At 46.8% G+C, this 70335-nt stretch overlaps 2 protein-coding genes across 3 annotated transcripts; both read left to right on the top strand.

The window, feature by feature from the left end:
• The first annotated feature begins 15002 nt into the window (after nt 1–15002).
• On the top strand, nt 15003–24976 carry PRRT4 (proline rich transmembrane protein 4). Its single transcript, XM_052638761.1, has 5 exons — nt 15003–15136; nt 16368–17071; nt 17158–17262; nt 18148–18267; nt 22616–24976. The coding sequence occupies exons 2-5, from the start codon at nt 16420–16422 to the stop codon at nt 24439–24441; spliced, it is 2703 nt and encodes a 900-aa protein (XP_052494721.1). The 5' UTR covers nt 15003–15136; nt 16368–16419; the 3' UTR covers nt 24442–24976.
• A 4482-nt stretch (nt 24977–29458) lies between these two features.
• On the top strand, nt 29459–63637 carry RBM28 (RNA binding motif protein 28). 2 transcript variants are annotated; one of them, XM_052638763.1, is made up of 20 exons: nt 29459–29654; nt 33332–33490; nt 33788–33882; nt 34316–34391; nt 34808–34900; nt 35690–35761; nt 36395–36563; nt 36731–36873; nt 42292–42364; nt 44504–44613; nt 47145–47218; nt 48217–48352; nt 49370–49434; nt 51155–51313; nt 54353–54502; nt 54823–54897; nt 57311–57567; nt 58136–58235; nt 60686–60834; nt 63327–63637. In XM_052638763.1, the coding sequence occupies exons 1-19, from the start codon at nt 29537–29539 to the stop codon at nt 60818–60820; spliced, it is 2259 nt and encodes a 752-aa protein (XP_052494723.1). In that variant the 5' UTR covers nt 29459–29536; the 3' UTR covers nt 60821–60834; nt 63327–63637. The 2 variants fall into 2 exon arrangements, with proteins under 2 accessions (XP_052494723.1, XP_052494722.1); XM_052638762.1 differs by lacking the exon at nt 63327–63637 and having other exon boundaries at nt 60686–61056.
• The last annotated feature ends 6698 nt before the right edge of the window (nt 63638–70335 follow it).

The following is a 70335-nucleotide window of genomic DNA, read 5'->3' as shown; positions in this document are numbered from 1 at the left end:
ACTCCTCACCCTGTGGACTGCAAAATGCCCCCCTGCAACCTCTCTCCTGCATCACAACCGGATCTGGCCTTCCCTGGCAAGGCCTGGTGTATTAGTTTACTGTGGCTGCTGTAACAAATTACCACGAATTTAGCTTCTAATAAGGAGAAGGCAATGGCACCCCACTCCAGTACTCTCGCCTGGAAAATCCCATGGACAGAGGAGCCTGGTAGGCTGCAGTCCGTGGGGTCGCTAAGAGTCGACACGACTGAGTGACTTCACTTTCACTTTTCACTTTCATGCATTGGAGAGGGAAATGGCAGCCCACTCCAGTGTTCTTGCCTGGAGAATCCCGGGGACGAGGGAGCCTGGTGGGCTGCCGTCTCTGGGGTTGCATGGAGTCGGACACGACTGAAACGACTTAGCAGCAGCAGCAGCAGCTTCTAATAAAACAACACAAATGTTCTATCTTATGGTTCTGGAAGTCTGAAGTTGAAAATGGATCCTCCATGCTGTGTTCCTTCTGGTTTTTCTTTTTCTTTTTTTTTTTTTTGGCTATGCTTCATGGCATGTGAGATCCCAATTCCCTGACTGGGGATCAAACCTGCATCCCCTGCACTGGAAGCAGGGAGTCTTAACCACTGAGCCACCAGGGAAGTCCCTGCCTCTGTTCCTTCTGGAGGCCCTAGAAGAGAGAAAATTCCCTTGCTTTTTCTGGCTTCTAGAGACCACCTGAATTCTTCAGCTCTGGGCCCCTTCCTGCATCTTTAAAGCCAGCAGTGTGTCATCTTCAAACCACACTGCCTTTCTGACCTCAGTTCCCATGGTCACATCTGCTCCGACTGACACTCCTGCCTCCCTGGAAAGTGAAAAGTGTCTGACTCTTTGCGACCCCATGGACTGTGTAGCCCACCAGGCTCCTTCGTCCATGGAATTTTCCAAGCAAGAATACTGGAGTGGGTTGCCATTTCCTTCTCCAAGGGATCTTTCCAACCCAGGGATCGAACCCCAGTCCTCCACATTGCAGGCAAACGCTTTACTATCTGAGCCACCAGGGAAGCCTCCTAGAGGACTCTTGGAATCATCATTCCATCCAGATAATCCATAATAACGGCCTGCTTTGAAACCCTTGATGTGGTCTCATCTGCAGAGTCCCTTTGGCCGTGCGAGAGTCACTAGAGTGACTAGGACATGGGCATTTTTGGAGGGCCATCATTCAGCTTACCACACCCAGCAGGATGCTCACCTCCTCTGTGTTTATGGCCCTTTTACCTGAACCTTGCTCCCTGCTAAATACCACGGACAAGGGACTTCCCTGATGGTCCAGTGGCTAACACTCCCCGCTCCCAATACAGGAGGCCCTGGGTTCAATCCCTGGTCAGGGAACTAGATCCCAAATAAGAGTTCACATGTTACAACTTGAAGCTCCTGTGTGCCTTGGCGAAGATGGAAGACCCCATGTGCTACAACTAAGACCCAGCACAGCCAAAGAAATACATATTGAAATACAGTAGACACTGTGTACCACACCATTCCTAAGAGATGGTTTTAGATCCCCACTGTATGACGGAGAGCTTGCTGACTCTAGAGCCTGTGGACTCCCTGTGCTCCCAAGGCTGCTTCCCCAGATTGGAAATGAACCCCTCCCTCCTGGGAATTCCCACCGGCCCCTGTGCTTTAGCTCTGATCCCCTTGGGTTTGCATCTTGGTCTGGCCCACAGGCTGCCCCGAAGCAGGGGGTTCTGTCTTAACTCCTGGGGTCCTGGCATGGGGCATGGAGGAGCAGGCACATGGGCAAAGTCAGGATGGTAAGAAGAGAGGATTTTGTGGGCTGGGTTTTGTGGGCTCTGGCAGCCCCCCTGCCATTCATATAAGGTTGTGGTCTGTTTTTCTGGGCTGAGGGAGCGCCAGATTCTCAGAAGGGGGTTGACCTCTGAGGATCAACAAACCCTGCTCTGGCTGGTCCTCACCCGCCTTTTCTGGGCTCCCTTCTCTGAACCAGCCTTCTGCAAAGATTCACCCAGCACCAGGGGCCGAGGCCAAGGAGGCTGTGAGGAGCTGCTGGGATGAGGGTTGGTTCATAGTGCACTCTTCCTGCACTCAGTCCACGATTCAGTGCTTCCTGCACTTCCACAGTACGGGGCTTCCCTGGTGGCTCAGACAGTAAAGAATCCGCCTGCAATGCAGGAGACACAGGTTTGATCCCTGGGTTGGGAAGATCCCCTGGAGAAGGGCATGGCTACTCACTCCAGTATTCTTGCCTGGAAGATTCCATGGACAGAGAAGCCTGGTGGGCTACAGAGCATGGGGTCACAAGGAGTCGGACTCAATTGCGCAACTAACACTTTCACTTTCACACAGGATGCCACTCTCTGCCCTCCTCCCATGTCACCCCCACCTCTCCCCTACTCTCCGTATCTCAGTGTCCACTCTGACTTCCCTTATCACCTCCCAAGCCCCTGCCTGCCCCAAGGCTCCTGGCAGTCTCCACCCTTCAAGTTTTTCCTGTCCTTACCCTGCAGACATGACTTCACCCTCCTATCAGCATCGACCCAGCCCACAGGGAAAAGTGAGCATTCCTCACAGCTCTGCCCGAGCCAGGACTAGAACACTGCCTTCCCAGTTCGCAAGTGAGGCTTCTTCAGACACATTATTAGTTGTTATTATTATTATCACTGTTACTGTTAATGATAGAGTTTGATGAATTGCTTATTTCACATGGTGAAACAAGATGCTTGTTATAAGCAATCTGCTCCAACTGCCTGAGGCAACAGTATTTCTGATTTACCCCTCACCCTTGTTTTTATTCCTAGAAAAGTTTTGCAAGAAACTCCACCAGCCCCCCTCCCACAGGCAACCTGATCAGAGGTTACACCTGTGCTGGGAGTAGGGCCCAGAGCACAGAAACAAATAGACCACAGGCCACTTGTACCCACAGCCTGTGTTTCAGGGCGAGGGGACCCCAGGGCATTCAACCAGGCAGCCCCAAGCCTGGAGCCTGTCCGCTCCTTCCTTCCTTACCCAGCCCAGGTGCTGTGGCAGGTAAGGTAGAAGTGAGTCCCCAGTGTCAACTTTGCCATTTACATAATGAAGGCATCAGGTCTCAGGAAAGGAGGAGATCTGAGATGAGGACAGGAGATTGCTGTGAGGTTCCTCAGCCGGCTGCAGGAGGAGCTGGCCCCTGGTTGGGGCTGCTGGCTTCTCCTCTGGCAATAAAGGTTGAGTAGGGGGCCTCCCCCCATCCACGTGCTGACCAAACCTCACATGGATGCTGCCGTGGTGGCTTTGGTCATTCCCCCCTTGGCCCCATGGGCCCCTCAGCTGCTTCTCTGTTCCTCCCAGCACCTGAGGGCTGGGGGCATTGCCAGGAGGTTGGAAAGGTGGCAGGTCTCCACTCCCCTGCTGCGGAAAATGACTCGGTTTTCCTGGCCCTTGTGGGAAGGCTTCCTGCTGTCAAAAACCAAAGCCCAGCTGCAGTTTGCCCCAACCCCTGTTTGTGTGGGAGAAGGGGCCGAGCCCCAGTTTCGGCTCTCAATCTTTTTCCCCCACTGCCCTCTGATCCTGATCCTGGGTGGTCCCAGGGTCTGGGTAGGATGGGAGGGGCTGAGTAGGGACCTCAGCTTTAAGCAAGGCATGTGCTTTTACACTGGGATGCTAGAACAAGGACACTTTTCCCTGGGGCCCACTCTGGCCTATAAAACTTAAACAGATCAACCTCACAGATGGTATCACTGCTCCTACCAGCCGCAACCTCTTTAATTCTACCTGCTGGGGAGAGTGCACCTTGCCATCCCTTCCTTGGGTAGGAATCCTCCTCTCCCAGCCACTTCTGTCTCTTACTCATCCCTACCTGCTCCTGGTACCCTATCCCCCTCCAGTCTCTTCGGTATGCTCCCCCTAAACTTCAACCCCTCCACTCACCCCAGAGGCTTTATTTGTCACCCCTGGAATCGTAACACCATGGTAATATGGCAGCAAACAGCTCCATAGTATTTTGTGTGCTATTTCTATGTATCCAAAGCATTTTGGGGACTTCCCTGGTGGCTCAGTGGCTAAGACTGCCCTCCCAATCCAGGAGGCCTGGGTTCGAGCCCTGGTCAGGGAACTAGGTTCCACATGTTGCAACTAAAGACTCAGCGCAGCTATATATATATATATGCATTTCATGTATACAGACTCATCTAGTGGTCCCAGTTACTAGTTACTCTATGGAGGAAGAGTTGTTGTTATCCCCATTTGGCAAATGAGGAGTCTGAATCACTGGAAAACAGTAAGGTTGAGTTAAGTCTAAGGACTGCAGAAATCAAGGAGCTAGAGAGCCCCAAAGCAGACATTTGGCAACAGCTGTCCTTGTCAAAAGATGAAAGCACTCTTTTTCTTTTTAAAAAAATTGCACAGTAATGTGTGCAGCAGACCTCCCTGACCCTTGTCCCAGTCACTCCTAATCCCCAAGAGCTAAAGACACAAAGAGATGAAATGCAGGGACTCGCTGGGGAGGCTCCCTGCCAACCTGCCCCAGCTCCTCCACCCTGGGGGCCAGCTTGGTTCCTGGAGCCTCCTTCCTCTTACCACGCTGCTTCTCATTTGCCCCTATTTGTCTTCATCTCTCTTGGAGAAAGCAGGCAATCAGCCACAGGCACTGGCCTTCTGGGTGCTGGGGAGGTGTTCTGACCTCCTGAGCAGAGGAGCTCCCACCCCAGGCGTGAAATCTGACTCTTCTCAATGGTTTCTGCTGTGGCCCCTCCACCCTTCTGCCTCTGAGGGTCAAACCAAACTCCACTCCCAGGTGGTGGGCTCATGGCTGCCAGGGGCATCCCTGGAATGTGACCTCATCCTCTGTCCACAGAGAAGGGGTAGGAAATCTCAGAGCAAGGTTCAGAGGGAGCGTTAGAGAACAGCCAGGCTCAGGAAGGCTGGACAGGGCAGTGTCTGAGGGAAGATGTTAGCCAGGCCGCTGGGAGGAGCCAAGAGGGGGCCTAGTGTAGGACTTAGGGAGAGTGCAGGATTCTTGGGTTATGGAGGTGTGGAACATGTTGAAGCACTCTCCTGCGTGATGCATGTGGTACTGAATGTAAAAAGCTCTATTTTTCTGGTTAAAAAATAATGTTTGGACAAATCACTGAGTTTTCACTGAGGGAAAGTATTTTCAAAAGATGTGTCTGATAAAGGACTATTATCCGAAATATACAAAGAATTCTTAAAACTCAACAACCAAAGGAAATAGCTCAATTTTTAAACAAGCAAAAGAGTTGAAAGACATCTCACTGAAGAAGATGGTAAATAAACAAAGGAAAAGGTGCTCAACATCCTATGTTATCAGGGAATTCCAAACTAAAAAAGCAGTGTGATTCTGTTAGACATTCATTACAAGGGTTAAAATCTGAAACACTGACATCGCCAAATGCTATTGAGCATGTGGAGAAACAGGAACTCTCATTCACTGCTGGTGGGAATGCAAAGTGGGGAGACTGGTTGTTTCAAAACACTTTCTTACCATATGATCTAACAATTGTGTTCCTTGATATTTACCCAAATGAATTGAAAACATATGCGCATACAAAAACCTGCCTATGAATGTTGTGGCAGCTCTATCATAACTGCCAAAACTTGGGAGGTAACCGAGATGTTCTTTAGTAGGTGGATAGATGACTAAATGTGATCATGTGAGAATGGATAACTAAACTGTGGTTCATCCAGACAATGGGATATCCTTCAGCACTAGGAAGAAAAGAGCTATTGAGGAGGAAACTTAGACACATATTTCTCAATGAAGGAAACCAGCTTGAAAAGGCTTCATACTATATGATTTCAACCAAATGACATTTTTGAAAAAGCAAAACATATTTTGGCCACCTGATGTGAAGAGCTGACTCATTGGAAAAGACCGTGATGCTGGGAAAGATTGAAGGTGGGAGGAGAAGGGGACGACAGAGGATGAGATGGTTGGATGGCGTCACTGACTCAATGGACATGAGTTTGAGTAAACTCCAGAAGTTGGTGACAGACAGGGAGGCCTGGCATGCTGCAGTCCATGGGGTCACAAAGAGTCGGACACGGCTGAGGGACTGAACTGAACTGAATGGAGACACTGAAAGGATCAGTCATTGCAGGGAGCTGGGGAACAGAAAGCAGTAATCTAGGTGAGACAGTGATGGTGATGGAGGGTGATAAGGGGTGACTGAGAAGGCTTTTAGAGATAAAGCTGCCTGGTAAATTAGATGCAAGGGTGAGAGCAAGCGAGGAGTCAGGAAAAACAGATTTTTGGTTAGTCAACTGAGGAGGGGAAAGTAGTAACATTACATAAAATAGGGAAGAATGAGGGAGACTGAAGGGAAAGTTCTCTCGGTGGAGAGGTTGGCTGGTGTTTTGTGGGAAATGACTAGGGGAAAGAGCTATGTTTTGGACATGACAAGAAGCATTTCTTAGTTGAGCAGAGATGTCAGGTAGGAGGTTAGACAATAGGAATCTGGAGCCCAGAAGTCAGAGTTGGTATTTAAAGCCAAGTTACCAGATGAGATTGCCTAAGCAAGACTATATACCATACGTGGAGGGGCTGAGCAGCAGAGGAGGGGAGCCGGGCAGGCACTGCCTCTCCAGAGCCAAGAAGAGTAAGCGACAGAGGAAAAGGTGATGGAAGGTGTCTACTGTTTCAGGGAAGTCAAGAAAGAAGATTCAGGTCCACTGCACTTGGTCTTGACAGGAGCTGATTCAGGATTGCAGTGGGATGGAGGCCATGCTGGAACAGGAGGTAAGGAAGTAGAGATGATGGGGCAGACAGCTGGAGAAGTTCTGCTGTGAGGAGCAAAGCAGTAGGCCAGTTGCTTGGCTAGTGCTTCTTACCACTGCTTTCCCCTACCTGTTGATTCTTGTGCTCTGTTACGCTACATTAAAAAAAAAAAAATCATTGTGTATTGCTTATATGTGGAATCTTAAAAAGTTCAACAGGGATCTCCCTAGTGGTCCAGCGATTAAGGGGGTTTGATCCCTAGTGAGGGAGTTAAGAGATCAAATTGCCAACATCCGCTGGATCATGGAAAAAGGAAGGGAGTTCCAGAAAAACATCTATGTCTTTGACTGTGTGGATCACAATCAACTGTGGAAAATTCTGAAAGACATGGGAATACCAGACCACCTGACCTGCCTCTTGAGAAACCTATATGCATGTCAGGAAGCAACAGTTAGAACTGGACATGGAACAACAGACTGGTTCCAAATAGGAAAAGGAGTACGTCAAAGCTGTATATTGTCACCCTGCTTATTTAACTTCTATGCAGAGTACATCATGAGAAACGCTGGGCTGGAAGAAGCACAAGCTAGAATCAAGATTGCCAGGAGAAATATCAATAACCTCAGATATGCAGATGACACCACCCTTATGGCAGAAAGTGAAGAGGAACTAAAAAGCCTCTTGATAAAAGTGAAAGAGGAGAGTGAAAAAGTTGGCTTAAAGCTCAACATTCAGAAAACGAAGATCATGGCATCTGGTCCCATCACTTCATGGGAAGTAGATGGGGAAACAGTGGAAATAATGTCAGACTTTATTTTTTTTGGCTCCAAAATCACTGCAGATGGTGATTGCAGCCATGAAATTAAAAGACGCTTACTCCTTGGAAGAGAAGTTATGACCAACCTAGATAGCATATTCAAAAGCAGATCCATTACTTTGCCAACAAAGGTCCATCTATTCAAGGCTATGGTTTTCCCAGTGGTCATGTATGGATGTGAGAGTTGGACTGTGAAGAAAGCTGAGTGCTGAAGAATTGATGCTTTTGAACTGTGGTGTTGGAGAAGACTCTTGAGAGTCCCTTGGACTGCGAGGAGATCCAACCAGTCCATTCTGAAGGAGAGCAGTCCAGGGTGTTCTTTGGAAGGAACGATGCTAAAGCTGAAACTCCAGTACTTTGGCCACCTCATGTGAAGAGTTGACTCATTGGAAAAGACTCTGATTCTGGGAGGGATTAGGGGCAGGAGAAGGGGACGACAGAGGATGAGATGGCTGGATGGCATCACCAACTGGATGGACATGAGTCTGAGTGAACTCCAGGAGTTGGTGATGGACAGGGAGGCCTGATGTGCTGCAATTCATGGGGTCGCAAACAGTTGGACACGACTGAGCGACTGAATTGAACTGAGGGAGTTAAGATCCCACCTGCTTCTCAGCCAAAAAGCCAAAACATAAAATAGAAATACTATTGTAACAAATTCAATAAAGACTTTAAAAATGGCCCATATAAAATGTTCTTTAAAAAAATAAATAAAAATTAAAAGTACAACAAACCAGTGAATATAACATAAAAAAGTAGACTTTCAGATATAGAGAACAAACTAGTGGTTATCAGTTGGGGTGCAATATAGCAGTGGGGGAGTGGGAGGTTCAAAGTACTGGGTATAAGATACTGGCGCACAGATGTAGTGTACAACATGGGAAATACAGCCATTATTTTGTAATAACTGTAAATGGAAAGTAACCTTTAAAATTATATAAAAATAAATCATCATAGCTTTGTAATATAGTTGAATATTTATGTAAATGGATATATACCACCCGAGGAGAAAGTGTTTGCCATATATCCCATTTGTCACTCTTCTATCCCCAAAAGTGCTTAAGTATTTTTGCCTGTTATTCTTACAGCTGAGCTATAGAATAACTATTTCAAAATTTTAAAAAATCTCATTGATATTTTAATTGGAATAGTACTCAACATATAAGTCAAGTTGGAAAGAATTAATGATTTTATAAAATAATGAGAAGTTCTCCCCAGAAACGAGATTTGTTTCTCCATTGGTCAAGGCCTTTTTCAGGTTTTTCAGTTTTATTGAGGTACAGATTGACACACAAGGTTGTGAGATAGGTGAACATGTCGTGTGACGGTCTGGCACATGCACACACTGCGGAAGGATTCTCACAGCCTCTTATAGCTCTCATACAGTTCTGTAGGTTTCTTCACCCAGGTTTCTTTCATTTCCTGTTAAGTTTCCTTCTTTCCTTAATGCATTTTGCCTATATCAAATGGGATATTTCTCCCAAATCTTGTATAGAAAAGGTATTGATGGAGATATTTAGCTTTAACCTGCTGCTGCTGCTAAGTCGCTTCAGTCGTGTCCCAGTCTGTTCGACCCCATAGACGGCAGCCCACCAGGCTCCCCCGTCCCTGGGCTTCTCCAGGCAAGAACACTGGAGTGGGTTGCCATTTCCTTCTCCAATGCATGAAAGTAAAAAGTGAAAGTGAAGCCGCTCAGTCGTGTCTGACTCTTAGTGACCCCGTGGACTGCAGCCCACCAGGCTCCTCCATCCATGGGATTTTCCAGGCAAGAGTACTAGAGTGGGGTGCCATTGCCTTCTCTATTTAGCTTTAACCTAATCACAGTTTTTTCTAATGGGTTTCCAAGTGTTTCACAGTGTAATGCTATTTTGGCTTCTCATTTACTCTTTTCCAATATTTCATACTTATATTTCTTCTTCCTCCTTCTATTCCTCTTCACCTTCCTCCTCCTTTTTCTTCTCACATTTTTACATCTCAATTCGGCTACAAATTGCAAAGCAAAGTTGTGTTGGAGAAAGCATTGATAGAAGAATCTCTACTTCTAATTTTAACGAGAATTTCTCTTGTGCTTGACAGTTCAGTATGGGGTTAGCTGTTCTTTTGAAATATAATTTTTATCAATAAAGGTGATATCCTCCCATTATTCTTTTTTGAATATCTTTTGAACATCTAGTAAAATGAGAAAATGTATTTTTTGTAGTAGGCCTGTTGATATATTATTTAGTGCATTTAAATTTTTATTGAAAAAGGTATTGGTATCATACATTCAAAAGAGTTTATAAAATTATATGTAGAAAATAAAGTATATATGATATTATAAAAATATACTAAAATGGACACTCATGTATCTACCACATAAGGTGAGAAATAGAACATGACCAGCATCTCATCTTTTATTTTGTTTTTTTGGCCACACAGTGAGGCATGTGGGATCTTAGTTCCCTGACCAGGGATCAAACCCACACCCCCTGCAATGGACGTGTGGAATCTTAACCATTGGACCACCAAGGAAGTCCCTCCTTTCCTTTGGGAGGAAGGGAGCATCTTAGAAGCCCCCTGAGTTCCCTTCATCCAGTCTTAACCAGTCCCTGGTTATGTCCTCCCCTCCCCTAGGAAATGAGTCTCTTGATGTTTAGGCTAATCCGTTCCTTGCTTTTGTTTATGGTTTCACTGCATCTGTGTATTTTCCTAAGCAGGGCAGAGAAGGAAACACAATCTTAACTGAAACGAAAGGCCACTCTTGCACTCTTCCAGGATGAGAGATGCTGAACAGAGCTTCTGGGTTTTGGTGTGACTTTGGCATCCCTGAGAGTTTACAAGACCCTTTGCTGGGAATAACTGTGGAGCACATCTCGAGGGAGTCCTGAAAAACACAGAGCTCACTGCGGTGAGAGCTGTAGCTGTGAACTAGACCTCGGACATCTGGATGGAATATGCTCAGGGCAGTAGGCTGCGCTGTGCTCTCTGCTTCTTCTGCGTTTAAACACTTTTTATTTTATGTTGGAGTGTATCTGATTCACAGTGTCATGATAGATTCAGGTACACAGCAGAGCGACTCAGTCATGCACATATGTGTATCCATTCTTCCCCCAGCTCCCTCCCGTCCAGGCTGCCACACAACAGTGTGTGCTCTCTGCTTCGGAGCTCACTCCCGTCTTCTCTCAGGAGCAGGCCACAGTGGAACCCTTCCTCAGCAGGTGTGGAAGGGTGAACAGCAGCCTCACTGTACTCAGTCAAGACAAGGCAAGTACTGCAAACACCGACCGGGGCAGGCTCACCCAGATATTCTGAGCTGAGAGTCTAAAGATGGTGCAAGGATCGTGGTGACAACTGTCAACGCGTCCGTCTCTTGAGTCAGCCACGCTGCTCCGATCTGAACCCATGTCCCTTTACATGAGGCACACGGCTGATGCCCTGGAATCCCCCTTCACTATCTTCCAGGAGATCCTTTTGCCTCTCTCCTGTGACAGATTTCCTATGCTTTCCAGAAAACCTGCATGAAAGATAAACTTTTTGAAATCTTGTGTTTCTGAAAAATCTATATATTCTTTTCACTTGATAGATAACTTGAATGAATCCAAATCCAAAGCCTTTCTTATATGTAATCCTTTGTATGTTACTTTTTTTTTTTTCCTTTTTGAAAGTTTCTTGACTCTTCTCTTTAATTGGCCTGGGTATGGGTTTATTTTCATCCAACCAACCCTTATAATCCAGTAACTCATATCCTTCTGTTCTGGAAAATTTCCTCGAATTAGTTCATTGGTGATTTCCTCCCTTTCAGTTTTCTCTTTTTAGAATTTATATTATTTCTATTTAGATTATTTCTATTATTCTGAAAGTGTCCTTTAAAATTCTTCTCAACAAGAACGTACTTTATAGCACAGAGAACTCTACTCAGCCCTCTGTAATGGCATATTTGGGAAAATAATCTTAAAAAGAATAGACACATATGTATATGTATAACTGATTCACTTTGCTGTACACCTGAAACTACAATAACACATTGTAAATCAACTATATTCCAGTTTTTAAAACGCTCTCATCTTTCCTCTCCCGCATTCCCACATTTTCTATCTCTTTGTACGTTTGTTTTACTTTCCAGGGAGATTCAATCAGCTTTACCTGCCTGTCTTTCTGTTGATTTTTTTGTTTCTGCTGTCAGGATTTTATTTCTCAAGACAGAATTGTTGCTTTTGCTATTCTCTGGCTGTTTCTTTGTATAGCACCTTGTTCTTGTTTCATGGATGCAGATCTTATCCCTCTAAGGATACTGTGGTCTTTTTGACCCTCTCTTCTCTCTGGGTAGTCTGTTTCCTCGAAGTTACTTTTTTTCTGATTGTTTTGTTACTCTCTTCTGCCTTTGAGAATTCCCTAGATGTCTGGCAATCTTTGGCTATGATTTAGATTGTGGGGATGGGAGGGCGGCTAGTCAGAAACTCTGAGCTCAGAAAGAGGCTGGGTTTGCCACTGCAGCGTGGGCTAGCTGGGCTGTTTCTCATGTCAGTAACTTTAGGTCTTTCCTCCTGGACTGGTGAAATACCCCAGAGTAGTGTCATCTCCTGTCTAGGTCCTACTCCCAGCACTTGGGGAGCCTGATGGTGACAGAAAACTCAGCATCTCTGCATTTCACGATTCCATCTGGCAAGGTCAACTGATCCTTTGGATTTCAGTATTTTTCAGTGTGGTATCTCCATTGACAACTGTGCTCCAACCCAGATACCTTCTATCTTATCTTCAGAAGAAAACTCCCCAGACTCTCGCTGGGATATGAGAGGAGCTGTTGCCCAGGGGTTTGGAGCTAGGGGAAAGATGGAGGAATCTAACTGCCCATTCTGGTCCTTATCCTAGCAACCTCTTCCACCTTTCACTTCTGGGAATCCATAGGTACCACGGAGAAGTTCTCCATGCCTCTGAGAATCTTGCAATGCAGATCCAGTAGGCTTTCAGCTCCCGTCAGCCGTGATAGCTGACATGGCTTTTTCCTTGGTGCCGATAAGTCAGTGCTGGTCTGCCATTCTGCTTCAAAAATGTTGTGGCTGTTGTCTTTTTCCATGTTCTCTCTATCCTTGTAGGTTTATCTCTTGATTTAAAAAACCTCTTTATTGAAGTTTTAGTGGGGTTTTGGGAAGGAGTGAAAGTAGATGTACACAGTTAATTACCATCTTAACCCAGAACCCTAACTTCCCTTTACAACATGTTTTTTAAAATATAATTCCTGGGAATCACCTTCCTTGGCCATGGAGGGCTGTTATTTTAATGTATTGGGGTATGTTTATTTCTGTCTTTCCATTTAGAAGTCTTTCTGTGAACATGATTAGCAGGAAATGAGCCTTTCTATGAGGAGGATTAAAGGAAAATGTCTCTAGTGGGATAACTTTTATGAAGTATATAAGAGAAGCCCAGAGGCTGGATCTCAGTATGCAGTCTCCAGGCAGCCTCTAAATGACAAGGTGAGGTGAGGGTGAGTTTCCCTACTAGAGGAAGGACCCTATAGCGATCCCTGAGGGTGCATCCAGGGAATGCCCTTGGCAATGTTTTGTTTAGAGACTCAGAATAAATCCCAGATTTCATCAGTGATGTGCCCTGGAAGGGTGGGGGGGGGGGGTGTTCAGTCAGTGGCCTGATTTTATTTTACATCAATTGTGGGGATTCTGTAATAAGAAAGTGAGCCCTGGATGCCTTTCTGAAATGCTACCCATTGCCCATTTGGGCCCCAGAATCATTCAATCATTTGTTATTCATTTTGCTAATACACGGTGAGCGTGCCCCTGGGCCAAGTGCTATGCTGGCCATACCTGAGACAGACCTGCCCTAGGTAACTCTTTAAGCACCCACTCCCCAATCTTAGCGAGCAGCAAGTTAGAGGGATCAGGGTAACATCCAAGGCTGTAATCTGGTGACACATTTTCTCTCTATGCAGCTTGTGATGAGGACTAAAGTGAGGAGATGCCTAAGCACCCACCATGGTCGGATGTCTGGGTTTTTCCAGGACAGCTTTATATGGTGCAGAGAACCCACTGTGTTTTATGTTTTCCTGATACTTTCAAATAGGAACATTTTGGGGATTTAGAGATTCAAGTCTGCATAAACCAGCCAGTATTACTTAAATCAGTCACTGCAGCAGAACCACAGGGTCCCTGAAGTGTCCACAGTAACTGCCCTGCTCATGAATAATTTTCCACACTGGCCTGGGTGCTCTTATATTCCTGGGCTAACACTCTTTGACGGAGAAGGCAATGGCAACCCACTCCAGGACTCTTGCCTGGAAAATCCCATGGACGGAGGAGCCTGGAAGGCTGCAGTCCATGGGGTCGCTGAGAGTTGGACACGACTGAGCGACTTCACTTTCACTTTTCACTTTCATGCATTGGAGAAGGAAATGGCAACCCACTCCAGTGTTCTTGCCTGGAGAATCCCAGGGATGGGGTAGCCTGGTGGGCTGTCGTCTATGGGGTCGCCCAGAGTCGGACACGACTGAAGTGACTTAGCAGTAGCAGCAACACTATTTGACTTCACTGTTCTCCTCTTGCCCATTATTAGAAACAAGTTGTAAACCACTTCTCACAAGGCTCTTTAAGTGTTTTTTTTTTGAGAACTCAGTCTTAGCAAAAAGAAACGTTACACACGGATTGAGCCTTGGCTGTTCATCTATGAAATGGAGGCACTTCCAACTATTGAAAGCCATCAGGTGATGGAGAAGACAGCAGAGAGACTGAGTTCAGGTTGCCAAACTGTGCCATCTTGGACAAATTCCTGAGTTATTTTTTTCCCCCAAGCCTTAATTAACCTATCTGTGAAATGGGTACACCCACAGAGTTGTTGTCAGGGACTAATGAAACTAGGGGTGTGGACATGCTTATTACACTTTCCACTCACGGCTTAATAAACATAGTGGTTCCTCTTTCCCGGGTGCCACCCTGGGCAGGCTGCGGTGTGTGTGCACGTGCGCGTGTGTGCACACGAGTGTGCACGCGGTGCTCCAGCCCGCGGTGTTTCCCGGGGAGGGCATGCGAGTGGATGTGTGTGATGGGCTGCCCTGGGAGCGTGCGGCTGCCGGCACCACGCTGAGAGCGCGGCACCGGCGCCCGCCCCGGCCGGCGGGCAGCGCTGAGTGAGTGAGCGCGCGTGGGGACGCAGGCACAGAGGCGGCGGCGGCTCGGGGAATGCGGTGCGCGCCCGCCTGCCGGCCGGGTTGGGGGCGGACCGCGGGCCGCGGGCCGGGGGAGGAGGAGGGGAGAGGGCGGGCGCGCGGGGCGGGAGCGCAGGAGGCGGGGAGGGCGGGCAGAGCGCGGCTGCCGCGGAGCCCGGCGCGGGCGGCTCTGCCGGGGAGCGAGGCTCGCAGCCAGGAGGCGGCGCGGCGGGTGGGAGCGCGGAGCCCGAGCCGGGCCGGGCCGCCCGCCTGGGGCCAGCGCTGCGGGCCGGGGCCGGGCCGCGCCAGACTGGGGGCCGCGCGTCGGCGAAGCTGCCGCGACCGGGACGAGCCGAGGGGACGTGGGGCGCTGGGAGCACCGGCCAGACTCGGTGGAGCGTCGCCCAGCCGGGCGCCTGGGTCGCCGCGACCGCCCCTTTTCCGGGGACTTGGCGGAGGAGACCCTCCTGCGGGAGAGGAGCAGGTCTGGTGTCTGGGCAGGGGGAGAGGGAGGTGTGTGTGCGCGCGCGTGTATGTGTGTGCGCGTGTGCCTGTCTGTGGGGGTGGGTGTGTAGGAATGTGCATGTGGGGAGGGGATGATGGTGTGTGATGTGTATCTGTGTTCTGACTGTGCGAATGTGTGTAGGGGTGTGTGTGCCTCTGTGTCTGTGTATACTGTGTGTCTGTGAGGTAGGGGTGTGTGTGTGTGTGAGACAGAGCAGGCTGGAAGCTCACAGAGCTTGGAACTGAACCCATGTAGGAGGAACGGGGCTTGACAGGACTGAATGTGTGTGTGTTTGTGTGTGTGTGCACTTAGGCGCAGGGATGTGTGAAGGGTGAGTAAGTGAGTGTGGGTCAGGGTGCTAGGTGTGGCCGTGTGTGTGAGGTAACAGTGGTGGGTACACATGTGTGCCCCCTGGCTTCCTCTCCCCTTTCCCTTCCAGCTTTGTGTGCCTGGGGTGGGTCAGGCGTGTATTGCAGCCAGCCCTCGGTCCATTGCCTGCCTGGCCATCTTTTCCCCAGGAAGCCAGAGATGGCCAGGCCATTCCTCCCCCGAGTACTTCTAGGGTTAAGGGATGGATAGCAAGCCAAAACCCAGGCAAGAGGGAAAAGGCTGAAGGGGCAGAGCTTCTGCCAGCCTAGGGCACCCTGCTTCCCTGGCCAGAGCCGCTTTCTCCAACCTCTGCCATCACTCACCCTGTGCTTTATCCCTCCAGGGCTCCCTGGGTCTGAGTGAGAGTGAGGCTGGAGCAGGGGTGGGAATAGGGGGACACTCATCTGTGAGCGGAGCTTGTTCACAGTTCTGTTACCAGAAGGGTGCCCACCACGTAGTAGGCCTGAACAGATACTCTAGGGCAAAAGGAGGAAAGAGGGAAGAAAGGAAGGGAGGGGATCAGAGTCTGGGAGTCAAGTCCACGCGCTCTGTTATCAGTCAAGGGTGAGGGCAGCTGGATGCAGTCAGACCCCAGGCCTCAGACTGAGCAGGCGGGGGTGGGGGGTGGGCACTTAGGGAGAAGGAGCCTTGGCTGGAAGGGAAGGGCAACTGCAGGGGAGAGACTGGTGCTGGGGCCTGAATGTTCAGCAAGAAGCTGGCTACTCTCCTTGGGCAGAAGCCTGTGTGTCTTGCCCCTACCACCTGCTTCTCCTGGATCTGCAGCCTCTCTTGGAGGCATCGGATTCCAACCCGCTAGGGCTCATAGCACTTCTCTCTCCAGGACCTTCGTACGCAAAGGTGCAGAAGACCCAAGCTCGCGGCCCCACCAGGCCATGGCAGGGTACGGCTATCTGGGGCTGGGGCTGTTCTGCTGGGTCCTGCTTGCTGTTCCTGTGGGCCCCCAGCCTGCCTCCTCTGTCCCAGGGGCCCCTCTCACCACTTTGACCCCCCCACCCCAGAGTGAGGCCTCTATGCTCTCTCTCAACCTGGGACTTAACTTCAAATTCCACCTTCGGGGACCGGCTGCTGTCTGGGGGAACCCTGTCACGGAGACCCAGGCACTTTCTCCCAGGCCTAGCCGGGAGCCCAAGGAAGAAGCAGCCAATGGGCTGAGGACTGACCCGCTTTGGGAACTGCTGGTGGGCTCTCTTGGAAACTCCCCCCCAGAGTGGGGCTCTGCAGAAGGCAGCTCTACTCCGTGGGCCTCCTCCCCAGCTCTAGAGTCCGCATCCCTCCTCTCGCGGCCCGCTGACAGGCCCACTGCACCCTATCGGCCCGGGATGGGCACTGTGACCTGGGACACTGCTCTGACAGCCACAGTGCCTCCATCCAGTGCTCCCAGGCTCCGCCAGAGTGAGCTGGAGCTGAAGTTTGATGTGGCACTGAGAGCAGGCGCAGCCCCTACGCTCGGGCATCGAACGCTGCCCCTGCTGCCCAGCCTGCGGGCCAGCCTGGCAGAGATTGCTGGGCGCCTGGGACCCTTTGGTGAGTACCCACCCCCTCCCGAGGAGAGCTGCTGCTGGGCCATCCGGCAGGTAGGAGCAAGCTTCAGCATGGGGCTCCTTTTGCAGGGTTCTTTGGCACTACAGTGTCCCCGCTCCGGAACTTATCAGGCCCGAGCCCCCCAGGCCCAACTACATCCCCAGGCTCTGCCTCTGGAGTTTCAGATTCTCCAGGTGAGTGTCTACTTCTCTGCAACAAACATTTATAGGACACCTCTAAATGACATTGCCTCCTTTTCTCTCTGACTTAAGGGGAGCTTGCATTCCTCCTCCCAGGCCCTGGGATACAGCCACTGCTCCCACGGGAAATGCCCTCTTTGTCATACAAAGTCTGGTTTGGCTCTTGTAGTTTAGCTTCTGGTATACATGTGGCTGGTCTTTCCTGGTAGCTCAGCTGGTAAATAATCTACCTACAATGCAGGAGATACTGGTTTGATTCCTGGGTTGGGAAGATCCCCCCGGAGAAGGGATTGGCTACCCACTCCAGTATTCTCAGGTTTCCCTGGTGGCTCAGACGGTAAGGAATCCGCCTGCAATGCTGGAGACCTGGGTTTGATCCCTGGGTTGGGAAATCCCCTGGAGGAGGGCATGGCAACCCATTCCAGTATTCTTGCCTGGAGAGTCCCCGTGAACAGAGGAGCCTGGTGGGCTACAGTCCGTGGGGTCGCAAAGAGTTGGACACGACTGAGCGGTGAAGCACAGCATGGCACATCCATGTGGCTGGGCTTTCTAGGTGGCACCGGTGGTAAAGAACCCTGCTGCCAATGCAGGAGACATGAGAGACGGGGTAACCCTGGGTGGGGAAGACCCCTTAGGGAAAGAAATGACAACCAACTCCGGTATTCTTGCCTGGAGGAGCCTGGTGGGCTACAGCCCCTAGGGTTGCAAAGAGTCAGACATGACTGAAGCCACTTAGCATGCACACACGCATACATGTGGCTCCAATTCCTGGGACAGTGTCCCCTTTTGGTCAAGCTCTGAGAAAGGACTTGATTTTCTCCAGAGTTCCAGAGGCCAATGCCCAGCTGGCACTCTAGCCCTAATGTGCTCCCTTCGCAGGATTCTTTGGCACCACTCTGTCCCCGCCCCCATCCCCCCAGGAAAGAAAGCTCCCAAGTCCAAGGCCACTGGAACCAGCTGCTTCTCTAAGCTCTGCATTAATTGCAACAGCATCACTAGGTAAGTGTCCAATTCATTTGAACTTGACGATTATTTATTGAGCACATACTATGTGCTAGCCATGCACTGACATTCTGGGATCCTTTCATTTGATGGTCATCATGATCATGATCACCATTCTCTTCATCATCACCATGGAGATGTATATTAATGGTCTGAGAGCAAGTGTTGCTGAGGATGGTCCCACAGAGTTACATAGCAGTCCTCTGGGAGTTTTGTAATCATAGGCAGAGCAGGATGTAGACAGATGTATCAGGGCAAACAGACTCAGGAACTCCTTCATGATTTCCACAGCCTCACTACTAACCCCGCCCTCCACTTCAATCTGCCTGGCCTGCCTCCCGCCCTCCCACTCTGAGCTTGGGGCTCTCTCCTTTGCTGTCTGATCTGACATGACATGCTGTCACATATGGGCAGAGCAGGGCCCCTCATTGGGAAGACATTGAAGAGACGATCCTGAGCAGACAGGCACCAACCTTGTCAAGGGAGCCCTTAGAACATGCGTGGAGGCAAGATGCTGGTGCAGAGGAAAGACCAGGGGCTGCGGGGTCTTGAGACCTGGCTTTGGATCCCAATCTGCTTCCTAACTGGCCAGTGGCCCCACCCTCCTTCCCCCTCCTCAATGATGGCTGGATAGGCTATTTAAGTTCTTTGAGCCTTAATTTTCTCATATATCTAGGGTTTAGTAATAGTGCATATTTTGCTATCGTAAAGCTTCCACGTAATGTAAATTTCGGGCATGAGGCTGGTCATGAAGTATTAGCTCATTAAATAGTATCTGTTAATGTGGTTCCCCCCATTGTGTTCCAAATGCACTTCCAGGTATACCTCTCAGACACTGCAACTGTGGCCCCAAAATGTGATGGGACAACACATACTGTAAAAGGCAGAGGACACGCTGCTTGGGGAGGGGTTCTGGTAGGTGAAGCCAAGGGAGCCATACAAAGGGCTAACTGACTGGGAATGCTCTGAGCCACCCCACACCAGGAACTGGTGCGGCAAAGGAAACCACTGCTCCCCAAGCTTCTTCCAGCTCTAGACTTAACACAGCAACTGACTGTGGAGCACCTGACTGTTGCTCACTCCCTAGCAGTCCCAGCACTCCCGGGCATGTGGGTGGGAAGCCTGCCATCTCTTCCCCATCCAGCCCAGTGAGCAGCAGTGGCAGGAACTGCTGTGGAGCTGGGGGCAGGCTCTGTGGCCTCAAGGGAAGGAGGCTGGCTGGCGGTCTGTCAGCCTTGGTGACAGCGCTGGCCAGGCAGGTTTAATGAGTCTGGACAGTATCAGAGGCAGCCCGGCCGGCTGGTGGCCCCACTCTCCTTCCCCCTCCTCACTGATGGCTGCAGGAAGCCAGTCTCTTCCTGGCTGTTCCTCCTGGATAAACCCCAGAGGGCTCCAGGCCTCCTGGAGAAAAGGCCAAAGGGTTTTTTTTATTCATGGCGGTACCTTCTGAGGGGAGTAGTGCCAAGTAGTTAGGGGATAAAGGAATCTCTCTGTATCTTCTCTAGGAACTTTCTAACCTAGGTACAGTTAGCCTTTGACCCTAGGGCTTCTCTTCTCTAGTTCCTCTTTGGACCTGAAAGACGAATGTAAAAAAGCTGGCTTAAAATTCAACATTCAAAAAACTAAGATCATGGCATCCAGCCCCATCACTTCATGGCAAATAGATGGGGAAAAAGTGGAAGCATTGACAGACTTTATTTTCTTGGGCTCCCAAATCACTGTGGATGGTGACTGTAGCCATGAAATGAAAAGATGCTTGCTTTTTGGAAGAAAAGCTATGACAAACCTAGACAGCATATTAAAAAGCAGAGACATTACTTTGCCAACTAAGGTCCGTATAAAGCCTTGGTTTTTCCAGTAGTCATGTAAGGGCATCTGAGGAGATCAAAACATGAGGGGTGAGGGAGAGTGTGTGTGTATTTGATCCCACTGCTGTCCGACTGGCTCTGCCCCACCCCACCCCACCAGCAAACCATCAGTTCCAGCTGAATGATTCTCCATTTAATTCACTGCTGTGTCTTCAGTAGGTGTTTGGGGATGGTCAGTCTATCCAAATGGTGTTCTGCAAACAGGGTTCACAGAGTGAGACAATGTGTTGATGTTCACTGATTTGGCTAATTGTTGACTTTATAAGGGACAACAGCCTTTTGTTAGTTAGATCAAGAATGAGTTTGAGGCCCCAGAAATGGTTACACTCACGCAGACACACACCAATGACTGATGGGTGATGAACATTAGCCCAGAATGATGAGCCCAACAGCAGTTGTATATCGAATGCTGATTATGCACCAGGCTCTTCACAGAGCTTTGCACACATTGGCTATTTATCCTCATCACAGCCCTGCGCTCTTCCCCATTTCAGACTCGAGGCATGTGATGGGACAGGAACCAGGGAACATGCTGCCACTGAGCAGGCAGCCTGCTGTAAATATGCAATGTTTTGGCAGCTCCCTCTCTGCGCTCTCCAGTTGCCCAGTTCTACCTTTCCCTCCCTTCTCTCCGAGACGGCTTTTGGGCCCCCTCACTCCTTACCCTTGTTCTCAGGACTCCTCAGTTTTGCATGTCCTAAGCTTAGGCTTGGAGAAGGCAATGGCAACCTACTCCAGTACACTTGCCTGGAAAATCCCATGGGCAGAGGAGCCTGGAAGGCTGCAGTCCATGGGGTCGCAAAGAGTCAGACATGACTGAGTGACTTCACTTTCCCTTTTCACTTTCATGCACTGGAGAAGGAAATGGCAACCCACTCCAGTGTTCTTGCCTGGAGAATCCCAGGGACGGCGGAGCCTGGTGGGCTGCCGTCTATGGGGTCACACAGAATTGGACATGACTGAAGCGATTTAGCAACAGTAGCAGCAGCTCAAGTGGGCACTGCCTGGGGTGGGGGTGGGTGGTGGGGGGAGTTCCTGGGGCCTTCCTGTTCTGTCCCACCGAGGCAGGGCTGAGTATGGCCAGGCAGTTGGGGCAGGGGTCTGCTTGTCAAGAGATCCTCCTTGCCTCATTGTACAGCTGTCTCCTGTGCACCTCCCGACCCCCAGCTGGTTCCCCTATCCTTCACCACAATCTTTCTGCCTCCATCCCTGCCCGCAGCTGTGCTTCTGCCCAGCCTGCTAGGTGGGGGAGGGAGGTATAGCCTGAAGCATCTTCCCTTGCTGCCTGGCCAGGAGGAAAATCCTTGGGTCTAGCTCTTTCTCACTCCTCTCTTGTTCCAGGAAAGTAGCATGGGGGATCTTAGTCCTCACACTCTCTTACCTGACTTTCCTTTTCCCAAGGGATGTGTGGGGCTGGGAGCCCGAGTTAGCCCGAGCCCCCGAGAGCACCTGAGGGGCTCATTCGCTAAGATGGCATTTTATCCCACTATGATCCCCACAACTGTTCCTTCCTGGGAGTTCAAGGGTAGTCTTGAGACCTAGGGGAGTGATCTCAATGTCATCTTCTGTAAAAGGGGTGAAAACCAAAGGAGTATTAAGGGCCTCAGACTAATAGCTTGTAGTTGAGTCAGAATGGGGACCACGGCCATTGGTAGGCTGAGGGTTGGAGGTATAGCAGGCAGGAAGGCCAGTGAATACAAAAGATTGCTAGCGACAGGAGGGTTGTATCACTTCCTCTGCTGTGTGTGTGCGTGCATGTACGTGCACGCATGGTGGCCTTCCTTGAAGAGACTGGGAGAAGGGGGAAGCTATTGAAAAAGGGCTGGAGAAGCTCCTTCTAGCACCAAGGTGTGAGATGGGAGTCAGGGGTGCAGAAAAAGAGATAAGCAAAGTAGTATTACGAGGTTGCTGTGCCATCAAGAAGAGGGGCTCAAACTGGTGCTCAGATCTGGATTTTAGATGCAGCTCTGCTAATGTGTAACCTTGGACAAGTCACTTTGCCTCTCGGTGCAGCCTGAATATCTTCACTTGGCAAGTATTCAGTGAGTATCTGCTGAACGCTAACTCTGTGCCAGGACGTTTTAGGGAGGAGTATTCAGATATGAGCAAAGCAAACAGAAATCCTTGTTCTCATGACTCCTCCTTCCTGGCAGGAGGGTTCAGTTAGAGGGGGCTTCTATAGCTCCCTCCACTTGTAAAATTCTGTGACCTCTTAAGAAAAACCTTTTTCAGTGGAATCACAGTGTACTGAACAAAGCAGGCCTGGATGGGATGACCGGAGGAGCTGAGAGCTGAAACTCTGGAGGTGTTTGATATGGGAGGGGCCGGTGAGGGGCGGCCAGATCCGTGAGTCTCATATTTATGACAAGTCCTTCCTGGATGTCAGGAGGACTCCCATTGGCATACAGGCTACTGGCTGTATGGTGAGTAAGGGGAGGGTTACACGAATGCCTCAGACGAACATTCTTTGCCCACAGAGTCCACCACCCCCACCTCTGGCCTGGATGACCCCTCTCCTGCCAGCCTTGGGAACCTTTCAGTGCACCCAGAGTGTGGGCCAGGGTCCTGCAGTATCAGAGAGCTGCCTGAACGCGAGGGGCAGCCGCCTGCGGCCCCCCTGCCCCTCTTCTTCCTGACGCTGGAGGCCGACTGGGCAGAGGCCAAGGCTCGCTGGGGTCTGGCCTGGGAGGCCCACGTGTACGGGGTAGGCGCGCTCTTCGGCCTGGTGGCCCTGCTGGCGCTGCTGGCGCTGGCCCTCCTGCCCTGGCGCTGCCCGCCCGGCGCCCCCTGCCTGGCTCTGCTGGACATGCTCCTGCTCTCGGCCGGGACCACGCGGGCCTTCCCGCTCTTCTACGACGCCTACGGGCACCGCGACCGGCTGCCGGCGCTGGCCTGGCTGCTGCTGCAGGACCTCCCGCTGCCCTGCCTGGCCGCCGGCCTGGGCCTGGCCTGCCTGCTGCTGGCCCGGCCGCGCCCGCCGCGCTGCCCCGCCGGCCTGGCCGTGCTGCTGCTCCTGGGGTTGGGGCTGGCGGCTGCCGCCGCCCTCGGGAGCGCCGCCCACCGCCCGCTGCGGGCTCTGCGGCTCGCCTCCCGCGGGCTGCACGCCTTCCTCGCCGCCCTTCTTTCCGGGCTCCTGCTGGCGCTCTCCTGCTGGGGGGGCCGGCGGCGGCGGGCTGGAGCGCCCCTGGGAGGGGCCGGCTTCAAGGGCGCCACGCCTCTCCCGCAGGCGCACAGCCCCTTCGGCCCGCGTGAGTCCTGGCGGCGCGCGGCGCGCACGGCCCCGGTGGCGGGCACCTTTGGGCTGCTGAGCGGAGCTCTGCAGGGCTACGAGGTGCTGCACGCCCTGGGCTACGGCGGCCAACCTGGCCTGGAGGGGCCCTGGCCCTGGTGGGCCTTCCAGCTCGGCCTGCGCCTCGGCGAGGTGGGCGTCGCGCTCCCGTTGGCGCTGCTGGGCCTCTACCCGGCGCTCTGCAGTCCCCGCGTGCCGCCGCGCTGCTGGGCCAAGCTCTTCCGCCTGTCCCCCAGCCACGCTGCCCCGCTGCTGCCCGGAGGCTGGGTCACCGGGGCCCCGGACAAGAAGCCGCTGGGGAGCGCCATCGCGCGTGGCGACGCGGAACTGCTGCAGCTGTGCGCCCTGGCCGGACCGGGCCCCGACCTCCTCCTCCAGGGAGCAGGCTGCCGGAGCTTCGACGGCGGGGCCGCCCACCCGGCGCCTTCCCCGGCCTCATCTCCCTGCAGCGACGACACAGTGGACTTCCGCCCGCCCTCCCCCATCAACCTGCGGCGCAGCATCGAGGAGGCCCTCTGCAGCGAAGCCCTGCTGGCGCCAGGCCTCTTCCATGTCCCGCCCTTCGGGGAAGCTCTGCCTAGCCTCGGCGTTTACCGCACCGCCTCGCTGGGGGCTCAGACCGGGGCCGGGCCCATTGGGAGGTCTGGGGAGGCCCCTGGCTCCCCGGCGCCCCGCGAGCTCCCCTCTCCCGGGACCTGGCCCGCGGGCAGCAGCGCCTCCTCCGGCTCGCTGTGCGGACTCTCGCGGGACAGCTCGTCCGTGCTCCTGTGCTCCAGCCCGGACAGGGCCCCGCGCTGTCCGCTGGTCTGCGTCCTCAGTCCCCCGCGGCCCTCAGGAAGCAGCCCCAGCCTCCCGGCCTCAGGATCCTACCAGGCTCTGTCCCCACCCTCCCGCGACTCCCCAGAACCTGCTCCTGAGCTGCAGGCCGAAGAGGCCTTGCTGCAGGAGCAATTTCTGGACGCCTGCCGACAGATTGATGAGCTGAGCATGGGCAGCGACACCATAGACCTGTGAAGAGGTGGCCCTCCAGCCACCCCCGATCGCACGCCCCCTTCTGGCGCCTGTTCTGCCCCCTCATCTCCCACTCGAGACCTGCACACTGTAATCCTTCCCCAATCCTGCCTGGCTCAGATACCTCTCCCGGCTTCCTTTCCCATCCAGAGATCCCTGGATGGGTGGGTCAGCAGCCAGGCTCTGTTGATGGGGAACTAGTGCCACCTTCTCTGGAGCCCCGGGGCGTTGATGCCCTCAGCTGCAATTCTAGGCTGGCAGGGGTCCCACTGTCCTCGGCATTCACCAGCAATAAAGCTCCAAGGTGCTCCACTCCAGACCACCACTTCCCACTCTGGTGCTGAGTGAGAGGGGCTGTCCTTAGAAGACCTTAGGACCCACCTCTGTCCCCAGACCCACCTCTGCTACGCCCAGGAATCCCATCCCTGCTGAGTGAGACTCCCATGTCCTCCACATGATCCTTCCCTGTAGAAGGGTCCATGGCCCATCTAGGAGACTCTGCAGCAGTTGGGTGGGAGGTGAGCGCTTTCAGAGTTAATTTATCAATAAAATATTTTCAGAGGAGAAAGGTCTGACCTTCTTGGAAAAGCCTAGATGAGGCAACAGCAGCAGTGGTTCTGCAAGAACAGAAAGAGCAGCAGTGTTTGGGTGGGGTGGGTCCATCTCACACCCTAGTGAGTCCTGACCCAAGCGAGTCTTGTCCTCCACATGACCTTTCCCCATAGATGGCTCCATGGCCCTTCGGGATGAGTGAAGGTCCTGGGAGTGGCCCCTTGAAGATCCTTCTGACTCCCTAGGAAGTGGCTTTTCAGAGATGGAACACAGCTCTGAGAGGTGAGGCAGAAACTCTGCAATAGTTGGTGGAAATGCCTGTATTCCTAAGGACCTACCTTTACATCCTGGGGGACAATTGGTTAGGGACTAGTTAGTGGCAAAGTCCTTCATGGAAATGTTGATACGCATCTCAAGAGCATGATCACTTTGAGCTGGGATTCCCAGCAATCTCCCTGCCACATATCTAGAGTAATTCACAGAGGCCTTTTGGATTCACAGAAGAAATTGCTCGCTCCATCTACCAACAGGACCTCTTCAAGTCTGCACTCACAACCCTCTTCCCTGGAGAACATTCATCTCCCACAGGTGCAGAGCCTCCCTGGGGAAAGCCTGTCTTCCCCAAGCCCCAGCACCATCCTACCCATCAAAGCAGAGCTCACAGTGCAGAGACCCAGGAATACATCCAGCCACCAGGCACTCTAATCCCTCCCTTGTCCAGGGCATTTGGCTCTGAGCGCTGCAGTGTGCATTTGTCATTTGGCTCAAATGCAGTAAGTTCAGAGTGGCACTAAAACAGAGCTGTAGATTTTCGAACGAAATTCTGGCAGTGTTTTGGCAGATGTCCTGCACATCATAGGGAGGCCCACAGGGGCACACATACTAGGCTTGAAGTGGAAAAACAGGAATAGGAATGGTTTTTTCTTCCAACTCTGCCCATCAGCTCATGAGGATTTGAGAAGGGAAGCAAGGGAGCCAAGAGGGAAGCAGGCTGGGAGGGGGTGGGGCGCTCACCAGACCAGGTCTAATGCTCTAGTGGAAGAATTACAGCACTGCTCAGCTCGCCCCTGAAGCTCTGTCTTGGCTGAAAGGAGCATCCAGGGCTTGGAACCTCAGAAGGAGAAGGGCAGTAAGTGAGAGTCATAGTAGGGAAGAAAATGAGAGGAGGATAGGGCAGGCACCGCTGAGGGATGGGACCCGAGTGGTTCTGACTGTGTCTTCTCCATTACCTGGCTCAGCTTGGCTCAGAAATTCCCGCTGCATCGTCACTCTGGGCTGAGGCCCAGAGAACTGCCATCCTCCTAATTACAGGCATTTCTCACTGGTGTCGTAGTGGCTGTAGCGGCCCCAGCCTCAGAGCTGCTTTGTGTCATGGAAGGAGTGCTTGTTGCTCTGAGAAATTGTTTCTTTTCTTCCCCACGTACATCTCCATCTGCCTCTGCTCACACTCGGCTCCTCTCTGCTGTCTCTTCCTCATTGTAATGCTTGCCAGCTGCTCTCACTCACTCTTCCCACCATGGGTCCTTGAGTTCAGGTACACACCTCCCAGCAAAGCAGTCCAAGACCCATGTACCTCCAGTCACTCTGTCTCTCTCTCTCTCTCTCACACACACACACACATACACACAGGCTCCTTTTCTGTCTGGACATTCTGAATGGGGCTGGTGAGTTGGGAGCGGGGTGGGGGAATAGAGCTTGGTGTACATCAACTCCATCACTTCTTTGATTTTCCTCAGTGGGAATCGCCTAAGCCCTTTGACTTGATCAAGAGGCAGAGGCTTTGGTGAGACAGCCCTTCCCTTTTATCTCATGCCTCAGCCCTTCCTAACCCAAAGCAGCTTCCCAGAAGAGCCTGGGTAGACCAGGATGTACTATATACACCCTCAGTTCCAGTTCTTAGTGCTACAGAAGACTGAGAGACAAACTCATCTTCATTCATTCAATCTCTTCAAAACACTTTATTGAGTTCTTACAGTGTGCTTTGATGCTGGGAGTAAAAAGGTGACCTAGGTGAACAACCGGAGAAGGTGATGGCACCCCACTCCAGTGCTCTTTCCTGGAAGATCCCATGGGCAGAGGAGCCTGGTGGGCTGCAGTCCATGGGGTCGCTGAGGGTCGGACATGACTGAGCGACTTCACTTTACCTTTTCACTTTCACGCATTGGAGAAGGAAATAGCGACCCACTCCAGTGTTCTCACCTGGAGAATCCCAGGGCTGGGGGAGCCTAGTGGGCTGCTGTCTATGGGGTCGCACAGAGTCAGACGCGACTGAAGTGACTTAGCAGCAGCAGCAGCAGCAGCAGGTGGACAACAATCCTGAGCTCGTGAAGCTGAAGCTCTTTGGGAGAAAGCAGACATTAAAGAGCACATCACATAAGTAATTCCAATAACACAAATAATTAAATACAGTGGTGAAAAGTGCTAAGAATGAGAAGTACGCAGTATTATAAGAATGTTTAGCTTGCAAGCAGGAATGGAGCCAAAAGGATGGAGCTTGGGAGAGGCTGGCTGAGTACAGCCCAGCCCTCTCCTACTTCCTTTCCAGGCTGCTGCAAGTGATGGATGAGAGAGAGTCCAGCAGTTTATTTCCCCTGGAAGCCACATTGCTGATGTGGTGCAGGGTACCACGACTCCTGCTATTTAATAAAGAACCCTGCATGTGTCCTGGATAGATGAATGAGCAAATATTCCTGATTGAAGAACCGCATGGCCTTCCTGATATGAGTGGATAGGAGGAGATGCGGCTGAGGCTGAGGCTGGGAGACTGAGATGGGGAGCCAGTTGTGAAAGTCGGGAAGAGTACAAAAGGTCAGCTGCACTGTTTTCCTTCTCTAGGGGCATGGAGCTCCTCTGCACTGTGGGTGGCTGCTGCCCTCTGATGGGCACAGGACCACAATTTCTTTTTGTTCTGTAGGGAAGGTTTGGGTCCAAAGCATCTCCAACTTAACACTGTAGGGGGTGTCTCAAAGGGATGCTGGAGCAGCCTTCTCAGGATTCTTTCCCCAGTGCACACTGCAGCCAGGACTGGGAAGGTGTCCCCACAGCTAGGGCCCTGACGCTTGTAACTTAGACTTTGGGTATGAAATTTTGATTTCTAAGGTGGTGAGGGGGCAGGAGAGGAGGAGAAAATAAAGGAGAAATGTGGAGTTCCAAATCAACTTTATTCAAAGTGTTCAGTTTCCTTTGTCTATTTGTCTCTCTTTATCCTGGATGGAATTAACCCATGCCCTTATAAATCTGTTTCATATTTCAGTACTTCCTCTGCTGAGTTATGTGTTTAAAAATAACTGTGGCATTTTCTTTTAAGCATAAAATACTTCGAGTTAGGGTTTCATAAATCTAATGTTAAACGTTTTCCCTTTCCCCTCATCGCTATCAACCAGTTATCCACCAATCCAAAATGTGTGGAGAGTAGATGGGGTTTGAGGAGAAAGGGTAACCTTTTCACTGTACCTTTTGTACTTTTTTTTTGCCCTGTGTTCAGGTTATACCGTTTAAAAGTAATTACTAAAAAATCACATTGGGTACTTTTGTTCTGTACAAATGTTCTGCAGGGTGCTGCAGTCTTGCACACAGGTCAGTTCCTGAACCCAATGGGGTGGCAAACACTGTCTGTGTTCCAGGATCCAGGAGCACCCAGATCTCCTGGCCCACAGCCTTGGGGCCAACTAATAAGCTGACCTGAGGAAAGCTGTCTCTGGGAAGACCTGGGTTCTAGGTCTGTTTAAGCTGGATGTATTGCTTATTCTGGGTGTGCTCTCTTGTGATCTTGCATGGTGCAGGCTTTGATTTACTTGTAAGTTTTTTTTTGTACTGATGTTTGTCTATCTCCACAAGACTATTCTCCATGAAGGCAGGAGCCCTGTCTTTTTTTAGCTCATCAATTTTATCTTTAGTGCCTGGCACATAGTAGGAGCTCAGTAAATATTTTTTGAAAGAATGATTATGTGTGACCTGTGCCTATTTGAACCTTAATAGCTATAATTTGTCAGCGAAGTGTTAAAGGCACAGATACAGTTATCTGTTAGAGTGTGACAGATGTCTCATATTCTCTGAGAACTGGAGATTTGTTCTAATGATATATGACTTGTGTTGACTTGCATTATGGCTGTGTTTTATGCACGTAATCTGGGTGCTCCTGGATCCTGGAACACAGGCAGTTTAGAAAATATTTATTAAACATCCACTATATGTCAGATCCTGTTGACCCAGAGCAAAAACAGCTTCTCTGGCCTGATTGGTATCGATCCCCAGCAGGTTAGATTGTAATAAGCCTAGAGACTAAGCGAAGCCAAATTTCCCTACAGAGGCGGGGGCGGTACTTGGGTTAGGGGGTGGAGCCTCGCTCAAGAAGCTCCGCCCTCAGGCGGCACTATTTTTCTTCCCTTCCGGAATGGTTTTTCCTATTCTACGACGTCTTCCTCCGGACTCTTTTGAGTGACGCGCACTTCCGGAGCCTCCCGGCAACTTTAGTAAGCGTGGTCCGCTTACTAAAGCCAGTTAGTTGACTCGCGTGCTCGACGTTGCGCGCGCGTTTCTCGGCCTCATGGCTGGACTGACCCTGTTTGTGGGCCGCCTCCCGCCCTCGGCTCGCAGCGAGCAACTGGAGGAACTATTCAGTCAGGTGGGGCCGGTCAAGCAGTGCTTCGTGGTGACTGAAAAAGGTAGGGGGCGGGGCGATCGAGAACAGAGTTGGGGTTCCTGGGAGCCGGATGGAGGCAGAGGACATTCTCCCAGCCTTAAGTGAGCCCTTAAATGAAAGGCCTTGGAAGTTGAATTTCTTTTCCAAACGGACTCTACACTAGATAAATCCATAGGAGCCGTTTCTGAAAGTCAAGTCAGCCCCTTAACTTTATGTTAAGTCGCTCAGTCGTGTCCGACTCTTTGCGACCCCATGGACTGTAGCCCACCAGGCTCCTGTTTATCATTCGCGCTCACATACTAGATCTCATTTATTAGTGAATAACTTAATAAATGTGATGGACAGAGTGATGGACAGGGAGGCCTGGCGTGCTCCAGTCCATGGGGTTGCAAAGAGTCAGACACGACTGGGCGACTGAACTGAACTGAACTTGGTAAAACACCACTAAGACTTACTGAGAAGCAGCTGATTGCCGGGTACGGTGCTTGAGTTTCATCTGTGCTGCTGCTGCTGTCTGTTCAGTCGTGTCCGACTCTGTGCGACCCCATGGACTGCAGCCTACCAGGCACCTCCGCCCATGGGATTTTCCAGGCAAGAGGACTTTCATCTGTAAGCTCCTTTAATTTCCCGATCAGTCTTGTTGAGTCGAGAGTAAACTCTGTTTTACAGATGAGAAATCTAGGGCTTAGAGAAATTTAGTAACTTCAGCTTAAGTTCGTATTGCTAGTAAGAAGTGGATTCAGAATTTGATCACCAGACCCGGAGCTCTTAACCAATATGTTATTCATTCCCCCATTTATGTATTCCGTAAATATTAATTGAATGTTTATACTAGGTTCCAGGCAACTGTTGTAGGTCCTCGGGATACAGTAGTGCACAGACCAAATTCAGAATGTGGAAGATGGGCAATGAGCAAAATACATAGTGACGATGGTGATAGATATTGAGGAGAAAAATAAGTCAGGGAAGATAGAAAGGGAGTCTCTGTACGTGTGTGTGGTGGTGGTGGGGAAGCTGTAGAAGAGTGAAGAATAGACAGGGGAAACCTTACTGATGTGAGAGAGTGAACTTGGGTTTCTCAGTGCGAGGAACAGCTTAGGCAGAGGGAGCTCAAGGATACTGAAGAGGAGTGTGTGTAGTATATTGGAGGAATATAGACGAGACCAGGGTTACTGGAGTGCACTGAGTGAAGGAAAGAGAATTAGCAGATGCCACCTGGTCCTTCCAGATCATGTAGGACCTTACAGGCCATCAAAAGGACTTTGACTTTGACTCTGAGATAGGAAACCACTGATTTTGAGCAGGGAGCAGTGAATATGATCTGCCTTGCATTTTGAAAGATTCTCTGAGGCAGCCATGCTGAGAATAGGCCGTTGAGAAAAGGACAGGAGCCAGGAGACCAGGTATTAGGCTCTTGTGGTAATCCAGGTGAAAGGTCATGGGGTTGGACCATGTGCTCTAGCAGTGAAGAAGGTAAAACATGATTGGAATATGGATCAGATTTGGGGTCTGAGAAAAAAAGTGTCAAGTCTGACTTCAAGGGTTTTGACTTGAGCCATGGGAGGTATTTACTGACTTGTGGAATACTGCCATATGCCTCTCATTTTGTATGATATTCATGGCATCACTATGAAGGAGGGTTAGCATGCATTAGAATGAGTAAGAATTGTAAGGATTTTAATTGTAGAAGCATTTCTTCTTCTTACTTAGACTATATTACGTGACACCTAATGTTGCCCAGAACACAAATTTAGCTTCCTTCCAAGTCATCAATCTGTTGCAGTAGGTGGCTGCCTTCTTGCCTTTCAGGCTAGCAACTGGTTTGAAGTAATATCTTGGGTACCCCTCTTTCCCGCCATGGTACCAGAGTGTGTGAGTAGGCAGGCTAACAGTGCGCTAATAACCATGCCATCGTTATCTTCTGTTTTCTTAGTAACAGAAATTAGATTTAAGATCATTGACATGGCTCTGATTGCTATACACACAGCTGGGGCCTTTATCATTTTAAGTATAGATACGGGCGAATGAGAGAATGAGAGTGCTGTACAGCAGTGTTTCTTAAACGGCAGATCGTTGTCCATTTGTGGGTCTTGCGTGGCTCATGACTCAAGTTTGTTGTTGTTTTTTTTAATGAAATAGGAGTATATCTATATATGGTAAAGGAGAAGTTTTCATAAGACTTTTTTTTTTTCAGTATAGAAACAACTGGGTCCACTGTAAATTACGTTTGTTACTGTGGGTCACCAAACCAGTCTGAGAAACACTGCTCTACAATGGTTGGTTGCGTTCCAGGGAAGAACAGGCCTTTGAATAGGAATTCTCCTTTGGGTCCTGAGAATATAGGCCACGTGTAACCTTACCTGTAGCTATGTACGTAGTCAGCATCTTTAACAAAAGCTCCTATTCCTTTTAAACAGCAACAGTAAAAACCTGCTTTCCTGTCTAGACAGCCAAATGTATTGAGTACTCTACTTCAAAGGATGGGAGAGAGGGGGTGGCGAATGAGGTCTTACCAGTAGTGGTGACTTGAATGTGCCACTTACTCTCTCTAAGATGGGAATAATTTCACAGTATTGTTGTAATTGTTTATAACAGTGGTGTTTTTGTGAGCACATGCTTTTATTTTGTCAGCAAACTCCTTCACGTTTCAGCTGCTTTTTATTTTTGGTTGTGCTGATCAGGAGGGGCCCTGATTTTTCTTGTTCTTGTTTTCCGAAAGGTGAGTGGGCAGGTTTTTGTGAGAAGGAGTTTCAAGGATAAAGAAATATAGTATGCTTTCCTAGTGCCAGGTGTCAACTTTAACCAGTGTATGTGGCTCAGCGTCCTGTGTTAGAAGGCTTGCACCCTAAAGCAGGTTAGTGTGTAGTTGTAAAGGAGAGCGTGTGGAGTTTTGTTTCTTTTTCGGGTAATAGACAGACTGCTTGGTCTGTCTTTTTCTTTTTTGATGCAGTAAATTACTTAAAATTTTACTACACAAAAATATTAAACTAAAAAACAAACAAACAAAAAGCATACCAGAAAGGGCAAAGGTGGGTTACAGCTGACATTTGCAACTGTTCATCTTCAATAATTCCTTTGGAAAAAAGCGATGACAATATTGGCTTTTCCCTTCTTGGTATGTTCTGACAAAATGAGATAAGAGATTTTCAGCTGCTTTGGAAAGGTTTAATTTGATATTGATTTCTAAGGCTTGGTAATAACAGTAATAGTATCTGCAGGCTCCTGAAGCAGTGTTTATTGTTTGAGGTTCTTTTCTCAGGGCCCCCAGCATTCATTGCTGATCTGTCCTCTTTTCTGAGGAGGGGTAACTGAATTATTTCATTGTAGTTTTTGAAGCTACCATCCTTATCTTTCCTACCTTCTCTGGTGATGTTTTGTTCTGTGTGATGTTGAGATCTTCTTTGGAGGTGTAATGCATATTATGGGTCCTCCATATTCTTGAGATTACCGGGAAAGATGGAAGAAAGGGAGCTAACAGCCAAGACACCACATTAGAAGAGGAAGCCTAATAGATTTTGAGGAAAAAGGAGATGGGGGGCAAGGGACTCTCGTGTTAATCTTGTCTCTTTCCCTCTTGAGAACTTTGGCCAACTGATAACTGGCTGGGCTGGTTGTATATCTGCCAGTTTAGGGCTGTGAGAATTTACTGATTTAGAGATCTTGGCTTACTGTTAACCCCTCCCCCCCATACTGTTCCAGGGAGTAAGGCATGTCGAGGCTTTGGCTATGTCACTTTTTCTATGCTGGAGGACGTTCAGAGGGCCCTCAAGGAGATTACCACCTTTGAAGGCCGCAAGATCAACGTGACCATTGCCAAGAAAAAACTGAGAAATAAGTCCAAGGAAAAGGGGAAAACTGGTGAGTTTCCAGTAACTGAAAGGAGTTTTCCCCCAGGATTGAGGGGGCAGTGGATTGGCTGGGGGTGGCATCTAGACTTAAAAGCTTCCTGAATTTTCTCTTGATGTCCAGAATCATCCAGGGTGTTTTGTTACTCATTTTAGTCTTTTGTTTACTTATGAGTTTGGAAAACCTGGTGTTGCTGGGCATTGCCATACATAACCCTGTGATAAATGCCTTCTGTTGCTAGTACTTCTTTCCTGTGATATTCTGGGCTGAGAGGATCACAGACTTACTTCATTGCCTGTTATTTTTCAGAAAATTCAGAGTCCCCAAAGAAGGAGCTGAGGCCTAAAAAAGCCAAAGTGGCAGATAAGAAAGCCAGATTAATTATTCGAAACCTGAGCTTTAAGGTAAGAGAGAGAAAACTAACAGTGAGTGTTCTGAAGGCTCTTGGAGCCAAGGCCTGCTTGCTGGTTGAACTCCCCACCAAGGTGGTATAATTGGGCTTCATTCCTCCTGGGAATGAATTTTAGCAGCGTTGAATTCAGAAAATGGGCCTGTATAAACAAGAATTTATTGAGGACAGAAAGCATGAAGATGTCTTCCTTTTGCAGAAACTACTGCTAAGATTGGGAGAGGAGGACAAGCTCTCTCATGTCTGTCCTTTTTACCTTTTGGGTACAAAGCAAGATGTCCTCTACTTGGGAATGTTTGATGTCCTAGTCTCAAAATTTTAAAAGGAGTAAAAATACTCAAGCTCTTCCCAGTGAACTAATTTAATAGTTGATGTTTTATATTTATTTGCTATGATAACATCTCTGTCTTTCTCACTTTCCACTTCAGTGCTCAGAAGATGACTTGAAGACAGTATTTTCTCAGTTTGGAACTATCCTGGAAGTAAATATCCCTAGGAAACCAGGTACCTGCCAAGCTTTATTTTGTGTGGATTAGATTATTTTACATAATGGTGTTTTTCCATGTCACCTTTCAACTAAGCACTATTTGAAAGGGAAATAGAAGTCTTGGGTCATAATCTCCAAGTCCCAGATGATATGATATATATATAAGTATAGTGCTTGACACAGAACAATGTTTATTCCCCAGATAGTGTTTTTAGTTCGATCAGAACTCCTTTTAGAAGAGGAGTTAAATGCATTGCTCTCCTGAGCCTGTGTCAGGCTAACGTCAGCAGGATAAAGGCTCTTGCTTTGGGCAGGGGGCTGACTGGCTGGCAGGATTTGAGCCTTCTCGCCAGTCCAGGTTGCTGTATAGTCCTTTTTAGTGTCTGTTGGCTCCTCCTGCTACCTCTAATTTCTTTGTTACGTTTGCACACAGATGGAAAGATGCGTGGTTTTGCTTTTGTTCAGTTCAAAAACCTCCTAGAAGCAGGAAAGGCTCTCAAAGGCATGAACATGAAAGAGATAAAAGGTAAGATTTTTGTGCCCATACTATTGACTCAGATATTTCTGGTGTTCATGCAGATTAACACAGTAACCCGCTTTCTGCACTTCCGAAAGGTGTTTGCCTCGTTGAGAGTTTCATTGCTAATGTAGAAGCTGCTTTGGTGAACTGTTCTTAGGACTTGGTCTTAGGGTTAACCTCGACAGGACCCTTCCCAGCCTTCTGTTTTTCTTTTTTCAGTGATGAGTGTCCTTTAAATCTCTTAATGAAAAACCGTTGCTGAAATAATTATTAATATACAGGCAGGTTGCTGTCTAGGGGATGTGGGATTAGCACATTCTTCCTTCTTGATTATGATCCCTGTTCAGCATATGTGGGCTCCTAAACTGACCTTGAGGTTACTCTGGGTGTTGATTTACCAGGTACTGTGCCTAAAGAAGGGATTGGAGACTTCCTAACTTCTGAGTAATGTGCAGATTATTCCAGAATGTCTGTTTTCCCTCTTGCTAATATAACTAGAAACTTGATCTAACTAGAAGCACTGTACTAACGCTTTATTTTTTTTAGTCTATATTTTATTCCAGGTGTAGTGCCTATGTAGAAAGGCAAAACTTCTGTTCATTGATAAAAAAAGGTTAAGGGTTGAAAAATAGACACCTACCAGGAGTTTTGTTTTAGGACCAACAGCCTCTGAATCTGCAGTTTATCTGCCTCCTTTGGTTCCATTACTGTCTTTGATGACTAGGAAGTTGTTTATAGGAAATAGGAATGTAAAAGAGAAGAACGCCTTTCTGATGCTACTTTTGTGTCTGACAGGGCGGACAGTGGCTGTGGATTGGGCTGTGGCAAAGGATAAATATAAAAATACACAGTCTACTTCTGTCCCAGGTAAGATGCAGTGGTGTTGAGTAGGAGGGGCTGTGTGTCCTAACTGTGTGTCAGTCCACATTGTATCATCTGGTGATCTGGTCCCAAAACAGGACTTTTTGAGTCTAAGCTCACTCCTCGATGTGGATGTGAGTAGTGGAGCCCAAGTTCATTATCCCTACTATTTGCTGTCCTTTACCAGCTTTCATAATACGGAGTAATGGAACATTATAAATAGGGAAGCTTAAGACTTGAGTTTTATTTAGAAAACAATTGGCTTTTAAGCCATCAGGAGCTCAGAGAACAGAACTCACAGAAGTTAAAGCTCATGGCTGGGCTCCAGAGTGTTCCCTGTGCTGGCCGTGGCTCACAGTGGTGGACTGTTTGCAGAGGCTCAGTTGCTGAGCCAGGTTAACCTTAAGACTTCTGTTGCATGGAGCAGCCTGAAGGAAACCTCAAGGATGAGGGGTTTTTGTTGTTTGTTTTTTGCTTTTTTTTTTTTCCTCATACTTTCTCCTGTTGGGTAGAGTAAGAAAAATATATGAGGGTCTGTAAGACTATAGGAACCAGTAACTTGGGGTGTTAGAACTCTTGTTTAAATGACCTTGTTTTGGATACCTGATGAATTCCTAACTTTCTTTATCGACTATGAAGGTGAGGAGAAGAGGCCTGAACCTGAACATCAGGAATTGGGTCAAGAGAATGGCAGGGAAGAAGAGGATATGGAGGAGGAGGAGAATGGGAGTGATGATGATGACGAGGAGGATGAGGAGGAGGAGGATAAAGGATCAAAGCTGCCCAAGCCTGTACAGATTCACAAGAGGTAAGTGGCTCAGTGTGTTCTGAGACAGCAGAGGAAGATTTAGGACTGTCCCTAAGAGGAAGATGGTATCTTTCTCTGGCCCGAACATTGAAGAATTAGCATGACTGGTGAAGTTGGATAGGGCCCCCTCTAACCCAGAACCTCAGTTCTGATCTGTGCCATTGCAGGGCAGTCAAGAAGCCAGCACCTGCAGAAAGCAGTGACGAGGAGCATTCTGATGATGACAGCGACCTGGAAGAAAGAGATAGTATTGATGGTGGAGAGGACCTGGCTCAGAGTGATACCAGCAGTGAAGAGCAAGGGGAGGAAGGTTTGCCTGGACTTTTTGTAGACACCTTTAAATTTGAAATAGTTTACTGAGAAATGGGCATCAGTTCCACTCAGGCCTCTTTGTCAAACTTGTGTTTAAATGCTGAAAGTGCAACCTTTATATTCCTTTCTTCTAAAGATATTTTTTGTTTTTTAAATGAGTTTGGAGTGGTTTTGAGGATTAAGATTCTTAGGGAATTTAAAACCTAGCTTACTGCTGAGGTCTTGCCTCTCTCTCTCTCTGAATTATCCATGTTGAATGAATAACTGGATAAACAGGATATTGCATCCTGCCACCAAAGTAGGTCCTCTTTCATTAATCTAATTATTTTATTTTTGTACTAAAATTACATTCTATTAAATGTGACAAACTCATTTTCCCATCCCTGCTGTATTTTTCCATTCTTGCTGTTGTCTGTAAACAACAAATTATATGAAGTAGATTTGAAAACCCAAAGAGAGTGTTTTTTCCCCTCAGTGATTAAGAGATATTATTTGAAGTATCTACAGTGTTAGTAGTGGAGAAGGAAATGGCAACCTATTCTAGTATTCTTGCCTGGGAAATCCCATGGACAGAGGAGCCTGGTGGGCTGCAGCTCTTAGGGTTGCAAAAGAGTCAGACACGACATAGTTACTAAAACAACAACAACAGTGTTAGCAAACTCCAGAAACTCAGCTTAGTATATGCTACTCAAAATCAGAGGTTCTTGAATCACTGACGTCCTCCTTTTCCTATTTGGAACCAGTCTGTTGCTCCATGTCCAGTTCTAACTGTTGCTTACTGACCTGCATACAGATTTCTCAAGAGGCAGGTTAGGTGCTCTGGTATTCCCATCTCTTTCAGAATTTTCCACAGTTTATTGTGATCCACACAGTCAAAGGCTTTGGCATAGTCAATAAAGCAGAAACAGATGTTTTTCTGGAACTCTCTTGCTTTTTCCGTGATCCAGCGGATGTTGGCAATTTGATCTCTGGTTCCTCTGCCTTTTCTAAAACTAGCTTGAACATCAGGGAGTTCACGGTTCACATATTGCTGAAGTCTGGCTTGGAGAATTTTGAGCATTACTTTATTGTATACTGTCACCCTGCTTATTTAACTTCTATGCAGAGTACATCATGAGAAACGCTGGACTGGAAGAAACACAAGCTGGAATCAAGATTGCCGGGAAAAATATCAATAACCTCAGATATGCAGATGACACCACCCTTATGGCAGAAAGTGAAGAGGAGCTAAAAAGCCCCTTGATGAAAGTGAAAGAGGAGAGTGAAAAAGTTGGCTTAAAGCTCAACATTCAGAAAACGAAGATCATGGCATCTTGTCCCATCACTTCATGGGAAATAGATGGGGAAACAGTAGAAACTATGTCAGACTTTATTTTTTGGGCTCCAAAATCACTGCAGATAGTGACTTCAGCCATGAAATTAAAAGATGCTTACTCCTTGGAAGAAAAGTTATGACCAACCTAGATAGTATATTCAAAAGCAGAGACATTACTTTGCTGACTAAGGTCTGTCTAGTCAAGGCTATGGTTTTTCCTGTGGTCATGTATGGATGTGAGAGTTGGACTGTGAAGAAGGCTGAGGACCGAAGAATTGATGCTTTTGAAGTGTGGTGTTGGAGAAGACTCTTGAGAGTCCCTTGGACTGCAAGGAGATCCAACCAGTCCATTCTGAAGGAGATCAGCCCTGGGATTTCTTTGGAAGGAATGATGCTAAAGCTGAAGCTCCAGTACTTTGGCCACCTGATGCAAAGAGTTGACTCATTGGAAAAGACTCTGCTGCTGGGAGAGATTGGGGGCAGGAGGAGAAGGGGACGACCGAGGATGAGATGGCTGGATGGCATCACGGACTCGATGGACGTGAGTCTGAGTGAACTCTGGGAGATGGTGATGGACAGGGAGGCCTGGTGTGCTACAATTCATGGGGTCCCAAAGAGTCGGACACGACTGAGGGACTGAACTGAACTGAATCACTGACACCTTCCAAGATGGAGACTAACAACAGCAATAAAGTAATCCATTATTATAGCACCAAACTACTGAATTCAGAATTTTTTATCTGGAAAAGCTCAGGTCTTTTTAGCAGTCATCTCTGTCTTTTATTGCATGGGCTTAGGAGTCACATCACATGGGTTCAAGTCCTGACTCTCTTATTTCCAGTTGTATGGGTCTGTCAAGTCCTTGCTTCTGGTGTCCTCATTACTTCATCTGTGACTGGATATCAGAGGTCCTCATCTCCTGACATTTAGAAGAGTACCTTCCCTATAGTAGACTCTCAATGATACTAGTTGCCTTTGTTGCTACTGTCTTCTTTTTATGGCCTCCTCCTCCAACAGTCTTCTAAAAAATTTGTGAGTCTCATCAAGTTAGATGTGAGATGGCTGCTGATAGAATCTTCTGGCTTTAGCGGTAACTAGGATGGATGTAGAGGCAGTTTTTGAGTTCTGCTAACTAGAATGTAACCTTGGCATTCCACTGCTCCATTCAGTTCAGCGAAACAAGTCCCCTCTCCTCTTCAGTCAGTTAAAAGAAACACTTATTGAACCCCTACTAATGTTAAACTTTGAACTGAAAAAAAACAAAACAAAACAATCCTTATTCTCCTGGAAGTTTTGATCTGGCTCATGACTTTCAGTCCCAAAGAATTGGCAAGAAAACAAGCAAAGACCAACAAATACTTCTGCATTTGTAGAGGTGGTTTTTTTTTTTTTTAATGTAGATAAACAAATTTGAAACTGATGAATGAATGTTATTCTGTGCATACCCTTCCAAATTGTGTGCAAATAAATGCCCACGTGTTTGCTCTTTGAACTGTTGCAATAGATGCTGCATGTGACAGTGATTTTTGAACCTGTCAGGATAGAAAAATGTACCTTTTCTGTTTTAACTGTTGTTCAGTTGCTCAGTTGTGTTTGCCTCTTTGTGACCCCATGGACTGCAGCACTCCAGGCTTCCCTGTCCTTCACCATCTCCTGGAGTTTACTCAAACTCATGTTCATTGGTGATGCCATCCAACTGTCTCATCCTCTGTCGTCCCCTTCTCCCACCTTCAATCTTTCCCAGCATCAGGCTCTTTTCCAGAGTCAGTTCTTCGCATCAGGTGGCCAAAGTATTGGAGCTTCAGCGTCAGTCCTTCCAATGAATATTCAGGACTGATTTCCTTTAGGATTGACTGGTTTGATCTCCTTGCAGTCCAAGAAACTCTCAAGAGTCTTCTCCAACACCACAGTTCAAAAGTATCAATTTTTCAGTGCTCAGCTTTCTTTATGGTCCAGCTGATTTCTCTGTAGCTCAGATGGTAAAGAATTTGCCTGCACTGCAGGAGACTTGGGTTCGATCCCTGGGTCGGGAAGACTCTCTGGAAAAGGGAGTGGCAACCCACTCCAGTATTCTTGCCTGGAGAATCTCATGGACAGAGGAGCCTGGCAAGCTAGTCTTGGGGTCACAAAGAGTCAAACACGACTGAGTGACTAACACTACTACTACTCACATCCATACGTCTGACTACTGGAAAAACCATAGCTTTGACTATACAGACCTTTGTCAGGAAAGTGATGTCTCTGCTTTTTAATACGCTGTCCAGGTTTGTCATAGCTTTTTTCCCAGGGAGCAAGCATCTTGATGGCTGCATTCACCATCTGCAGTGATTTTGGAACCCAAGAAAATAAAATATGTCACTGATTCAACTTTTTCCCTATCTATTTGGCATGAAGTGATGGGACCAGATGCCATGAAATTAGTTTTTTGAATGTTGAGTTTTAGGCCTGCTTTTTCACTCTCCTCTCTCACCCTCTTCAAGCGCTCTTTAGTTCCTCTTCTGTTTCTGCCATTAGAGTGGTATCATGCGCATATCTGAGGTTGTTGACATTTTTTCTGATATACACACCTTGATTTATTCAGACAGCAGATACTCAGAATGCCTGTAGTGCTGGATACTGGGTGAACAGGAGTGAATTAAGAGAATAAAACCCCATGTTTCCTAGAGATCACAGGTGCAGCTTGTTTAGCAAAGAGTTACAAATCCTGTCTCTGCTCCTTTCTTGAGGTATGACGTTGGGGCAAATTACTTAACGTCTTTATACTTCAGTTTCTTCATCTATAAAATGGCTCTAGTAACCACATAGGAATGTGAAGATTAAATTATCTGTACTACTAATGACTACCAATATTATCATTGTTACTGTTCTCTGCCAGTAGTGGAGTATAAACAACAATTTTGAATTGAAATGGGGATAAAGGACCTCCTGGGGCATTTTGTAAAACTGTAACCAAACCATATTACTACTTTCATCAAGAATGTTGGGTTTAAACTCCACTTATTTATTGAGTGAGGCAGGTCATTACAGAATCAAGAGTGGTCAGTAAGTGGTCCTTTGGTTTCCTTGGAGGTTTTTATACACTAATCAGGTCTCCCTTCTCCCTTTTTTGTAAGTCTGGCATGTTGATTTGACCATATGAGAAATCTGAGGAAATAAACTTTTTCTATGAGGAGAGAATGGTAGACACCTTAGAAGCAAAGAAGCGTTTACACTGAGAGGACTGAGAGACCTTTCATTCTGCAACCAGATTCAGCTGTCTCTTCTTCACTTGGAAAAATGACTGATAGACACTAATGAGAGAAAATTAATTTAAAATATATGTGTGGTGCAAAAGGATGTAACACAGAAAAGTGAAAGTTCCTCACCAATCCTTCCAGCAGTCCCCAAAGTTCAGTTCTGTTCAGTTCAGTCGCTCTCCCAAAGTAGCCTCTGTTATTTCTTTTGTATCCTTCCAGAAATTTTCTTCATATATATAAGCATATATGTCAGTTCTTAAAATCAGTGAATCTCCCTTAAACCCAAATCCACAGCCACTTAAGGCCCTTTCCCAGAAACAACCTGATGGGCTACAATCCCTGGAGTCGCAAGAGTTGGACACAACTTAGCAAGTAAACCACCAGACAACCAGAGTTTCTTGTGTATCTGAGGATAGTTAATATAATACTTCTGTAAGCTAAAACATGAATGTATATGCACTGGTGTAAAGTGTAATGTATATTTGTCTATGTGAATGTATTTTTTTTTCTCTTCGGATGTTCTACATTTTACATTTCTAGAAAGTTTACCGTCAGACAGTGTAGGGGAATCTCTTTCTCTCATTTTCCCCCACACCCTTACCACAATGAATTTCATCTGTCTTTTTTAATTTTTGCCAATCTTTGGTGAAAAATAATATCTCATTTCTGGTGCTATGTCTTTCTTTAATTATGAGTGAATTTGAGCATTTTCATATATTTAGTTGCATATCCTTTGTTCATTTTTAATTGGATTTCTTCTTAATTTATGTAAGATCTTTATATATTTAACAACTTAGCTCTTTGTTATAAGGCTTGCACTAGTCCTAAATTCAGTTTGTTGCTTTTCTTTTTACTTTGAATATAGAAGTCTCAAAGAAGAAGAGGAAGAAGAGGAAATTACCGTCTGATGTGAATGAAGGGAAGACTGTCTTTATCAGGTATGACTTTCTATCTGGAGAACTGCTGTTTCTGTCACCTTCATAAGTTTTTCTTCTCTTCTTCCTCTCTCCCTTCCTTTCTTCTTCTTCTTCTTTTTTTTTCCACTAATTCTGTTAGCTAGGCCAAAAAGTTAGATACATGTAAGACCATCAGCACATCTGCCTAGGAACGTAGCACCACTGAGAAACGTGTAGGAGAATCAACTATACACAGGAGGTAAGCAGCAGGGGTCTTTGTATCTTGTCCCCATTTAGATGTCATTCTTTGTAATTGGGGTGGCGTCATTGGAACAAATGAATTCTTCAACTATTATTAACAGAAGCGTCTTGCTTCTGGCCTTTGTTTTAGGGTGAGTGCTGGGGAGGGATTGTACCTCTTATCCCTAATTCTCTCCTCACGCCTGACTGATCTAAAGTCATGTCCATAAAGTGAAGCATCCCGTCTGTTTCCTGGAAAACCGAGAGAAGGGGATACTTTGTCACGTTGCCTTTGCTGTTTCAGTTGCACTGACTGCCGTAGGTTGGCATTTTCAGGATGTCGGGATGTCCTTGGCACACCTCAATGGCCTTTTCGTCCTTTCTTGAGTACCATTTTTGCTAGGGCTATTTGGGTCTTATTTTAGAGATTTCTGTTTTATTCTCTTGTACAGTCTTTTAAAGATGGTCTTCATTATGCAAGTAATTTATGTTTATTGTGGGAAATTTAGGACATGAATAGGCAAAAAGACAAACACACAAAATTAACTTTCATCACTACTCAAGGAATACCCACTCATGTGTTCATATCATAAATACTTAACAAGGATGATTTCAGCTTATACGTGCTGTGCTGTAGCCCATTTTCTTCCTTTATAGCACGTCTCCATTTTTTTTCTTCTTCTGTGTTATTTGGAATTTCCATATAAACAATTTCATGTTTGTAGAGGATTCTGTGTAATAGGAATGAGGAATGTCACACTTAGAGGCCTGTGACCTCAGTACCAAGATTCCATTCCTTATACATCTTTTTAATTTAAAGAGAACTTAGGAAAGTAAAGGGATGGAAGAGAGAAGGCTATGAACACGATGAGGCAAATTAGAAGCAATAATGTAGCTAGGATGTGTCTTATTGCAGAAAATCTTTTTTATCTTGGTTGCTCAATAAGATAAAACTGTTTATGGAGCTGTTAATTGAGCAAAAGAGAAGTAAAATTGTAGATATTTATTTGGAACTCTTTTTCTTGCCCCTGGAAGGCTGTGTATAACTGGGTTAAGAACCTTTACACTGTGTTGAAATTTAGTAGAACAATGTCTCCTTCTAACATTTTTTAATCCCGTCAAGGGAAATAGTAGTTTTCTCTCCCCCGCCACCCCGCTTTTTTTTTTTGTACTTAGCTAATAAACTTTACCATGTTTGGTTTTGAGTTACTATTTTGAAAGATTTTCTGACTTTTGTAAAGTTTTAACTGAAACCTAGATTTCATAGGAGTACAGAGGAGACATTGAGACATGTTTGATTTCTCATTTGCTGTCAGTCTTTTGGTTCTAAGGGAAACTAATTTTGGCCAATTTAAGTGAAAAACCTGGTTTGTCGGATGAATGTTAGGGTAGCTCACAGAATCAAAGCTGTCAAAGAGCAAACCTCAAAAAGGGACCTTTGCTGGGTCCTTTGCTGTGGAAGACTGTGTGATCCTTTCTCTGAAGACGCTCATTCTTGTTTTATCCCTTGTTAAGGTATAACATGTATTCTGTAAAGTATGTGTACAACCCAGTGACATTTTTCATATATATAGCCACAGATATACATATACCTTTATATGTGGAGATACATATATATGTTACAGAACATGTTCAGCTCCCCACACTGCTGTTTTGAGATAAATCTGTATCTGCAACTTCCGGTCTTTGTATATGTGTGTTCAAGTTTTATATTCCTGGGAGAGAGAATCTGATTAACAGAGGAAGTTCAGTCGGTTATGGCCAATGGCCAGAGTCATACATCGGTGGCCTGGCTAGTGGGGGTCACCCCTTGGTGCTATCCTTGGGGAGGGTGGTTCCAAGGAACCACTCCAGATGATGTCTGACTCATTCACCTTGTACTGGAGCGCAGGGTCTCACTTTTGTAATTGAGCTCTCTTGTTCCCTGATTGTCCTCCATAGAAACCTGTCCTTCGACTCAGAGGAAGAAGACCTTGGAGAGCTCCTGCAGCAATTTGGAGATCTTAAATATGTCCGCATTGTCTTGCATCCAGACACAGAGCATTCTAAAGGTATTTGCTGTCATCTGGTTAGGCCCAAAAGGATTGAGACCACTGCCATGGGCACTGACTAGGTTACATGAGGGCATAATGTGTGCCCTCCGAGGGGTCCACCATCATCCAGGTTTCTGTGATCCATAGAAGCACCAAGGACATTCTGAGGTTGTCTTCCAGTGATGTCAAACTCAGCATCTGTCATGGTGTTGCCAGCTGTAATTTTGTCTAAGCTTTTTAAGCTCTTGCTTATTTACTTTAGGGTAATGAATTCCATTTGTTGTTCTTTGAATTTCAAATGTGATAGCATCTCATGGGTATTAATCATTCCACAGTGCTTGAAATTAGGGAGCTATTTTTCAGTTGCTTTTGTTAGTGAGGGAAGCTGATGGAAACTTTGTTGCAATGCCAACAGTCAAAAGGAAAAGCAGAAGTGCTGCCTTAGTGGTGGTGCTGGTTTGTTTTTTTTTTCCCTAAGCTGTTTCTTTTGAGCTAAAGGTTGACCACTCCTCATTCTAATATACTGTTGTTAGATAAACATCTTTTCAACCCATTCATAATCTTTGATTTTTATCAAGTACAATTGTTCTGCTAAAGCAGTGACTTTTTAATTCATTCTGGTTCTTGATCCCTCTGAGATCTAGCAAGAACTCTGAACCCTGTCCTCATAAAAATGCCATTTCTGAGTGTTTTGGAGCTCTCTGGAGCCTATCTATGGATTAATTATTTCCATTCTAAATCTTATTTTCCAGTTTGATGAAACCTGATCATTTTTAGTTTCATTAGCTTTAGAAGATGTAAAATGAGGTAGTATAATGGATAGCTTAGGTTAGGGGTCTAATCCCAGCTAAATCACCAGCTGGGTGATTTTTTGGCACCCATTTAACCACTGTGGGCTTCCGTTCCTTATCTGTAAAATGAGTGGGTTCAACTAGAGTAATCACTTAAGGTGCGTTTAGCTCTGATACTCAATTATACTTCTTGGACCTTCTCCATTTTTATTTTTCTGAAAATGGGCAACTAGAATTGCATAGAATGTTGCAAGTACTGTCTGATTCTGCTTGACTTTGGTCATCTTTTTTATCTCTTTCTGAGTGCCCTAATGTATTGGGTTGACATTTTTAGAATGGAGTCTGTGGTTGATTGCTCAATCTCTTTCTTGGTCTGTTAATGTTAGCTGAGAGTTAACGGTTTTAATAAGCATAGTTTTTTTTTTTCCCCCATGATATGTTGTCTTTCCCTAGCTCATATTAGATTTTCCTGGCACTTTCTGCCTACTCACACAGCCTTGGCTGCCTCCTACCCCTCATCCCTGTTAGCTGCTATTTTGCTGCCTGGAAGGGCTAAGTATTATCTGAAGACTTTTGGGGAAGTGTTAAAACTGACCCATTAGATACCCTGGAAATTCCCATGATAACATTCTTACCCATTCAGAGAGAAGAACCCACCTCATTTTCTTCATATTGGACTTTCTGTATTACTTGTTGCTTCCTATTGAGTATCTTCTAATGGTGGATGTTATGGTACATGCTTTGGATGTAGAAACAGCCAAGAAACATGAGCTTTCTTCCTGAGACGTTCAAGTCTTTTGAGGAAAATGCTCCCTGACATCCATAATAGAAATGGGAGTGGAGGATGGCTGGGGTGGAGTGTGGGGGCAGGGGAGGGATGCAGGGGTTCTTAGCTCTGCCTGCAGGAGGCAGGGAAGACCTCACTAGATGAGGCCTTTGGCCTGCCACATGCGTCCTTGCAGTTAGTTGGCTGCCATTCATTCTTAGAGGGGCAAAAGGTCAGTGCCCCAGTAGCTCTAGGAAATATGGCACTGCCTTCCTCTGTGAGGGAAGAATTAAGGTTTTTAGGAATGTTAACAAAATATTATGGAACTTAATTTTTTTTTTTAGTTTACTATAAAGTCAACTTTTTTTTTTCCTTTATCAAAAGCAAAAGATTAGGATAGTTGATAGGTCCTGCCTCTAACCAGTGAAAGGTATGCCTGTGGAAATTCTATAGCAGGAGTCAAAAGCTGAGCTCATGACTTTCCAGTTCACCACTATATTCACAGGATAGAGGCCAGGGACTTTTACTCCAGGAACTAGACCTACCCTCATCTGATGCCTCCTTAGGGACTCTGATGATAGTGAGATCTGTAGTTTCAGGCTTAAGTGATTGCTGCTTCATTTTTTTTTTTTTTTAAGTCCTCTAACAAGCACATAGAATGTGATACTGAAACATTAGGCTGGGATTTCTCTAGTATTTCTTGTGGATATTTCTCATTGCATGAGATGGTGCGACTGAAGTTTCTAAGAAGCATTAGAAAAGATGAAGGCAATAATAATAAAATTTCATTATGAGCAGGTGTGCTGTCTTGCCTGTCTTGAACCCCTGGTGCTGGACACAGTGCTTTTTAGTTAAGTTTCATTGTACTTAACACAAGGGTGCTACTACCCCTTCCGCTTCATGCCAGGCTGCCACCATGCATAGTGTTGTCTTTGGCTTCCAGGTGGGCCGTGTGAGCCTGGGATCCCACTTAGTTTTGTCTCTCTGTGCAGGCTGTGCATTTGCCCAGTTCATGACTCAAGAAGCAGCCCAAAAATGCCTTGAAGCTGCTTCTCCAGAGGCCGAGGTAAGGAAGACATTTCCTTTACTCTGTAATTTAGGTGATTGCCTTCCAGGGGCAACAGCTGATATTTCCACAAAACTTTATTATTATTATTGTCAATGATATGAAAGTAATAAAGCTAAGACTTATTGAATGCATAGTGTGTGTTAGGACTTCCCTGGTGTCTCAGATGGTAAAGAATCTGCCTACAATACGTGAGACCTGGGTTTGATCCCTGGGTGGGGAAGCTCCCCTGCAGGAAGGCATGGCAACCCACTCCAGTATTCTTGCCTGGAGAATCCCATGGACAGAGGAGCGTGGAGTCTATGGGGTCACAAAGAGTTGGACACGACTGAGGGACTAAGCACAGCAGAGTGTGTGTTAGGCACTGAGCTTTACACGCATGACCTTGTTTAATCCTCACATCAGTCCTATAGGTGTTTATAAGATGAGTAATCCTTTATAGGTGAGGAAGTAGGTATAATAATCTATATTATGGGTCAGTTTCTTATATCAGTCTCTATCCTAGGCTGATGGCGTGAAAGACTGGGACAAGAAGGGATTAAGGCCATCTATGAAGTGGAGTAAATGTTTGAGAGAGAAAGTGTGTAGGTGATAGAGAATTTTTCTGTGTATTCTATAACCAAGCATAAATTGTTTTGAGCTGAGTTATCGTGTATTGCCATTGTCTCTTAAATTCTCATGAGTAGAGTTATCACTACTATTTCATTAGCTTTCTTTAGCATACTAAAAATTTGCCTATTTACAGATCGTTTTTCTTAATTTGGTCCTTCTTTGGGACTAATCAACTCCCTGAAAACGAATATGTGGCCTTTGCACAGCTGTGCTAAATACTGTTCAGCTCAGTGATCCACTTGCATCCGGCTGGCCTAAAACATCCTAGCAGCGGGGGTCCACACAACAGTGGGGGTTTGCTGGTTTCCCTTTCCTTGGTGCTCCTTGTCAGGTGTTTAGTTTCTACTCACCATGAATTTTAAGAGAGAGGTCGCAATCTGTTTCAGGGTGGCGGACTTAAACTGGATGGCCGGCAGCTTAAGGTTGACTTGGCAGTGACCCGTGATGAGGCTGCAAAACTCCGGACGAAGAAGGTGAAGAAGCCGACTGGGACCCGTAACCTCTACCTGGCGCGAGAAGGCTGTGAGTAGTGGCAGGGAGAGGGGAACCAGGCTCTGGAGTAGCTGGCCACTTGCCATGACAGCAACCTGACAGCAGTATGTTTGGAGCATGTTTCAAATTAAAAGCCCTGCACCCTCCTTAATGGTGGTATACTATTATTATTGTGCTTTAGCAGATGTAGCAGATATTCCACTTTAACAGAAGCACAGCTTTCTAATAGGAAGCCTTCACCCAATTCATGGATTAGCCACTCCCCATTCTCCTTTCTGACTGATTGCCTTTAGACCTTTTCATCAGAAGATTATTTCATCAGAGGGAGGAAAAACCCAAATTACCTTTGTCCCTTGACATCATTTCTGATAGGTTTTTTGAAGGAGTTGAAAATTATGACTAAAAGTACTCTTTTGGATTACTCATGGATTTAAAATATGCACTGAGCACCTTTCCCTTAGTGTCAGAAAGATAATCAGAAATTAGCTTTAATTAAGACCAACGAGAGAATTCCTTCCTTTAGGTCACACAGTACTGCCACCTGCTGCACAACCTTACCGCCTGGACTAGCAAATGGGAGGCCGTTAACCTTGGAGGCTGGGCCCAGTGTCATACACTGTGGCTGTTCTCTTGGCCGGCTTATCTCACCGCTTAGAAATGGCTCCCAAATACATGAGCAGGGAGATTTCCAAGGACAGGTCATAGGTAGAGCATATTGGCATTCCAAATGCCTAAAATGTACTTATTTCCAAAACTTCCTTTAGGCCTTCCCATCTGACTTTGGGCACGACATGAAGTTTTTTGAAGGGAAGGAAGAAGAAGAACAAAATCACAAAATGTTCAGAGTTTTAGTCCTTGAGAGCAGCTCATAGACAAGAACTTAGCCCTGTAGCCTATTTCTGGACCTACCCAGATAACCACTGTGTCCTGGCCAGCATAGTCCTCTGGGCCCTCCATAGAGAGCTTGCATCATTCACATCACATTCCTCTTATTGCTCAGTGAAAATTCCCTTGCTGATGTCTTGGCCTTTTTCCCTCTTTCTGCAGTGATTCGTGCTGGGACGAAGGCTGCAGAGGGTGTGAGCGCTGCTGATATGGCCAAGAGAGAACGAGTGAGTAGATTAGGCACCAGCTTCAGGTTCTGCAGGACTTAATATAAATCAATCAATAATAATGCTAAAGGTGCTCATCAAAGAGCCAAGCAAGTATCGGTCACAGGTGCTACTTATACTGTTGTTGGAAAACGTGTGTACAGGTGGAACAGCCACTAACCTGACGTTATACATCATACCATGTCAACATTATGTACTGGGTCTTATTCTTTGTTTTTGTAATGCTCAACAGTATGTGTTTGCCAGATAGTATGCTTTTAGATCAAGAAGTAGACAGAGGCTCAGGCTATATATAATTAGGTGTCAGTATAAATGCAGAATAATATGAGAAAGGAAGGTCAGTGTGGGCTAGAGTAAATAGGGAGGGAAGTGTGGATGTGTGTCTTGGAAGGGAAAGATAGGATGTATTTTGGTGGAGGGAGGGTGGTATCTCCAGATTATGAAATCATTTTAGGAAAACCCCATACTATGGGATTTCTAGTGCTAACTAATATTGTTGAGTTCCTTTGCTGCTTAGCAATCTTTGTTCCAGTAATTTTTGCTTTTGCCCATATAGTTTACTTTCACAAAGCTAAGCCAGCCTAGAATGGTAAAGATGCATGATCATTAATAGAATTAGCTCCGGAGCCTGGAAGTGCAAAAGATGACGGACAGAGATGAGAATATAGTGACGGCTGGAGGCAGCATGTCTTTTCTGTGCAGGCTCTAGACTGGTGTCCTCGACAGGTGTTGGTAGTGAGCATCTGGAGATCATGGTATGTGGGGGGCATTGAATGCCCTTTTCTGATCACAGTGCGATAGTGACACATTTAATTCTCCTTAAAGTGAATTTTCCTAGCAAAAGGCTCACTAGATTATATGCATTATAATTAAACAGCAGACACAGCTTTTCCTGGGAGAAAAATCGCACTGTTGAATTTAAGCACGATAACCCTTCAGATAGCCCTTTTAATATTCATTTCCAGGGTATTTATTTTGTGAGTTTCTGTAATAGTATCTTTACCAAGTAAGAAGTGGCAAAAATGAAACTTGATAAAAGTTTAGCTTAAAACTTTTCTGCTGAGCTGCTCTTAAGAAACAAGTCAGGAGAAGGTCACCCTTTCACTTTAGAGAGAGGTTGTCCTGGGGCCAGTGCTTTGTGCAACATAGGTCAGGCTCTGGAAACTGTTTGTTTCTATTGACGTTTCTTTGCCTCAAGGTGGCAGAGTTGAGACAAGACAGTATTCTGTCGCGTATTCTTTAAGTAAATCCATTTCCTTTTGGAAGGAGTAAATAATCAGTTTGAGTTGGTGGATAGGTAAGGACTTGACATAGATGTTAACTACAGTATTATTTATTATTTACTCTGGGCCAGATTTGAGCTTGGGATTTTATGCGTGTTACCTTATTTCAGCCTCACATCAGTACTGAAAAATCGGTATTATATTTTGATCTGCAGTTCTACCCTGTAGGTGAAATTATTGAAGCTTAAAAAGTGTTACGTAACTTCTCAAATTCAGCCCAACTCCATGATCTTATCACCCACCCGCCCTCTTGCCACCTCAAACCTTTCTTTCCCTATGTGCTGGGCATCACCAAAAGGCTGCAGCATGGGTGATTCCCTTATCTTTTCTAGATGTGTGGTTACTGGATTGGGGTCATGGTTCTTTCCTGTTGGAGAATTATGTGCCTGTATCTTTAAAGGGTGGATTGTACTGTTAACAGTTTGTTATTTTTTCAGTTCGAGCTGCTGAAGCATCAGAAACTCAAGGACCAAAATATCTTTGTCTCCCGGACCAGGCTGTGCCTGCATAATCTCCCAAAGGCCGTGGATGACAAACAGCTCAGAAAGCTGCTGCTGAATGCCACCAGAGGGGAGAAGGTGGTGCGCATCAAAGAGGTGAGAGTTGGCCCTGCCCACTTGGGGCTTCGGTGCTCATCCTGGGCCAGAGCGCATGTTTATTTCAGGCTATGGTGCTAGTGGGTTTTGCTGATGGCTCAGCAGTAAAGAATCCACCTGCGTTGCAGGAGACATAGGAGACGCAGGTTTGATCCCTGGATCGGGAAGATCCCTTGGAGGAAGAAATGGCAACCCACTCCAGTATTCTTGCCTGGGAAATCCCATGGGCAGAGGAGCTTGGCGGGCTACTGTCCACGGGGTCACAAAGAGTCAGACACTACTGACGTGACTGAGCGCGCATGCCCAAGGTGCTAGTAGATTGACAGATTTTCTTTTGGGCTCATTGTCAGCAGACAAGACCGAGTTTAGTGATTTTCATGGTTTGGGGAGGTTTAAAAAACTTTTTTCCCCTCTTCTAAGAACTGCTTTTCATATCTGACCAGTTGCAGCAGAATGTGCAAAAGTATCTGCGCTCATGACTTAATTCAGCAAGCATTTATTGGGTACCTGCTGCATTCTCAGCATTATACCAGGTGCTGTAATGTTATTTTCTTGCAGAGAAGATAATCTATGTTCTCTGCTCCTTAGAGGAGCATTTCACTACCATTTAGGCTCTTGCACTATACTAAGTTCTCAGTGCCCTGTGGTGAGCACAGGGAGTCACTCGGGTCTTCGGCAGTTGTGTTAGACAGACTCTGAATTCACACGAAGACTTAGTCAGGCTCTGTATGACTACAGGAACTGCTGTCCCGCCCCCGCAGCACCCCCACATGCCTGTTGTGGCGTTTATCACTACACTGTCCTGTAATTGTTCGTCAGTCATTTCTCCCAGCCACACTGAGCTCTTTGAGGGCAGGTGTCATCTCATTGTTCCCAGTTGCTGGCATAGTACCTGGCACACAGTCATCTCTTGATCAGTGTTTATTGAAGAAGTAGCATAGCCAGTATTATGAATCTGCTTTGCTCTGATTCATCACCATAAACTATTTTCCTACTCCTGGAAATCCTCTTCAAAATGTAAGATATTGCTATTCAGGGAATTATAGGAGAGAATGTGAACGTAGCTGACACCACTCTTGGTAAAACCATTCAAAGAGTTACTGTCATAAGAGTCAGTTATGTAATTTCTCATCAGCATCTGCAGTACTTAGTAAGAGCCTGCATATCTAACACCTGTCATTGCTTAGAGACATGTATGTGTGTTTTACAGTATTTGCATTATATTGAATTTTCTCTTTAAATCTTTTGTATGTGTAAGTATAGTGTTCAGCTAAGATAGTAAGCTTTTTGAAGATCAGAGCCTCATTTTATGCTTTTCTTTTTTAAAATGAATACCTGAATCATTTTACTATACACTGAAAGCTAACAACATTGTAAATCAATTATACTTCAATAAAAATTTTTTAAAAAGCAAAAAAATCAGTTATATTTTCTTTTGAAATACAATCCAAATTTCTTAATCACTAAGAAAGCTAAGGAAAAAAAGAGTATCAAGACACAGTTTCTATGGCTCTGTTATAAAGCATGCCAGACGAGCCACAGATTAATATAAATGTTCATCTCAAAAATAAAAACAACCCACCAGTAGTGCCAAGGGATGGAGTATTTAGTAACATCCCCACTGAGGATAAGAATATTTCCACATTGTTTTGAGTGTACAATTTTAATGTTTTGCTAAGGTGAGTCTTCATCACATACCACTTCATCGATGCTGTGCCCAGCCAGTCTGCCATCTGCAGTGGGCCAGTATCTCTTGATGGCCCCTCTTCTAGCTACGGGTGGTAATCACTTCACTTGCTCAGTACTGTCCTGACTCAGTCCTTTCATTCTTCTACTGTGTTCAAAAGACTGTCAGCTTCTTTGCCTTGGGCATCACAGTTGTAACTCTGAAGGTCCAGAATAAATCTGGATCCAGGTGGGTAAAAGCTGCCATTTTCATGTAGGTTGCTAAATAGCCATGGTCCTGCCAGGTGTGCACTGACTCCATCATCACCTGCTCCCAGAAAATGGACTAGAGGCCTTTGGAATGGTCTTACCATCCAATGATCTCACTTTGGCTCTGAGCATGAAGTCGAGGGTGCTGTGCCATGCTGCATCGAGGCGAGACCTGGCCAGGCCTAGGGGCGGCAGCTGAGGAGACTGGAGGGCTGTGCAGCGTGTCTGGCTGCCAAAATGCTTTTCTCGATTTCCCTGCAGTACGTGGCACCGTTCTAGGCACAGAGTGGATACTGGACATATACCAAATGCGGCATCCACATGTCCCTGATACCTAGACTTCTCCATTACCCGACAAACACAGCTTCCTGGGAGTGAAACCCCGTAAATGATCAGTTTTCCCAAAATACCCCACCATTCCTCGGTGCCCCAAGATGCCTGGTACAGCTTAAAGTTTTAGGAAAAAATCATGCAAGAGAAGATCTGAGCTCTGAGCAAATACAGGTGAAGCTCCTTCCTGTATTTCTGAGGCTATTTGTTGGTCAGGATCTTCCTCATGCCAGAACTTTCTTATCTAAAGCCATCAGGCCTTCATCCTTCCCTTCTTGAGTAATATCTCTTTTGAGTGACTTCTTCAGTGAGGAGACCTGCAGACAGCACTTGAGGCCTGGGGCTGATCTATATACCACCCCAGGTACCACGCACCTCTCGGCTAGCATGTGCTGTCATGTCAGTAGTTACCATTAAAATTCTTCCTTGGGAAGTTTCTCTGCATGCTTATTTGGAGGTCTGTGTGGATGTTTATAAACCCTTAGAAAGCAAGAAAATACCTATTTAATGTGTTCTGTGCTCTCAGGTATATTCTAATAAAACAGACATTCATAAGTGTTACTTCAGTAAAACTCTTGTGATGGTGATATAGATGAAGACTGTTTCAATAACCTGATTTCTTGTTGAAGCTGTTAAGGATCTTTATCCTCTATCTATGGCTGATTCATATCAATGTATGGCAAAAACTACTACAATATTGTAAAGTAATTAGTCTCTAATCAAAATAAAAATAAACCCTCTAACGACTGTTTCTTTTCCTCACTCTACTGGTAGTGTCGGGTGATGCGAGACCTGAAAGGAGTTTACGGGAAGGTTAAGGGTCAGTCCTTGGGCTACGCCTTTGCAGAGTTCCAGGAGCACGAGCATGCCCTAGCGGCCCTGCGCCACATCAACAACAATCCAGAGATCTTCGGGCCGCAGAAGGTGAGCCTTGTCCTGGGGCGGGGAGCCTGTGCTCCGGGGGCCATTTATGGGAAGCCCTCTGACACTTGTGTGATGGGTAAGAGTGGCAAGGCCTTGGAAAAGTGAGCGGTGATTCAGGTGACGGGATGATTGGAGGGAACTCTAAATTGGGTAGTCTGCTTGCTGAACCGGTCCCTTGCCTTTAGGCAGAGGGAAGTGAGCAGCACCCTCTGACTTGCAAGCAAGAGGGTAGTGGGGGCTGGGGTGGCGAGCATCTCAGCTCCATTGCATGCAGAGATTAAGAAATCAAATGAAGGACAATCTGCCTCCTTCTGTCGCAGAGACCAATAGTGGAATTCTCTTTGGAAGATCGAAGGAAACTTAAAGTCAAGGAACTGAGGATCCAGCGCAGCCAGGTACAGAATTGAAATTTTTTTCTTTTCTCTTTGCTTTTTTAATTTTGGTAATGTACGCATCACATAAACTCTACTGTTTTTAAGCATACAGTTCAATTTTTTTTTTCAGACCATATTTAAACTCCTGTTTTGTTCAGTTGTGGTTCTGTTCCCTTAAATTAGGTCTCTGTCTTGCTAGGTTCTTGGGTACCCTTTCCTCTTAGTTCCCTAGAACTCTGCAGGCTGTCTCTCCTCTGCTGGGCTGGCTGGTGATAGCTCCACAGAAGGAAAGGGAGAGGAGAATCAGCCCGATGCTGTTACCGGTCAGCAGTGCTTGCACTGCCGTGTTTGGTGATGGTACCTGTCAGAATTAATAGCCAAGGTTAAGTTGTCCGTTACCTGTAGATTTCAGCTCTCTCTTCCGTAATCCTCTTTCCATCCTGTATGCTCCAGAGGTGTGATGCCTGGTAGTTTCAGTACTGTTGCTAATCTAGTGTAGTGTAGAGGAACTCTGGGAACAGCAAGACTCATGTTCAGACTCAGGCTCTGCCCCTTTCTGAGTTCCTTGGCAGGTTACTCCCCTCCTCAGCTTCAGCTTCTGGTTTATAAAAATAGGTTTAATATCATCTGTGTTTAACATGTGTAAGTTGTCTCACAAGCTACATGGTCAGTACACAGTCGTTAGTTATTCTCTTGTCCATCATGCCACAGGACATAGAAGGCCAGGTTATTCTTGATACCATAACTCTTACAGATCTCATTGATACTGTACCTTAACTTGCATATATACCACACATTTGCTGTGTTCTGGGTCTTTATGATGTATATCATGAGCATGACCCATAGAAGAGGAGTTTCAGTGATTCATACCATTACCCTAGGTTGGAAAAATCTGGGTTCTGCTTATTATTTAAGGCAGCTTTGTTATTGTAGTTATAGAATTATTTACTGCCTCAATCAGAGGTGATTCTATAGCTTCTGGCTTAAAAAAAAAATTTCAGGTGGCCTTATTTGTTGTCTCTACTTACGTACATACCTGTCTTTCTGTGTAGAAGTGCCCCTTTCCCCTGACTCAGGGATACTTCTCAATCTCCATACTCATATTCCCCAAGGAGCATTTCCCCACCTCTCTCAGAAGAGATAAGACTTTATTACTTGTGCTTTCATGAACGTCCTTAGGCTCTTTTTTAGTTTTTTACTTGGTTTATATCTCTTTTCTCCACTGGGCTGTGAGTTCTAAAAGGTAGACACTTCATTCTTTCATCTGTACCCTTACCACTAGAGACTGGCACATAAGAGGCATAAAATAGATCTTTGTTCTCCCACTATGCCTGTTTAGATTTCTGAGGTGAAAAGGACAGAATAACATTATTATTATCGCATTGATTTCACATGAATCTTCTTTGTCTTACCCCACTTGTGCAAAATAAATATGTAACATACTTTATGTCCTCCTCCTCATGTCTTTTCCTTATCTTCATTTATTTTTTTCTCTAAGGTTCTTCCTTTTTTTTTTTTGTGGATTTGAGTTTCTAACCTGTCATTTTGCCTTTCTTAGTAAATTGATTTAGTATTTCTTGCGATGCAAATCTACCAGTGATAAATTTCCTTAATTGTTTCTTGGAGGTGGGTAGGTGCCTCACCGAGCAGCTTGCAGGGTCCTAGTTCCCTGACCAGGGATCAAACCTAGGGCCCTGTGAGAGCACCAAGTTCTAACTCCTGGGCCCCAGAGAATCCCCAGATTTCTTTAATTTTTGTTTGTCTGGGAAAGTTTTGTTTTTCCTTCACTTTTGAAGGATAATTACATGGATACAGAGCTCTAGGTTGGTGATTCCCCTGCCACGCACACATACTTTAAACACTTTATTCTGTTTTCTTCTTGCTTACATAAGGGAAATCCAATGTAATCTTAACTTTGTTCCTTTGTGGATAATGAGTTTTCCCTACCTCTAGGGAAAGATTTTTCTCCTTGATTTCTTGCAATTTGATATGATATGCCTAGATGTACTTTTTTTTTTATCCTGTTTGGTGTTTGTCCGAGCTTTCTGAATCTGTGGTTTAGTGTCTGTCCTTAAGTTTGAAAATCTTCAACTCTCATTGCTTCAGGTATTTCTTCTCATTCCTATTACACCTTTGGCCCATGCTGCTGGCCCTTTCTTGTTTGTTTTTTGCTGGCTGTTGAGTTTGGGATGTACCTACACTGTCCCCTCGTTTCTGTGTGGGAAAAGGAAAATGGTTGTTTTGTGTCCCCTACCCGGTAACCCTCTGTTACGATGTCAGGGCCTGTGAACTGCTTGTGTTCACTTTCTTAAAGTCTCTGACTATTTGGGGGAAGAATTCCCCTTCTCTCACCAAACTAAGTCCTCTTCTCCTGAGTGTTTCCAGCAAATAAATCTCACCTAGTAACCAAGTAGCATTCTCTCGTCTTCTGCAGCAAAAAGTGAAATCCAAGCCTGAAACTGGTGAGCCCCAGCAGGTACTACCAGAGCCTGGGAAAAAGCAGCAACAGAAAGCAGCTCAGAACCACATGCAGAAACAAAGCCAGGCCTCCGTGCAGCAGAAGAGGACGGTGGACTCCGTCTCGTGGGCAGGGTTCCAGACCAAGGCCGAAGTGGAGCACGTGGAGCTGCCTGATGGGAAGAAGAGAAGAAAGGTCCTGGCGCTCCCTTCACACCGAGGCCCCAAAATTAGGTGAGATGTGGGATGGCTTCTCAGAGGGTTTGTCTTACTTCGCCGTGTTCCCTCTTTGGGGCTTTTGTGTGGATGAAAGGGATGCTGGTTGCTCCAGTCCCGCATGCAGTAGCTCTATGCCGGCAGTCACTCTTGGACCAAATGGAGGCCAGAACAGGACTGGCCTTGGTCGCCTCAGAGGAGCCTTCCAGGGTGGGCTCTCATGCAATTTTTCTCCTCCTCTGAAGCGCTTCCTCTTGTCTTGATGGCTGTCTCAAGTAGGAGGCCCACCTACCTGAGGTTTCTGTCTGGAACAACAGATTAATGCTGTCAACAAAAACCAATCTTTACGAAATTTTTGTTAAGTAAACAATGGTTTTTGAAAGTCCCTTGAGGTTTTTAAGCCAAAGCAAAAAGACAAGTATACAAATGTTGAGCCCTAGGACATTCTGTTGCAGTATCCCTTGATTTCTCAGGGGCTTAGAAAGAGCCAGTGTGAGAAAAGGCCTTTTATCTTTTGGGCTGAGAAAACCTCAGGAGTGCCAATTAGAGGAAGAACTCAGGGTGACACTTGACCACGTTGTTTCAGGTTGCGGGACAAAGGCAAAACGAAGCCTCTCCCTCCCAAGAAGCCAAAGCCCCAGACAAACCACCAGAAGCAAGAGAAGCAGAAGTTATCTTCCAAGCAGGTAAGTTCTGTAGGCCCTGAGGCTTTGGTATGGCACAGCTCTGCCGGGGTCGGCAGCCGCTTGAGCCTTGATTAGCTAAGCAAAGGAAAAAGCTTCTTCTAGATTGCAGTTATGTACAGGGCTGCAGATGTGGAGGTACACAGTCCTAAAAGTAGGGAGAAGAATACAATGAACCCCATGATTTTGTTACTCTGCTTCAACAATTATCTTGCTTTACTCACCCATCCCCCACCCCATCCTGTGAGTATATTACAGTGCACTCTACCTCACTTGTAGATGTACCCCGCGTAGAAAGGTATCTCAGGATTCATCTCCAGCTGATTAGGCCTTAAACACACATATGGTGGCTCAGGTGGTGAAGAATCTGCCTGCAGGGTGGGAGACCTGGGTTTGATCCCTGGGTTGGGAAGATCCCCCTGGAGAAGAGAATGGGTACCTACTCCAGTATTCTTGCCTGGAGAAGTCCACAGACAGCAGAAGCCTGGTGGGCTGCAGTTTGTGGGGTCACAAAGATTGAGACACGACTGAGCGACTAGCACTTGCTTTCACTTTAAACACACATATACAGACACATGTTATGCGATCATCACATCTAATGAAATTAATAAGAAACCCTTACTAGCTAATATGTGGCCCATATTAAAACACTCCCAGTTACCTCAAAAATACATATTTTTAAGTTGGTTTGTATAAATCGGGTTCCAAACAAAAAGCCTGGTTACTTCCTCGACCAGGGATTGAAGCAGTGCCACAGCAGTGAAAGTGTCGAGTCCTAACCACTGGACCACCAGGGAATTCCCTGTATTTGGTTTTTAAATCTCTTATATCTTTTTTCCCCTATAATATCCAGTTTTCCTTACTACACCCTTTTTTCCATGCTATTAATTAGCTGGATCACCCAGGTCCTTGGCCTGTTAGAGTATATTACCTTTTGAATGTAGCTGCTTTCTTCCTAGTTGCTATCATTGAACTTGTTCCTGTAGTACCCCATGTTGCTTACAAATGGGATGTTAGCTCTAGAGCCTTGATTAGATCTAGGTTCAGTTTTCTTGGTGAGAGTATTTCATAGGTGGGGCTGTGTGCTTTCTGTTGTATTGTACCGTAAGGTGCATAGTGTCTGGTTCCCTCTTTTTTTTTTTTTTACTTTTTATTTTACATTGGATTATAGCTGATTAACAATGTTGTGATAGTTTTAGGCGGACAGCAAAGGGACTCGGCTACATATACATGTATCCATTGTATACATGGGTCTAGGCTGCCACATAACATTGAGCAGAGTTCCCTGTGCAATGCGGTAGGACCTTGTTGGATATCCATTTTAAACAGTACTGCAATATGTGTCTGTCAATCCAAACTCCCTAACTGCCCCGTCACCCCATTCTTCCTTGCTTGCTCCATTTTCAGTGATGCTCTGATTCATCAGTAGCCTTAGAGATTGTCTGCTTCATCCCTCCATTTGTAAAGTCTTAGCACCCATTGATGATTGCTGTTTACTTAGATCTGTATTTCAGTACGAGTTGCAGAATGTAATTTCTTAATTTTATTAATCCTCATGTGTTTTTTAAGTAAAATTCTAGAAAAAAGAGCCTTCCCTTATCAACTGTTTGGTTACCAAGAATACCATTTGTGTAGGAAAAGCAAGGTAATTGCTTGAGTTTGTTTTTTTCTTTTTATCAGTTCCCAGAGTAATGAGTTGTTGCCCTACCAACCTTCTCTGAGAAAGTAAGGTTTTTGTAGCATTGTGAATTCACGAGTTTCTGTGTACTTGACATGTTTCAGCCAGATGCAGTCATTATTCTGTCCCATCTGAGGCCAGCAGAAGCCCCTTCAGGTTGACTCCTGAGTCCTGATGTAACCTTGCCTGTGGTAGTGTCCTTGCTTCTAACACAGCGGAATGTCCCCACTTACCTATTACTTTGTCAGTCCTGGCATTAGCTTCCAAGGGGCCCTGGCTCTTTTTAGTAGAAAGTGGTAGTCATGCGTTCTTGATCATTTGAGCTCAAATTTTCTTTTTTCCTTGCCTAGTTCCTTTATTTTAAGGGTACAAGATGCATTTGCCTTCTCATCCCACTCAAGGAATCTGTGTCTCTGGGAAGCCTCTGACCCAGCAGACTATCTTATAGAGGTCTCTTTGAAGCCCTGTAATCCTTGGTGAAGGAAAGGGCAAGCGAGACCATCTGGACTCGAGTCTGACTCATCCTTGAGGAGATCTGTGTGAGCATTTGGGAGTTGGAGTGGGAGCGGTGTTTTAGCGGGGTCCTTCTCTTAGGCATTCCTGGTCTGTTTTCTCACCAATGGATGATCATTTTGGGGTCACTCCCTGGAAGTCCCTCATGTGGTGGACAAGATCTCTGAACCTAACTCTCTTTCTCCCTTGGCTGGCCTGAGGGTAAAGTAATGCTTAATGCTTGAAACTGATTATCTTATGTTTCCTTTCCTTTCATTTGTAGGTACCTAGAAAAAAAGCTAAAGGAAATAAGACAGAAGTTCGCTTCAACCAGCTGGTGGAACAATATAAGCAGAAATTATTGGGACCTTCTAAAGGAGCTCCTCTTGCAAAGCGGAGCAAATGGTTTGACAGTTGATGCTAGAAGACTGGGTAAGGAGCTGGACTGTGTGCATCTCGGTAACGCTTCCTCCCCCCGCCGCTTGTCACTTACGAGGGAAGAAGCCCCCTGAGAGCACTGCCACTTCGGGATGTGAACGTTTGGACTTGGGTTCCTCCTGTGCGTGGTTAGCTAACCACAAAGAGGAATATCAGAAAAACTTGTGATGCTTTTTACATATTTTGAGTGAAGTTGTGTCTATTAATTCTTACCCATTTTAATTGTGTTTCTCAAATGGAAACAATTATAAAAAGCATTCTTGACTGCCGAAGTTTTAAGATGTATATTTTGTTAAGTGTCTTCTCTAAATGAGATAATTTGGGGCTTTTTGAATAACAGACTCTCATTTTTAACACATGTGACTTCTTTATTATAATTTATAAATGTCTTTAATATTCCCAACTCTCATGCAGTCATGTAGGTCTACATACTGCAGGAATTAAGAAAGAGCAGAGAAAAATGATTTCCAACCTAATCTCTGAGGTTGGGAGAAACTTGGAAAGTAATCGAGGGCATGGGGCCTGGCCAGGAGCAGCGCTTGATAATTGTCTGCCAAGTGAGTGGGGAGTAGCTGGTAGTTAACTTGAAGTCAGTTTGCAGTGACCCACAGACACCAGCCTGGCTGGTGCTAGCCTGCATTTCCTGTCTTCCAGTACCACCTCCTGTGGATTCAGAGATGTCATGGGTAGTGGAGAGAGCAGTGAGCAGGACAGAGAGAGGGAAATACTGCACAGAGTTCTTAGTTCCCCAGTCCAGTCCGGTGCTATCATGAGAGATGCTTTTTTCAGAACCACTGCTGACCTAGGGATATCACTATTTCATTGCAGTGTCTTGGGAAACCCGTGAATGCTCAGAAATGCTCTTAACTGGCTTAATGATGGGTAAAAGAGAGACCATGAAAATGCTGAAAGCTTTTGGAGAGATCTCTGTCTCCAGAGTTACCTTGAGACTGTGTGACCTGGGGAATCCTGGCAGCAGCTTGGCAGCCCGTCAACCCTAGGATGGAGTCAGACATGTTATTAAGGGTGTATTAACGCATAGAATATCCACAGCCTGTCTGTCCTTTGCTCTGTTTTTCCTTCTCCAATTCTCTGCCCACCAGACAGTTTTTCGCCTGTTGTCCAAATATCTATAAATTAACCTTTAAAAATAATCTTAACATTTAGGATAGAGAACAGTTGGTGTTCATTCAGATAGCTTTGCCAGATTTTCTCAGATCCAGATGTTTCTCCTGACAGGTTTAGCAACCCGGTATATTTAAAACATCATTCAGTTGCCCGAAAAGTTCTTTAAAAAGTTCTAGGGTGAATCATCCACTTTCTCAACACCCAGATTCCTTGTGTGACGTCCTCCTCGGGGGCACGTTACCACCGGTTATCTGGGCAGCCTCTTATGCTTGCCTTGGGAGTTTTAATGCAAGGAGAATTGTGCCCGCTTCTTCACTTCAGAGCCTGATGTTTCATGAAATGGAATTTTCTGAATTAAACATGAAAGTGGACTTCTGGGCTCCTTGGTTCAAAAACAACGTCAAAACAAACATTTCATTTAACATCCAAGACTGAAGGCTGTCTGTCAGAACTGTCAAGTGTCAGTAGATTTTCTGGCTCGATTATGTAGCAGCTTGCCCCAGAGATAACTTCTTTTAAAAAAAGAGTCTAAAGATTGTGTACTGGCTGTTTCTTTGCTTTTTTTTTTCATAAGGGGGTGGTGTAAGGGGGAGACTCGGTCGATGTGAAGACTCTGCTTTGATCCACAGTGTACAAGTCCCTTCCTCTAGACTTCGCCTGCGGCAAGGATTCTGCATCCACTGTCTTGGAGTGAGGTTTCCAACTCCCTCTATTACAAAGTCAGGGCATGTGAAGTTGTTCTTGGAAATACTTCCAAATGTCCTCTGGTATGTTTTTGTCTTGAAAAGAGGTTTTCCAACTAAAAATTCAGAGTACAGAACCTCAAGGCTCCAGAGAGCTCCTTCTCAGCATGTATTTGACCTTCAGTCATCTGAGGAAGCAGGAGGTCACTTAGGCCTCTGTGAGTGCTGACCACTCAGAATCTTCGGTTCATAGGCCCTCTGGCTGACCCGTATAGCTAGTTCATTGCTTAATATTCTTGTCACTCACTTTTTGAGAAGTGACTGACAGGCTTCTGCCAGTTTTGTCATGTAACTGCGACGCTGCCCACTCAGCTTGGAAGGTTCCTGAGACTCCTGCATGGACTGCCACACCACGGCAGGAGTCACATCATCAGACTGAGGATTCCCGAGGTAGGACTGCACTTCCGTCTATCTCAGATGATGCTCAGCTGTGCTTTCTCTCACTCAGTCCTCACTGGCACTTAAAGGGCCAGGATCAGGTTGCTTTGTTACCTTCAGGCAGAGTAAAAATTTCCAAACCTCTCTTTGCCCATGGTTGACTAATTCAGAAGTTACACAGATGCACTGTCTTATTTTGGTTCTTTTGTGTTTGTCCTGACACCTCTTCCTCTCCAGGATTAATTGCAGAGTCCGAGACTGCTCATTGATTGGGATGTTATTCAGTGGCCCAGCGGAGGATGAGGTATACGTACACCTACAGTGACTTAGGCTCTTGATTCTGAACTGGTGTTTGGCTGCAGACGGGCTTCTGTGTGGAGTCATATAGTGGGAAGAATGTGAAGGACAGACTGACTCGAGCTCGGTAATTCTGAGAAGGAAACTGCAGAGTCACCAGAATAACCTTTTGGACCACCCCCAAATGGAGCATTTTGATGGATGGTAAATCCAATTTTCCTCAGGCTTGTCCACGCCACCCAGAGCCTGCTGCCTTTTGTCAGACATAAGACTTCACTGCTGCAGAGTCGTCCCGGGATCTCCTTCCCTGGCCTTTTGACAGAAGGGAAATCCTTTTTGTCCTTGAGGGCAGGGACTATATTTTACACTTTTCTATATACCCTGCAATACTCAACAATGATTCACCCATCGTAGGAATTCGTTTAACTCCATTGAACTCCCTGGAACAGAAGGCCATCTGTTCCAGGGTTTAGCGGGGTTTGTGAAGGACAGCAGAGTCGTTTCCTGGGGTGATGTATGTGAAAGGGATCCAAAATACAAAGTGATAGAAAAGGAGTAATAAATTGTTGGTCACAGTCCCTTGAGCATGCCACCTGTGTTCTCTTTGCTGTCGCTTATCCATGCCAAACTGTCCCTCTCCACTCATATCCACCATTTCTCCCTGGGAACTTCATCCAACGCAGGGCATTACAGCCCCTTCCCTGGTCCCTGATGCTTTCTGGTTGGTGTCCTACTCTTTCTGTAATATATGCAACTAGCTTACTAGTCATTTCGTTGGGTCTGACCTCCCCGAGTAGACTGAACCCCCGTGATGGCAATCCCAGCCCCAGGGCATGGCCGATGGTGCCCTTAGTGATTGCTAATAAGGGTGATGAAGATAAGGGGTACAGCAGTCACCCGCTGTAGTGACATCTCCCCAGCCTATCATTTGAAGTATTTCCTTTTTTCTTTCTAGTTCAACCTTGTTCCTCATAGTAGGTGCTCAGTTAATGTCAGTTCCTGTCTCATTTTCATCTTCCCTGGACTACTGTCTGAGCCTCAGTCCACAGCAACTTCCCTCAGATATTGCTCAATCTGCCTTGTGGCTGGTGCCCATCCCATTCCTGTCCCCCTCTGCCCGAGGGACTCCCAGCCCTTATGTACAGGGCTGTACATTAAAGGCTGTGTGCAGAAACCCTATTAAGAAGCTGATTCTCAAGTGTCACCTTCTCACTCTCAGCCTCACTACTTTCCCCTCTTATTTTCCTCTGTCCTGGGTCTGCCACTCCATTCTCTGCATGCATTTTTCAACCAAAAGATACTCAGGTGCTGGGCTTTTGATGAGGTTTTCCCCTTGGAAGTACTGCAGGACAGATGCTTTTTATTTTAACCTGTGTTGGGGAAGACCCTATCGTGGCAGTTGGCACCTCAGATGGAGGAAGAAGTCCAGAACATTGTTCCTATGAGAGGATTTAGGTGTACCCTTCTTATAAGATAGTGTAATGTTGTGATTTATAATTTGAAATATATATTTGGTCTTTGTCCCTGTTCGTGGAACAGAGGTCCTAAAACTCTTGGAACTTTCTGTGCAGGGAGCAATAGAGGTATCTTGTTATAAGGTGACTTTTAGAAAGTCCCTAAAGATGCCAGTGGAGCCAACCCAGCGATTGGAGGGTTGGAATTTTCAGGCCTCCCCTCCCATCTCCCATGCAGGGAAATGGGCTGAAGATTCAGTCGTCAGTGGCCAGTGATTTAATCAATCACACCTCTGAGGAAGCCTCCATAGAAACCTGGAAGAACAAGGTTCTCAGGACTTCTGGGTTGATAACGTGAAAGGATATCTGGGGAGGGTGGCTCACTTGGAGAGGGCATGGAAGCCCCCCGCCCCTTCCCAATGCTTTGTCCTGTGCATCTCTTCCATCTGGCTGTTCCTGAGTTACATCCTCTTATGATTAACTGGTAATCCAGTTTCTCTGGGTTCTGTGAGCTGCTTTAGGAGGGGGTCACTGGAACTGCGATTGGTCAGAAGCACAGGTGACATCCTGAATGTGTGATTGGTTTCTGGATTTGAGGGTGGGGAGCAGTCTTAGGGGACTGGGCCTTTAACCTGTGGGATCTGATGCTATCTCCTAGTAGATAGTGTCAGAACTCAGTTAGAATGTAGGACACCAGCTGGTGTTGGAGAGTTGCTTAGTGTGGGGAAAAAAACACACCCTTTGGAGTTGGATGCAAAATTGTAGTTAGAATTATAGACAATATTCTTTTAAAAGTGCCCCAACAAACACCTCCTCCAGGAGTGCAGTGGCCATCAGTTGCTGGAGTATATGTACTTGTCCTGCCCTCACGATACCGCCGCTGCAGGGCCCTAGGGAGCAAAGTAGGCCTGTGTCTTTAGAGGTGGGTAATGCCACGAAGCAAGCTCCGGGAGATGGTGGACAGGGAGGCCTGGTGTGCTGCAGTCCATGGGGTCGCAGAGTTGGGCACGACTGAGCGACTGAACAACAACGCCACAAAGGAAAAGAAGAGCAACTCCAAGGCAGAGTGCTCTGGCTCCTCCCAAGCCAGCAGCAGCCAACTCCCTCGTTACATCAGACCCCAGACCCACTTTATGTGGTAGGCAGGCCAGAGAGCACCATCTCTTTCAGAGATGGCAAATTGAGGCCCAGACAGGGAGCCGGTGCAGAACGGGGCTGGGAGGCGAGCCCAGATCATCTGACACCCAGGCCAGTGTTCTGTCCTCCTCTGATCTCTGCTGCCGCCCAACCTGCCCCGCTCAGGGCCTCCATGTCCACTTTTGCATAAAAAGAGTTACTTGAAGGAGCGTGGGCTTCACTTGTCCTGGTTGTCACCAGCTATGGGAGGATGTGGCCCGGAAGAGCCTGTGACTGTTGAGAGGGATGGAGCCACAGCCACACGGGCCTCTGGATCAAAATAGTGGAGTGTGGGCAAAGGCAGGGCTGAGGGGCGGCCAGTCAACTTCATCCTGGGGCTCCAGGCTTTCTTGGGGCCATCCACCCGACGGGAGTGTGCAGGCAAAACCCTGGGGTGAAGTAGTGGGCATGATGGTGGGCCCCTCCATCCCCTCCTAGCTTGAAGCTTTGCTAATGATGGGGAAGACACCATGAAGAAAAACATCTCTCCTGAAACAATCACAACAGTTGTTTTTTTTTTTTTTTTTTTTGCCAACACCACATGACATGTAGGATCTTAGTTCCCCCACCAGGGATTGAATCCACACTCCCTGTGATGGATGCACAGGGTCCTAACCACTAAACCACCAGGGAAGTCCACACTGCGTTTCTCATTTCCCTTCCTGGCCCTTCCCAGGCATGGTGAGGACAGCCCTGTCATTTGAGAATAGATGAAGCTTGCCTGAGGGAAGGTGGCCTGGCTGTGACAGGCATTTAATTCAGCTTTGCAGCCTTGTGATCACGGCTCCCTTGGTGCCCACTGGGTTTGAGCATTGCTCCTTTCTCATGAAGACTGGCTGGGCAGGGCTTTCATATTGCTCATCTCAGGTGATCGTCACAACAATCCTGGCTTGGATCACCACGGGGTGATTGTTCCATCCCCGTCTTACAGCTGACGGAAACAGAATGACACTGTCCTAGGAGCCCTTGGCAGCTGAGAATAGGACCAGAGCAGGGCTCTGACCTGGCCCAGAGCTCTGTCTCTGGGGACTCTAAAAGGAACTTCTATTTGAAAATACTTTTTCCCGGGCACACCATGTGTTTTTAGGGTAAAAAAGAATGGTTTCTCCTTTTCAAATTACATGATGAGAAAAGGAAGGACATTTTCATCGTCACACATTCTTTGGAAGCAGTGAACAGTTTAAGTCCTTTGCTTCCCAGCTCCTTTCCCCCCAACCCCAGGGCAATAGACAACAGTCTTCACATCTTTTTGTACTTGTTTTCCTCTCTCTCTCTCCCTCTCTTCTCTCTCTTTCTTTGGCTACCAGAAGCCAGATGTACTCATATACATCAAAACAGGTGAAGAGAAAATTTGAGCGCCTGCTATACTTATCTTGTGATTTCTTTAGCAGTCGCCAGGGCTCCATACCTTCTGTTTGCACTGGGGCTGTAAATACCGAAAGGACAGATTGACTCTACTCAGTTTTATAACTGCCTTTCCGGGAATTCTGCAGACATCTCCATTCCCCTGGAGGTCAGATAATGGCTATTTATTTTCCATCGTATGAAAACCTCTGGGGAGAGCCATGGCAATTTGACGAGTACTATTAAAGGGACATTAGAATTGAAGTGGCTGCTCAGGAAATCACAGACCCTTGCTCCCGTCTGTGGGGACAGCTGCCAGCAGGGCTTTCCTGCCCACGGCCAGCTGTGCACGGGTGCAGCTGGCGAAGGGGAAGAACCCTTCACCTCTCTTTCTCTCTGCAAGAGGATGGATGCACTAAACTCAAATATATAATGGTTCATAGCAGCAGCAGACAATTGGCGACCACATACTCTGTGTCAGGCATGCACTGAGGATTATCTTTTTGAGTACAATGCATATCCTGTCCTTACCCCCAAGGCCAGAGGCCAGAAGAAGGGGACAGAAGGGACTTAAGTCTGTATAGGAAGGCTAGAGGTCCCTTTCCCTCCACTTGCAGACCTTCTGGGATGGGGAGCTCAGTGTCTGCCACGAACACCCCATGCATTGTCACACAGCTTGGAACGCATGTTCGCACTTGACTAATTAGCTGAGAACCCAGGGCACCTATGATGCCTTCCATGGGGCCCTTGAAAGTCTATTACTGGGCCAGCCTTCTGCGCTAGGGTGTGAGCTGCAGCAGGGTGGGCGGGGTGGGGTGACTTTCCTTCCATCTGCCCAACCCCAGGCATACTTGGTAGCTAGCAGGCACTTAAGAGAATGCATTGAGGGTGCCCTCCAGGGGTGGCCCCCAACAGGTCCTCTGTCTTTTCAGGAGGCATGAATTTTCTGGGGCTGAGATGGTATTGGGGGAGCGTCCACACAACTCCCAGGGACCCGCTGCAGGGCCTCTGGGGTTTGAGCTCCTTAGTGAGATTTAGGCAATTTAGGGTTTTAACAAGGGGCCCATGTTCTACTTTCCTAAGGAAGCAGTGAAAGATCTGAGCAGTTCTAAGCAGGCGAGGGACAAAAGGGGAAAAGATTCTAGGGCTGCTCCCCAGAGATTCCAAATTCTGGAGGACAGGAAGCACTGGAAAACTCACCCTCTGCCCACCTTCACAGTCCCTCTTCCCAGAATAAAAGGCCAAGGGGCAAAGGGGTGGTCTTGGACAAATCACTCAGACTCTCCATTCTTCTATTTGAAAGTGAAAGTGAAGTCACTCAGTCATGTCTGACTCTTTGTGACCCCATGGACTGTAGCCCACCAGGCTCCTCCATCCATGGAATTTTCCAGGCAAGAGTACTGGAGTGGGCTGCCATTTCCTTCTCCAGGGGATCTTCCTGACCCAGGGATCGAACCTAGGTCTCCTGCATTCCAGGCAGATGCTTTGCCATCTGAGCCAGTAGAGGCAATAAAGCCCATTTGCAAAGTTGTTAGCACTAAGTGAATTAAAGTGCTGTTGGAGGGGAGTGTGGAAGTTGATGGTGGAGACCTGCAGCATCTGGGGAAGAAGGTCTCTAGGAGGTCTTTTGCCCTCAGTGACCTGAGTGAATTCACAGGGAAGAGAAGGAAGGATGATTGTCCCAGAAGGACTTTGCCCACCTCCAGAGGACTGGCTAATTTCCACCTTTCTCCTGCCTGGAGTCCAGAACCCAGAGCCCACTGCCTGCCCTCACGGGAGGGGTGGCCTCACTTCTGCAGGGAGACGCAGATACGTGGGTGAGGCTCTGCTCTCGGGGCAACCTGCCCTCATTGGAGACAGTCCTGCTTCCTAAATGGCCAGGAGGATGAATCTGTTTTGTCTGGACGTTTTACCTCTGTGAGGAGCTGGCTATGCCATTTGAGGAGGTCTGTGGGTAGGAATGCTATAAGGAGACAGCAAAGATGGGGCATCCAAGCCACCCTACTTCCTCCTTTGCTCGGGGCAATCATTGCTAACTCATCATGTCACTCCTGCCATCCGGCCTCAAGATCCTTTTCAACAAAACAGTCCAGGCAACCATACCAACAATTGAAGCTGGCACGTGAGGGGATGCCTACTTGCCAATTTTGCTGTAAGGGAACAGTCTTCTTTGTTAAAACATAACCCAATATTAGTTATTAATATTGGGTTAACTAATAACTAACATTATTAAGTTCCTGTTTTTTTCCAGCCATCGTGTAGAGTTTCATGAGCATGAGTGTAACTTCAGTCCCCACAAGGTCAGGAGGTGGATGCTGTTAGTGTGCTTATTTAATGATCTTGTGAGGCCTGAGAAAGGTCAGACCTTCTTTCACTCAGCAAGTATTAATTGATCACCTCTAGGAGTGGCAGACGGAGAAGGCAATGGCACCCCACTCCAGTACTCTTGCCTGGAAAATCCCATGGATGGAGGAGCCTGGTAGGCTGCAGTCCATGGGGTCGCTGAGAGTCGGATACGACTGAGCGACTTCACTTTCCCTTTTCACTTTCACGCATTGGAGAAGGAAACGGCAACCCACTCCAGTGTTCTTGCCTGGAGAATCCCAGGGATGGGGAAGCCTGGTGGGCTGCCGTCTCTGGGGTCGCACAGAGCTGGACATGGCTGAAGCAACTTAGCAGCAGCAGCAGCAGTGGCAGAAAGCACTGAATAGAACTGAGCTCCTACCATCATGGAGCTCACATTCTAGACACCAAGCCCTAATTTAAAAGATACTGCTCCTCTGTCCCTCCTAACCTAGGTCTTCAGCAACTGAGTTCCCTTCCCTAGAGGCACCACCATCAGGGATTCTTGTGGGTCCTTCTAGAGAGATTCTGTACTGACAAGCACATAGGTATGTACAGGGGAGAATATTGCACTTGGTGATTTCCACCAAGGTTTTTCCTTTTTATGACATCTCCTGGAGACAGTCCATTCT

This window comes from Budorcas taxicolor, chromosome 4 (assembly GCF_023091745.1).
Source record: "Budorcas taxicolor isolate Tak-1 chromosome 4, Takin1.1, whole genome shotgun sequence".
In the NCBI taxonomy this organism is placed as follows: Eukaryota; Metazoa; Chordata; class Mammalia; order Artiodactyla; family Bovidae; genus Budorcas; species Budorcas taxicolor.
The sequence above is the reverse complement of the archived record's forward strand: the minus strand, read 5'-3'. Positions and strand labels throughout refer to the sequence as shown.

Excerpts from the sequence above, each read along its gene's own strand:
- PRRT4 (XM_052638761.1), top strand. The coding sequence starts at position 16,420 with ATGGCAGGGTACGGCTATCTGGGGCTGGGGCTGTTCTGCTGGGTCCTG. Across the intron at positions 17,263-18,147 it reads TGGAGTTTCAGATTCTCCAG|GATTCTTTGGCACCACTCTG; the intron begins GTGAGTGTCTAC and ends CTCCCTTCGCAG. Across the intron at positions 18,268-22,615 it reads AATTGCAACAGCATCACTAG|AGTCCACCACCCCCACCTCT; the intron begins GTAAGTGTCCAA and ends CTTTGCCCACAG.
- RBM28 (XM_052638763.1), top strand. The coding sequence starts at position 29,537 with ATGGCTGGACTGACCCTGTTTGTGGGCCGCCTCCCGCCCTCGGCTCGC. Across the intron at positions 33,491-33,787 it reads CAAGGAAAAGGGGAAAACTG|AAAATTCAGAGTCCCCAAAG; the intron begins GTGAGTTTCCAG and ends GTTATTTTTCAG. Across the intron at positions 34,901-35,689 it reads GAACATGAAAGAGATAAAAG|GGCGGACAGTGGCTGTGGAT; the intron begins GTAAGATTTTTG and ends TGTGTCTGACAG.